Raw genomic sequence first — 72,089 nt, 5'->3', positions numbered from 1 at the left:
TCACAGGACGACCCTAGAAAACATGACGAGGTAGAGGTGAGCAATGTGTTCCCCTGGGCCACGCAATCAACTCAGTAGTTTTGAACTTGTGGCGAAGAGTTTTTGTTAAATATTGTATCCTCGTATAAAACTTAGAACATAGCGCACATAAAATACACGTTACACACTAGCTTTTTCTCCTTAATTAAAGTCAGGCCTGGCGATGAAGCTGAAAAATGGACCGAGACTTCAAGAGTTTAAATAAGTAAGACTGAGTGACTAGAGATTTTGGAAACTTGTAAGATTTGACAAAGGTCTTTAGTTTGTAAAGGAATCCGAAAAAAAATATTACTTATAACGATGCTGTTTGTTTGTTTTTTAAAGGGAAGTATTATATTACGCTTATATATTCAAAATCTTAAGTTCCTACAAAGTAGAACGTAAGAAGAGTATTTGCTGAATGCATTTAAATTATATCTAGAATAGACAACTCTTCACTATTCAATCTAACGAAAATTCGTTTTTATAATGTTGTTAGTGAATTTAAAATGTATTATTTTTTAAACTTTTAATCAATGCCCGTTTATCGGGTACTTTCACCTAACCGTAATCTAAACTAATCCGGGTTGAAGAGTAGGTCCAACGCACACACACACACACAAACACGCACACAAACGCACATAAACACTACACCATCTCGTACACACACACACAGACACATACATACCCACAAGAACACTACACCATCTCTTACATTCACACACATACACAACACACACGCACACCTACACATACACACACACACAAATGAACACTTAAAGCTCTCTAACATTCACAGACACAGACACACACATGAACACAAAACCCTCTTTAACATTTACACGCACACACACACACACACACACACACACACACACACACACACACACACACATACCTCCACTATTTTACAACGACCGTTCTGTTAAGCGTCGAATTATAAAAGCGCAATTACCAGTTTCATAATTCAACCAGCAACCAAATGTTTCCGAAAAATTAAAATACTTCATAAAAAAAGCATCTTTTACTCCTACACATGTTTATGTTTTAATAACACATGTATGTTTACGAATAAGTAAAATGACATACTGCAGCTGTCGCCGAGTCTTCTGTATGTCCAATAATCAAAAGTAGAACACCACAAAGGGAAATAACGTCCTTAAACATCCGGTAAAGGGCAATCATTCAATCTATTAATAAACAACGCACGCTTGATTTGTTACTGATGATATTTCAACACGGGTAATAAAAAAGCAGGTGGCGCATAACAAAACGTGTATTTTTCTACAATAGAGAGATCTCGAGATTATCAAAGGGTTTACGTCAAAAAACATAGCAATGCTTGGATGGGGAGTTTGTAAGATAAAGAAGGTTTGAAGCTGTGAACAGAACATCGCATGATGGTATTGTGTATCGAGTGTACGGATCGTCCATGTATTAGCATTGTATGCCGCGTACACAGGTCATTGACGTGCTAGTATTGTGTACCACTTGTATATGTCGTCTAAGACTGAGCATTGCTTAATGATGTTAGATATCAATAATGAAGGGTAATAATAAAAAAAAAATTCGCTGTCAACAGGAGCTGTAAAAATCAAAATGTATTATTTTTTTCGGGGATAAAAGATTACTTTATTTCTCCTTATAGAATCACAACCATATATATATATATATATATATATATATATATATATATATATATATATATATATATATATATATATATATATATATATATATATATATATATATATAATTATGACTTAATAATGTATAAGTAAATACTAATAGTAATAAAATATCATATTCATTATGTAAGTATCGTTTGTTTTATTTTTTACATTTAACTCAGGAGTTCACTCGTCAATTAAACAAACACCTATGATAAATAATATTTTTTAATTGACTTCGTATAAAAAAGTATCAACCCATGTAAAACTAAATTAATTGCAGTCATAACAGATATGCCTTGGATTACATTTTTTTTTTTTGCACTCTAAGAATTTAAATTACAAAAAAAAAAACATTGTGGAGTTATGCCCTATTAGCATAGCTCGTAGCGCACCCAGCCTACTCCCCCCCCCCTCCTCTCGCATGACCCTCCCTTATTCAGCACGCATCGCGTCCAACCCTACTGCGCCCCACCCCATGTATCTCAGTAGTCGGGTGGTTTATTTCTCCAACGTCCCCACCCCTCACCACTTCCCCCACCCCACCGTGTTGTGCGAACGATCCAGTATTGTAGAGATCAGCTAACGGTGTCACACAAGTTCTATTTAAAGTCTGTGGTGTGGGCTTTGGTCGAAAAACGGTGGAGATACATACATTTGTCCTGGTATGTTTACTATAATGTAACAATAATTGTATATATATATATATATATATATATATATATATATATATATATATATATATATATATATATATATATATATATATATATATATATATTTAATAGCTTAACTTTAATATTTTTTATGGTAAAAGTATGTAAAGTGAGATGTTAATTAGCCGATTGATTTTGCTTTTGGAAGCAGAATAGAAGCCTATTTTTATACGTAGTTGGGACAGACTATGCCAGCACTTGTAAAATGTTTGTTTTTTTAATTATTTTTTTTTTTTTGTGTTTTATTTTATATTTAAAAATTAAGCGTTAAATAACAGCAAACACGATTTTAATTTTGGTAACATCTTCTGCTAGTTTTTTTAGCAATCGGTAGAGAATAAAATATGAAAAATGTAGCAGTTGTATTAATGCACTCTAATACTTTAAATTGTAGGCAAATATGCCTAAATTAAATTTTCTTTTTCTTATTTGGTGAAACTATGAGCGTATGTATTTTCTTTTTATTTCTTTCGATTTCTTTTTTTTCTTTTGTTCAATTATATAAATTCACCCATCATTACATTATTTATAACGGCTGTTTTCTAATTAGTGGGTACAAAGTTAAAATATAAAGCTCTGGTTCATAGAAGAAAAATTAGTGTAAATTAAAGTAGCAAGTCGAGATTATAACGATACTTTGTCTCTCGTTTATTTTGTCATTAAAAATTAATTAAATAAATACAATAATAAAGTTTTTACTATCTTTATATTTTTTTTTATAAATACGAATATATCATACTTTATTTAATAGTTATAAATCGTGTTTCTTTCAGACATTTATCTCCGCCACCAACCAACCTCCTTCTCTCCGCACACACACATTGAGACACACGCACACACACGCCATACTGACATAGACACACACACAGACAGACACACACAGACACATACATACACACACTTACACACATACATACACACAGAAGAGATGCCTAAAAGAAACTCAGTTTACGAATTGTCGTATTCAAAAGTAATAAAACACAATTTAGATTCTAGAGTTACTTATTTTTCCTCTTTCAGCCCATTAATTTAATAAAACCTAATTCTATATTACACTAAGAGATATATTCATGCCTTTTTTTTTTATCTTCATAGTACTTTCATATCGCTCCGTATGTTTGCCACACATTGTCTTGGATAGTTTGATACAAGCCGACCTGTTTACTGCCATATACAGGTACCAGTGGAAGGTGTACTTAACGGTACGACTTGTTTTCGAAGTTGTTGGGCGAAAACTGTTTATATTTGTATCGTAGATCGTGCGACACCGTGTAGTGTCAATAAATTATATTCAGGCTGTTTTTTTTTCTTCTATAGGTCCCTCTCAAGCTTGTCGTTATTGTTGCGGGGGTCGCTAGTTTAATGGGATCGGGGGTCAGGTTTCTGCATATGAATGACGAGGTGATATATTCGATAGTAGGTGAGACAATAAACAGGGGGTGTTGGGTTACTGATTATATAGGTCTAGTGTCTGAAGATTTCGTTACACTGTCCACAGAATGGGTAAGTTTATTGTGCCGCGTAGGGTATACGGTACACGCACTGTGTTTTTTTTTTATTATGGTAATGGTCTAGTGGCTAGGGTGCAAACTTTAAGTATCAGGTCGTTAAATAGGAATTTTGTTTTGTATTTGGTTTGTTAGTCATGCTGTTTTTTGTACAGTGTTGTTAATTTTACTTAAATAGTTTTGTTTACATGTAGGACGAAGAACTTTATACTAAGACTTGGGAATAGAAAGTAATCGATACAAATGATTTAATGAGAAATTAAATGTGTGGAAAAATGTGAATATGTGGCATATGAGATAAAGGGTATAAAAGGTCCACATAACAGGTATGAGATTAATGCAAATCGTCGAGTATTGTGGTATTTTAAACATAAAAGAAAGTATGGGATTTAATACTTGAAAGAATGGTTGGGATTGTAGATATGGGAGAAAGAGTGGGATTTTTTCAATGGAAGAAAGGATGGGATTTTAGTTAAGGCAATGACGGGAGGGAGTAGTATTATACTTGAGATTAATGGGTGGGATTTTAGGCTATGGAAATAAAATGGTGCGATTTTATAAAAGCAGAAAATGATATGGTATTATACATGAGATATGGGTTATTATAGATCTGGGAAAATTATGGGATATTATAATATGTATTGAACTCGACAAAAAACAACGTTGGCTATTATACACAGTGATTATTCAAAGTATCGCCTATTGGTGGGATAAAATCAGATAATTTGCTGCATATTTTTATTATTTATCACAGCAGCAAGTGGTCTCTTTGTCGAAATATTTATTTTGCGGCCGTTGTCAAATTTCATTACTATTTAATGGCGCAGTAAACTAACTCGAATAGACCCCTGCCGGCTTCGTGGTTGCAATATGAAGCTCTAGTATGCAGTCACTTAATCCCTTGGGATTTATAAAGTGGCTGTATAATCCACTAGATCACAGAATGGGGAAAAAGCTGCATTACGTGAATCTCTTGAAAACATTGGAACCACATAAGATCAACATTTGTACCATATGATAGCAATACTCGTAGCCTACTCATCACTAGTGCAATATGGGATCAACGTCTATACCTTTTAGATTAACAGTCGTACCATATTAGATCAACACTTTTCCATATGCGATCAACACTTGTACCATATACGATCAACACTAAAACACTAAGATCAACACTCAAACACATAAGATCAGCACTGTTGAAATGACACTTGCGAATGCCATATCACCTTTGTAGTGGTGTACTTAACGTCATTTATAGCAGCATTTGTTGAGACAAGAAAACTCGATATATTCGGTACATAATATATTACCCCGATTAAAACTGTGATAAGGCGAGGTTGTATTTTACATAAAATCTTCCGAGTTTTGAGCCATAGACAAGTTGCCACTGGCGAGATTTTAAAAAACCTAATTTGGATTTTTTATGCAATAATTATACAGGCGAATCGGCTAACACATGATAATACAGTGACAGTGGCAGAATTATTTTTTATTTAATCGTCATATAAAATGAACATCTTCGGGTACGATCCGATTTTATTTTTTTTTAGATTTTTAGTGATGAACTAAAAGTTGACTTTGTTAAAATCAGGTCACAAAATTATTCCAGGGTTAGTCAATACAAACTTAACATACCTGATGTGGTTGGAGATTAGGTAGCTGGGATTTATAAATAATATATTAATTGAGGACGTGGCTAGTGATAGAAAAAAATAGGCTACAGCATATATTGCGTTTAATCACAAATATAGAGATCTACGTAAAGGTAAAAATAAACCCCCGGATGTTGATACAATCACGTGACACGAGTTTACACTCGTGGGTGAGTTCTAATTTCCGATGCACGACCGAGATTGAGCGAGTGTTGTTTTGTTTTTTGAGTCGATTACGTACATGGCCTATTTGCTCCACAACTCACCTGCCTACGAGATGTTACACAGAACTAGTCAGGACACGTACAGTGCGATGTTCAGTTAGGATCCGGGTCTAACGTTTCAGACGGGTACTTACTTAGGTATAAGGTACTTATTAGAGTACAGGTGATATGAAAACTTCTTAGACAAAGTTTGATTTTTATATATTAACAAAGATTTTTCCCCCTAAATACTGGTTCAGAATGTTTGATCTAAACGCTTTGTTAAACAATAAATCCTTGTAAAATGCTGGAGATTAAGTTTGGGAGATATTAACAAGTTCTAAAGTCACGTCGGAATCCTTACTGAAAAGTCTTGTAGTAGAATACTTCATTGAGAAGACTAGTTACGGTGTATTGGACTATAAACACTTGTTTGAAACTATTCGATTTGAAATAGCTATTTTAATATTCTTGACCTGGAAAATAAAAACGTGGTAAAAACGTATAAAACAATACCATGACTACATTTGAGAGATTTGTAAAAAATAAAACTTTATTTTAAAAGAAAAGTTATTAAATTACTTGTTTTTGGATCAATTTCTCGAATGTATAAAAGGAAAACCTAAATAGCGAATTCTTGAAGTTAACTACAACCATTTCAGCCATCTTGTAAGTCCAATGGCGGTTTTTTCGTTTTGATCTCCATGGACAAGCGAACACTTTTTGTCTCTCGTGTCGTGCGTCACGGAAGGCTGGGTCAGGCCGGGCACGTCACATCCTGTTCGACGTACGGTAATGGATCTTCAAGAATTCGATAGTTAGGTTTTTCCTATAATAATGAACATGATTTCATAAGTTTTGTAGACGTGGCTTTGTTTGGGCTCATGAAAGTTAGATTTGTTTGTTTTATTTTATTTTAAACTAAAATAATCTTATTTAGGAAATTGTATGATTAGTTTTTAAAAAATACATTAGGCGGTTATATACGTTAAATTGGCTCACTCTATTATAGTGCCTTTCAGGAACTCGGGCAATTGACTTTTGAGCCTCCTTCCCATAGGTAGCGTAGGGGTCTCGGGAAAATTGTCCCCCTCTACCCCTGTGTAGAGACAGAGCTTAGAGTAAATTGTCCCCCCACTGAGAAAAACACGCCCCCCCCCCCTCTCCCTGTGTGAGGCAAGACCCAAATAAAACTGTCACCAGGACGCTGTATACAGGTAGGGACTTTAAAGAAAAACTGTCCCCCCCGTATCCACCCTCCACCTGTATCCACCCTCCACCTGTATCCACCCTCCACTTGTATCCACCCTCCACCTGTATCCACCCTCCACCTGTATCCACCCTCCACCTGTATCCACCCTCCACCTCTATCCACCCTCCACCTGTATCCACCCTCCACTTGTATCCACCCTCCACCTCTATCCACTCTCCACCTGTATCCACCCTCCACCTGTATCCACCCTCCACCTGTATCCACCCTCCACCTCTATCCACCCTCCACCTGTATCCACCCTCCACTTGTATCCACCCTCCACCTCTATCCACCCTCCACCTGTATCCACCCTCCACTTGTATCCACCCTCCACCTGTATCCACCCTCCACCTCTATCCACCCTCCACCTCTATCCACCCTCCACCTCTATCCACCTTCCGCCTGTTTGCCCGCGTGTTTGTAATACCTCCAGATTTCTAAGGCTATTGGTATAATAGTTGTGTGAAAAGGGTATTGGTATAATAGTTGTGTGAAAAGGGTATTGGTATAATAGTTGTGTGAAAAGAGTATTGGTATAATAGTTGTGTAAAAGGGTATTGGTATAATAGTTGTGTGAAAAGGGTATTGGTATAATAGTTGTGTTAATAGGGTATTGGTATAATAGTTGTGTGAAAAGGGTATTGGTATAATAGTTGTGTGAAAAGGGTATTGGTATAATAGTTGTGTGAAAAGGGTATTGGTATAATAGTCTTGAGAACAAGCCATTGATATAATAGAGAACAGGCCACTTGTACAAAAGACGTTACAACATACCATTATTATAATAGTCATGTGAACATGCCATTGGTTTGATATACGTATGCTTCTATATATAATTAACGAGTTGTCTTTAAGTACTTGATAATGCGAACTAAAAATTACAAAATTCCCAATCAGTGAATAATCGGTTTCTGAAGGATTGATTTTTATTTCTCTTGAGCTCAGTTTAACGTCAGTAGTAAATGCTAATAGTGTCAGAATTTATTGCCCCTTTGACATAAGACAATCATGATTCATACAAGCTTGTCTCGGCCTCGCTGTGGGAACCTTACTAGCACGACAACAGGGGCGGCTACTCTCGTTTCTTGTTGCAGTTACTGACTGCTCTCCCCTTGTGGCTTGGTCGATCAATTGTTAGTTTCGCTTCAACTAGTCTACTGTTTCCTTTTATATTTTCGAAAACATTGTGTACGAGAAAAATGGCCCGTTGAGGAAGGGTACAACGGGCGCTAGGCTGATAGTGCTGTCTCTTTTCTCTAAACTAAAACCAACCCACCCCCCCCCCACACACACCACCCCCCCACCCCCACACACCCCCCCCCCACACACACACCACCCCGCCACACACCGCCCCCCACCCCCCCACCCTCCACCACCCCCCCCCCACCCCTCCACCCCCCCCCCCCAAAAAAAAACATGTCTACCGTCCCATTCAACGAAATATAATTATATACTTTTTCCAGTGTCCGCCCCCTCCCAGAAAATTCTACCCCCGCCCCCGAAAATTTCAAGTACCCCCACCCCTCTCCGGGGAGGAAAAAGTCTGAAAGAAACACTGAAACCAACCCACCCCCCCCCCACACCACCCCCCACCCCCCCCCACACCCCCCACCCTCCACCCCCCCCCCCCCCCAAAAAAAAAACATGTCTACCGTCCCATTCAACGAAATATAATTATATACTTTTTCCAGTGTCCGCCCCCTCCCAGAAAATTCTACCCCCGCCCCCGAAAATTTCAAGTACCCCCCACCCCTCTCCGGGGAGGAAAAAGTCTGAAAGAAACACTGAAACCAACCCACCCCCCCACACCACCCCCACCCCCCCCACACCCCCCCCCCCCCCCACACCCCCCCCCCCGCCCCAAAAAAAAAAACATGTCTACCGTCCCATTGCAAGAAAACCACTTTTTAGATTAGACACATTAATTAGGCGGTAATTTTATTATAGAGTATCGATGAGGAAATTTCTTTTGAGTTGGGGAGGGGGGGGGGGGGGGGCTCAGACGTTCTTACGCGGGGGTGGGGCTTCGCCCCTACCCGAAGAATTGTATGAAAGAAACTCTTCACGCAAACCACTTAGATTAGACCAAATTGCCTTTGTATTGAATCTATAATAATAGTTTCGCTGTCTGTCGATAATCAATGACGTCATATTAATGTGTGCACTATCCGGCTTGAGATTATTTTCTACTCTGTGCGCTAAATGTGTCGACGTCATACTTCGTTTTTCGAATTACTATGCATGTTTTTATTTTCCTTGTGTTTTCTCTAGAGCGTTCTTGTCAGACAGATAGATAGATAGATAGATAGATAGAGAGACAGCGAAACTATTATTATAGATATATATATATATATATATATATATATATATATCTAATATATATATCTAATATATAAAGCTCAATTCTGTATGTTTATATGTTCCGCACTATTATGCACATTTTTTTGGCGTTGACTTGCGTGCAATTCTTTTTTCCAATATATTTTATACTATTTTAAGAAGTGTAAGTATTTAAAATGGATTAAAAATCATGTCTATATCGCGAGTTGCTATCCCCTGTTATTTTATTTAAGAATATTCGAGAAAGTTTAGGGGAGATCACCGAGGGGGCACTTGAAATTGTCGTGGGGGGGCCGGACTAAAATTCCAAGGGGGGGGGGTCGCAGACACTGTTAAAAGTATATATTTTCTATATAAATTTCATTTTGTTCGAGGCTGGGCTTGGGGGTAGACTTTCTTCGGGGGGGGGGGGAGGGGGGGTCTGAGCCCCCCTCCCGAATAAATGCCTGGAAGAAACTCTGCTCAAAAGTGTCCGCCCACGACAGACTAGAACTCAGGCTGTAACATTGATTTTTATCGCGTCCGGATTAGTGTAACACACAGATGCTCGCAACCCGGATGTACATTGGGTTTACAAGATTATACTTTTTAAAACTGTTTACATTGGGTTTACAAGACTATACTTATTAAAACTGTTTACATTGGGTTTACAAGATTATACTTTTTAAAACTGTTTACATTGGGTTTACAAGATTATACTTTTTAAAACTGTTTACATTGGGTTTACAAGATTATACTTTTTAAAACGGTTTACATTGGGTTTACAAGATTATACTTTTTAAAACTGTTTACATTGGGTTTACAAGACTATACTTTTTAAAACTGTTTACATTGGGTTTACAAGATTATACTTTTTAAAACTGTTTACATTGGGTTTACAAGACTATACTTTTTAAAACTGTTTACATTGGGTTTACAAGGCTATACTTCTTAAAACTGTTTATATTGGGTTTACAAGGCTATACTTCTTAAAACTGTTTATATTGGGTTTACAAGGCTATACTTTTTTAAAATGTTTACATTGGGTTTACAAGACTATACTTTTAAAAACTGTTTACATTGGGTTTACAAGACTATACTTTTTAAAACTGTTTACATTGGGTTTACAAGACTATACTTTTTAAAAGTGTTTACATTGGGTTTACAAGACTATACTTATTAAAACTGTTTACGCTTTTTTTCCGTTTTATGTTCCAGATGAATAGATGAACCATAAAAGTCTGCACACTCTCTCAACGATCGTCCGTGTTGTAAAATATTATGTAATAATCTTTTTGTCTTGAGGTAGTTTTAATAAAAAAAAATTATTTACGTTACCTCGGGAGAATTATTTTAGCTTTTGTTGACGTTTTGAATTAATATGTAACATTGTTTATTTCTGAAAGCACTGTGTTGTAGTTTTTTTTTCAAACTACGTTTAACTTTTAAATAAGACTTTATTTAATGTTTTATTTAAATTAATTACAATCATGATTACTGTAGTTAATTCACTAACCATTGGTTTAAAATTTTTAATCAATAAAAAAATATTAAATGTTTTTTTTTTGTTTAAGTGCATTTTAAGCATACATTTTGTTTTTGTTTGAGAAACATAAAATACGTCTTCTATTTATAAATAAAGCGGGAGTGATCTCCCCTAAAATTCTCGAATATAATTAGATAAAACGAATTGGGATGAACTCCAGTGCAGGCGGCATATCGACATCTTTAAAGCCAAGTTTTAAATACTTTCATTTTAACTTTCTCGTATATACGAAGTATTGAGAAAGTCTTGTAATCTTGCAAAAAAAAAATCGAGATTTTTATAAATCTCGACGTTTTACACCCCCCCCCCCTGAGTCGAAAAAACATAGTTTTGCAATCTTGTCCGTATGTCTGTGTGTGTATGTGTGTCTGTCCAAATGAACAGTTAACAAAGTGTGTATTGTAGTGCGGAACATTAATATTTTATAAAGAAAACCTTGATTAATTTTCATCTAATTAAGAGTTTATTAATCATTTAATTAAGTAGCATTCTAGTCTTGACCTACGTGAAAAATTTGAAATAACTCGGTTCGGTAGTAGTGATCGAAAGTGTGATCGCAAGTTTCCGAATATGACGGAATCAAGTTAATAATAAATTTACATGCGTTTTTGAGAAATCGGAAATTTGCTAAAGTACTACTTCCCGTCACCGGAAAACGATTCAAAATTGTCAATAGACAGATAATTAGATTTTCTACATATTTGTGAAATTATAGACTTTTGAAAAACTGAAAGTAGAATAAGTTCCATTTAAGGTTACCGGGAACTGCTTAGAAGTTGATGAGGAACTAAAAATTTGATATAATACTTATATGTGAAATTTCATTAGCCTAGCTGTAACAGTCCTCATGTTATAGTGTTTACGCACACACACACACAGAGAGAGAGAGAGAGAGAGAGAGAGAGAGAGACAGAGAGACAGAGAGACAGACAAAATTTCAAAATTAAGTTTTTCCGACACAGTGAGGTCTAAAACGTCGAGATTTGTGAAAATCACTATTTCGATTTTTTGCACGATTTCAATACTTCCTCTATACTCCGCATACGAGAAAGTAAAAATTAAAGGCGAGGCGTTTCCTATACAACTTAGCATTCGCTGTGTCACTGAAACTGCCGAAAGTGGTCAAGTACAGATTGGAGTTCTCTCACAGATGGATTGCTATACCCACCTAACGAGACTGCTCTGCCCATGGGTTCAAACTCTTGACTATAATCATAAGGCCTAGTAATGACCACGTCAACCCCTTGTTTACTTAAATGATAACACAGAGATCTGTTTTAGAATTTCGGGCAAAAACAAGTTTCATATAAAAAATATAGATAACTAATGTCACAAGAGCAAGAGTTTCTTTCAGGTATCTCTTCTGGGGTGAATGAAAGTGGGGAGGGGTGGTAACTCGACCACACCTGGGTAAAATAAAATTAAAAAGATATAAAAAATAGAAACTTTAATCAACGTAAGCCGTCGCCGCCCCGTAATTTGTAACTGCCCCCCCTCCCACCCGAAACTTTTAAAATCCCCACACCAACCCCTCCACTGGGGAAATAAAAGAAAAACGTTAAAAAGATTAAATAGTTAAACAGATTAACAAAATTCATCAAACAACTGATGCATGAGTATTCGATTTGCCAATTAAATGGTTATTAATGGTCGCCGACAGGTACATCAAACAACAAGAAAAGTTTAACCGAGGCAGCAATTGACCGCGGGATTTTTTTTTGGTCTACATGACTGTAAACCGGGTTTTTTTGGTTTGTAATCGAGCACATGACAGTATTTTTTGGTTTGTAATCGAGCATATGACAGTAATTTTAGCATAGGACAAAAAATACTTTAGGTCAACTCACACACAAACACACACACACATATATCCATAGTTCAACACGCACACACACACATCCATAGATCAACACACACACAAACATCCATAGATTAACACACACACACAAACACTCACTCAAAAACACACACACACACACACATCCACAAGTCTATTACACTACGGCATGCTAGTTATTGTCAAGTCCTTAGTGTTATCTATAGCTTCACTTCGGATTTTCCTTGTATGTCGAGTCTCTGTACACTTTGTAGTTGTATTAGTCAGTTGCATAGACTACCATCACCCCCCCCCCCAAACGAAATGGAATTTATATAGAAAATATATACTTATAACAACGTCGTCCCCCCCCCCCTCCCATGGAGAAAAAAAGTCTGGAAGAAACATTGATCAGTTGACTTTGAATATTGTCGGAATAGAAAAGTGTTGAAGCTACCTAGATGGAGTCGACTGTAACGCAACACCATCGGTATGTGACTGTTGACGATTTTTTGTTTAAAAAGAAATGCAAGAGCAGTGGCGGAACTAGAAAAAATGGGCCACCCCGCAAAAAAATTTGTTGCCCCCCCCATATGTATATATATATATATATATATATATATATATATATATATATATATATATATATATATATATATATATATATATTTATAAATATATATATATATATATATATATATATATACATATATATACAATCACACAATACGAACATAGGATACTCAATTCTGGCATGACCGGGTTTTGGAAAAAAAAATTCAATCAAAACTAATCACAACATCATGACATGTGTGTGAGTGTATTGGTCTGTTTTGAAAATCTGTTTTATTTTATGTTTAACTTAAAACTTCTAATCCTCAAGTTGGTCAAAAAGATATAAATAATGAAAGCTTTGTATAACTAATGGTGTCTCATGTTTTGTTTATTTTTGTTTTTTGTATTTATATTATTAATTTTAACTACATTTCATTTTTATACTAAACCATTCTTTAGTACTTATTTTTCTTAAAATAATAATTAAGATAAGTTTAATGCTGTTTAATTTGATTAGTACAAACCTATTAAAAGGAGCTTATGAGCATCCCTATTTGACTATTTAAATAAACCGGGAGTGATCTCCCCTAAACTTTCTCGAATATTTTTATATAAAATAACAGGGGATGGGAACTCGGGCTATAGACATGATTTTTAATCCATTTTAAATACTTAAAGTTTTAAAAATAGAATAAAATCTTGTAGACAAAAGAATTGCACACCAAGTGAACGCTTAATAAAAAAGTGCATAATAGTGCGCAATATTTTTAGTACTTTAAAAATTTACATTAGTTTTTTGAGAAATTGGAAGTAGCGTAAATTACTACTTCCAGTCAACGGAAATGACCCAAAATTTAAAAGAAGGTAGAGAATTTGATCTTTTACTTACATGTGAAATTTCGTTTATCTATCTGAAATAGTACTCAAGTTATAGGCTTTTGAAAAATTCAAAGTAGAAACAGTACCACTTCCGGTTATCGGAAATCGCTTAAAAGTTGATACGGATCTACGATTTTGATAAAATACTTATATATGAAATTTCATCAACCTAGCTGTAACGGTACTCAAGTTATTGTGTTTACACACACACACACACACAGACACACAGACACACAGACATACGGACAGAATTGCAAAGTCCAGTTTTTCAGACTGGATTACGCATAAAACCTCTTAATTTTGATAAATCTGGATTGATAATTTTTGCCCGATTAAAATAAGTCCTCTATACTTCGGATGTGATGAAGGACTGAGGTGTAATACGGTGAAAATTGTTAAAATTTCAAGTGATTTTTGTGCACGATTACAATACTTTCTCTATACTTCGCATATACGAGAAAGTAAAAAGGGAAATAATTAATGGAAGTGGTTTGAACGTTTGCCTATCTTTCACACTACAGCTCATGTGTATATTTTTTTTTACGCAACAGCATGTCATAGCTAGTATATAACATAACTACTGTATTAGATCTCTTTTTATTTACAGAACCACTATCAAGTTGACAGTGACAAAACTAATATATATATATATATATATATATATATATATATATATATATATATATATATAGGCCTATATATATATATATATATATAGGCCTATATATATATATATATATATATATATATATATATATATATATATATATATATATATATATATATATATATATATATATATATATATATATCACACGTTATTAATCATGAATTTATTTTAGACGTTTGCCTTGTTTTTTAGAACAATGGTTATTAAACGTAAACAATGTCGGCACTTTATTTGTAGGTGTAAGTGTAGGTGTAGGTGTAGGTGTAGGTGTAGGTGTAGGTGTAGGTGTAGGTGTAGGTGTAGGTGTAGGTGTAGGTGTAGGTGTAGGTGTAGGTGTAGGTGTAGGTGTAGGTGTAGGTGTAGGTGTAGGTGTAGGTGTAGGTGTAGGTGTAGGTGTAGGTGTAGGTGTAGGTGTAGGTGTAGGTGTAGGTGTAGGTGTAGGTGTAGGTGTAGGTGTAGGTGAAGATGTAAATATACGTAGATGAAGATATAGAAGTAGATGTAGTTGGATATGTAGGCGTTAGTGTTGACATTTACTTTGACATTGACGTTGACGTAGGCATAGGCGTTGACGTTGCTTGACGCTGATGTTGATGTTGAAGTAGTTGTTGCTGTTGATGTTAATGTGACCAAGCAATAATATTTTATGTGGTTGATTTACCTTTTTTAATTGACTGTATTCAACAGATTTGTTCCTAAAGATGTTACGCTGATGAACCGCGAACATTTAGAGCACCCAATTCTTAGCTAGTAAACAGTTATTCCAGTTCAAATATGTCGCTTTTTACTTGTGTCAATTTCTTAGGGAAAATTTAGAAGTATACTCTGTATTTTGTATCGAAAAACACATATGTGCAATCTGTTTCTGTTACTAAATAAACATATTAAATACTCATTCGTTCACCTATTAATGACGCGCAGCAAACTTTTTTACGTTGTTTTAAAAAAAAATATCAACTGACTTGCTTTTAATATCGATTTCTCAAACCATCAGGTTACCATTTGTCATCAAACGACAATTTCTTAGTAATGATGCTAGGCGTTGATATGCAGAAGAAATACATGGCAGGTAGGTGTCATATATATATATATATATATATATATATATATATATATATATATATATATATATATATATATATATATCTTAAAGATTTTAACGGTATCATTAATTATTAAGCGGTTTTTTTTGTTATTGAACAGAATTCGTGAGCCCACATGTCAACGGTAAAATGTATGACGTTGTGCGCATTCTGTCTGAAACAACTATACAAGATTACGTCTTCATTTCGACGGTCGATAATAACACGCTGGTGGTTGAAAAACACGAGGAACCAGTTCACAAGCAAGTCACGTTGTCTAAAGGAGACTTGTACCATGTAGGTTGATATACAATTAATATAGTAATAGTAAAGATGATTCCGTTATAATTTATAAAAAAAAGAAGTGATGGATATTGCTCCCAAAACTCGACATATATGAATAAAAATTTTCAACAGCTGAACTACACGCAGTTTTCACAAGTAACTGGCAGTGGCGAGTTATATGCCTTTCTATACATCAGCCATCTATACATGGTTGCACAGCTTGTGGCTATCAGTGGTTACGAGAAGGCGTATATTTTATTGTAAGTTGGAATGCATTAGTCTTTAAGTTCTTGGAGGTGGTAACATAACGAAGAATATCCATACATTGATTTAGGTACTAGGAATGAATAGACCTATAATGTTTTACTTTGGCGACCCTTAAGACAAAGAAATATAGTTCACGAAGTTTGATTTAAAAAAATTATTAACAAAAAGCAAAATAAATATAAAAAAAGCAAAACAATAATAACAATACATTTAAATAAATAATAATAAATTAAATTTAAAAAAAAAATGTAAAATTTATATAAATATAAAAATAAAAAATACTTAAAAAAAACTTTTTAAAAAACCACGTTTTTCTTGTGGACTAAAAAGTAGAAAATAACTATTTACATACATTTGATGACAAAAAACGTGGGTACGTTCACCATCAAATTTCCCGACCCATCTGCCCGACCCACGTTTTTTGTCATCAAATGTATGTAAATAGTTATTTTCTACTTTTTAGTCCACAAGAAAAACGTGGTTTTTTAAAAAGTTTTTTTTAAGTATTTTATTTTCTCCTTTTTAGTCCGTTGCTACACATGAAAAACGTGGTTTTTAAAAAAGTGTTTATAAATACACGGACTAAAAGTCTTGAGCGACCAGGATTCGAACCTGGGTTGTCGCGGCCACAACGCGAAGTACTAACCACTATACGATCACGGCCAGCGCGCTCACATCGATTGGGGCCGAAGTAACTGTGTCAATAGGCCTCAAGTGTTGTCGGTATCTTTAGAAACATGTCCTCAATTTTATGGTCCTTGGGGCGTAATTAAATTAAGCTAATTACGGTCACTAATTGCTAGTTTTTATGATTGCATCTGAAATTGTTAGGCGAAAGTAGAATGCATGCCAAATTTCAGGTCTCTAGAGCAATCAGAAGTGGGCTAATTTTCGATGTCAATTTTAACAACAAACATCCAAACAAACAAACAAACGCGAAGCTGAGTTAAGAAAAACGTTTTAAAATAGAAAAAAAAACATATAATCAAACGAATGAACAAGCGACAAGCGAACAAAGGAACAATCGCAAAAGCGCAAAAATAAACATATGAACAAACGAACAAACGAACCAAAGAACCAACAAACGATTAAAATAACAAACGGGTAAACGAGTACACGAGTACACGAGTACACGAGTACATGAATAAAAGAATAAACGAATAAATGAGTAAATGAGTAAATGAGTAAATGAGTAAATGAGTAAAGGAGTAAATGAGTAAATGAGTAAACGAGTAAACGAGTAAATGAGTAAATGAGTAAATAAGTAAATGAGTAAATGAGTAAATGAGTAAATGAGTAAATGAGTAAATGAGTAAATGAGTAAATGAATAAACGAATACACGAATACACGAATACACGAATGAACGAATGAACGAATGAACGAATGAACGAATGAACGAATGAACGAATGAACGAATGAACGAATGAACGAATGAACAAATGAACGAATTAACGAATGAACGAATGAACGAATGAACGAATGAACGAATGAACGAATGAACGAATGAACGAATGAACGAATGAACGAATGAACTAATGAACGAATGAACGAATGAACGAATGAACAAATGAACGAATGAACGAATGAACGAATGAACGAATGAACGAATGAACGAATGAACGAATGAACGAATGAACGAATGAACGAATGAACGAATGAACGAATAAACGAATGAACGAATGAAGGAATGAACGAATGAACGAATGAACGAATGAAAGAATGAACGAATGAACGAATGAACGAATGAACGAAAAAAAGAATAAACGAATAAACGAATAAACGAATAAACGAATAAACGAATGAACGAATGAACGAATGAACGAATAAACGAAATAAATGATAACCAAATAAACGAATAAACGAATAAACGAATAAACGAATAAACGAATAAACGAATAAACGAATAAACGAATAAACGAATAAACGAATAAACGAATAAACGAATAAACGAATAAACGAATAAACGAATCAACGAATCAACGAATAAACGAATAAACGAATAAACGAATAAACGAATAAACGAATAAACGAATAAACTAATAAACGAATAAACGAATAAACGAATAAACGAATAAACGAATAAACGAATAAACGAATAAACGAATAAAGGAATAAATGCATAAATAAATAAATGAATAACGAATGAACGAAAAAACACACAAAAATAAGCAAATAAATGAATAAATGCGATGCATATGTAATAGTTTTATACTTTAAGTAAGAAAGTATGAGAAAACAACGATGTTTAAATTAGCACGCAGATTTCCAAGTCTGAAAATACCTGTGATAAACTACGTCTTTTACGTTCTGACAAGAGAAGGTATACTAAATGAGACTTTAGATCAGGGGTCTCCAAACTACGGTCCGCGGGCCGGATGCGGCCCGCGAAGTCCTCTCATCCGGCCCGCGGAGATCTTTTTGTCCAAGGAAAAATCGTATGTCGGTGATTGCTGTGGAACTTTGCCCAGAAAAATCAAAGACATTTCTGGAAAAAACTGGCCCCCGAAGTGAAATTTGATAGTTAATGCGGCCCTCGGACTGAAAAGTTTGGAGACCCCTGCTTTAGATGGTAGCAGATTTACTCCATTTCTTCGGTTAGTTTTAAGAAAAAAGCCATACTCATAGCCATAGCCATAGCCATAGCCATAGCCATAGCCATAGCCATAGCCATAGCCATAGCCATAGCCATAGCCATAGCCATAGCCATAGCCATAGCCATAGCCATAGCCATAGCCATAACCATAGCCAAAGCCATAGCCATAGCCATAGCCATAGCCATAGCCATAGCCATAGCCATAGCCATAGCCATAGCCATAGCCATAGCCATAGCCATAGCCATAGCCATAGCCATAGCCATAGCCATAGCCATAGCCATAGCCATAGCCATAGCCATAGCCATAGCCATAGCCATAGCCATAGCCATAGCCATAGCCATAGCCATAGCCATAGCCATAGCCATAGCCATAGCCATAGCCATAGCCATAGCCATAGCCATAGCCATAGCCATAGCCATAGCCATAGCCATAGCCATAGCCATAGCCATAGCCATAGCCATAGCCATAGCCATAGCCATAGCCATAGCCATAGCCATAGCCATAGCCATAGCCATAGCCATAGCCATAGCCATAGCCATAGCCATAGCCATAGCCATAGCCATAGCCATAGCCATAGCCATAGCCATAGCCATAGCCATAGCCATAGCCATAGCCATAGCCATAGCCATAGCCATAGCCATAGCCATAGCCATAGCCATAGCCATAGCCATAGCCATAGCCATAGCCATAGCCATAGCCATAGCCATAGCCATAGCCATAGCCATAGCCATAGCCATAGCCATAGCCATAGCCATAGCCATAGCCATAGCCATAGCCATAGCCATAGCCATAGCCATAGCCATAGCCATAGCCATAGCCATAGCCATAGCCATAGCCATAGCCATAGCCATAGCCATAGCCATAGCCATAGCCATAGCCATAGCCATAGCCATAGCCATAGCCATAGCGAAAGCCATAGTCATAGCCATAGCCATAGCCATAGCCATAGCCATAGCCATAGCCATAGCCATAGCCATAGCCATAGCCATAGCCATAGCCATAGCCATAGCCATAGCCATAGCCACGTACGAAGACATTGTCGTGGACGAAAACTGTTCATTATCTAATCCTCAAACATTGATTTAAATAACATACGGGTATGTTATACGGGTATGTTATACCTTCACTAGAATTAATGATTTTAAACAATTACCTGACATAGTTCTGAGGCGACTACACGGAATCGATATGCAGAAGTATTTCAAGTGCATGAGAGCTACATCTTAGTCGAGTCATCGGAACCTATGGGCTACTACTTCTATGCCGTCAACACCAAAAACAATGTCTTTTTTGTTTGGTTTTTTCAATTAAAACAAATTTCAACATATCATGTGTGTGAGTGCATTAGTCTGTTTTGAATTTTTTTTTCTTTTAGATTTAGACTAGTTTATTCAATACGTTTGCTGTTATACTGCATAACCTCCGGATTGTAGACGGTCAAAAGAATTGTGAAATGGTTGTAATGTGTAATGGTTTCTCGTGTTGTGTTTATTTTTATGTTTTCATGTATCTATATTATTACTTTTAAAAACATTTCTTTTTTATACTATGTCAATATGTATTTTTTTTTTAAATTATTAAGAGAAGTAATTCCTTTTTGATTTGTTTTGTACAAATGTATTAAAAGGAGCTTATGAGCACCCTTATTTAACTATTTAAAAAAGGGAAATTAGTCATTAGTGTTTTGAACGTTTGCCTATCTTTCAAACTACAGCTCTGTTTCCCGGGTTTTAAATTGCACAACCTGAATGGTAGAAAGAGATACCCACCTCAACCCCCCCCCCATACACACACACACACTCCCCCCCCCCCCCCCCCACTCAACCGGACTGGCGGACATTTCAAGGTAGCGTGCCCTCATTGCCAAGGGTCAATTTTATGTCATGGAAAGTTTTGGAATGATAGATCAGTATGTGATTACAGAGACACTTCTCCCACTGTCGTTTCTATTTCTGTCCATGGGTGGCTACAGTGTGAACTTTTGACTCCGCAGCACACTAAACTAAGCAGTGAAGAGAAACCTAATTTGCACACCTTATTTTAATCTAGTTCTTATGCCATTTTATTTTTTCCCTTTGATTATTATATATGCAATTGATGTTCATTGTTCATGTCTTTGATGCTGTGTAAAATCTATCAAATATATTATTATTACTGATTTAAATGTTTAAAACAATTGATTTAATAAAAATAAATTAAAAAAATCTACCCCTCCTCTCTCCCTCTCTACCCACTTTACCCTCAGACATGATAACCCCACAATCCCTTTAACTGTTCCAACTACCCCACCACCCACCGCAACATCAATATCCAGAACTTATTTAAAGTTCTAAATCTTGTCTCTGTCCCCTCATCTTTCACACTGCAACCTTTTGAAAACTCAATGCGACCACTACAACACCCTTTCAACTAGTCAACTTAAGTTGTTTCCCTACATAGAAAATGCTTCACTGTTCCATTGACCCTCTCTGAAAAATTTCCTTTCCTCTCCCCACCCAGACGTCTGACACTTTCATTTGACCTTCACCCCTTTTACTGTCATCCTTTGCAATTTTTTATAATCAAATACATGACATCATGTAAATATTCATTATGTACATTTGCAAAACCTTTCGTTTTCATTTGGTGTTTCAAAATTATGTTAAAAAATTTGATGTTGATGTACTTGGTTTAATTGCAAATAAAAGTATAAAAAATATATATATATATATATATATATAATTTATTTTCTACTTTTTAGTGCATTATTACATAAAAGCTTGTTATTAAAACGTTTTTTATGATATTTTTTTCAGTACTTTACATGTTTTATTTACAATAGAGTTACGTGACTAAAAGCCATTGCGCGCCTACTGAACGTGATGGCGCAGCCATTGAACGTGATGGCGTAGCTATTGAACGTGATGACGCGTGTGGTGTGGTTTTATAGACATGCCTACTAATTCTGTCCAAATTTTAATTAAATCATAAAAAATTAATTGGGCATCCAATTAAGTCAAATTTAATTTCAGATTGCATTGTCTTCATGTCTTGACCCACGTGCCAAGTGTGAATCGTATCGGTCAAGTAGAAATTTCCGAATTTTCACTCCGGCGTTTCGGTCTAGACAGACTGACGACTGACGAGGAAGTGAGTTAAATAAAAGGTTGTAATAAATTATAGAGTACTATTTAAATAACTATAAAGAAAAGCGTGGGTCACTTTGGTATCTATTGGATACCTTTACTAATGTTAAGGAAGACACCCACGCTTTTCTTTATAGTTATTTAAATAGTAGTCTCTAATTTATGTTCTACTTTTTAGTGCATTAGTACATAAAAGCTTGCTATTAAAACGTTTTTTTATGAAATTTTTTTTAGTACTTTACAGGTTTTTATTTACACTAGAGTTACATGACTAAAAACCATTGCGCGCCGATTGAAACGTGATGGCGCAGCTATTGAACGTGATGACGCGTGTGGTGTGGTTGGATAGACATGCCTACTAATTCGGTCCAAATTTTAATTAATTCATAAAAAAATAATTAGGCATCCAATTAAGTCAAATTTAATGTCACTATGCATTGCCTTCATGTCTTGACGCACGCGCCAACTGTGAATCGTATCGGTAAAGTAGAAGTGTCCGAATTTTCACTCCTGCGTTTCGATCTAGACTGACGACAGACTGACGAGAAAGTGAGTTAAATAAAAGCTTGTAAAAAGGCGATTTCAAAACTCAAATTGTTGAACTTAATATCATTTCACATCCGAAACAATTTGTTTAATCAAATATAACAAAAACTCTTTTAATGGCGATGGCAAACTAGTACAACAAATGACAATAACATAATAGGTTTATAAATCATAAAAACATGAAAAATAAAATTCGGTACTGCTGTGTTTGTTTTCAACAAGAGGACCTAGCTTCGTTTGTTAATATTTGTTCGGATTTACTTTATCTATTTGAATAGCTTGCTACAAAATTCAAGTGTGTCTTTAGTTTACTCAAAACCAGTTAAACCTAATGTTTTTCAAAAGTTAATGAAGTACATCTTGTCAGTGGCGTAGCGAGGTCGGGTGTCACCCGGTGCGTCACTTAATGGTGTCACCCCCCCCCCCCCCAGAGGCGTAGCGACCCTTCCCAGGGACAAACTTTCAAATTTTTTATTTGCACCCCTTCCCTCAAACTTTCGATTTGCACAAGTTTTTCTCTATATATTTTACTATTTTTTGCCTTGGTGTCACCTCCCTAAATGGTGTCACCCGGTGCGGTCCGCACCCCCGCCCCCGCCCCCTCCTCGCTACGCCTCTGCATCTGGTGAAGATCGAAAGCATATTGTGATCAACATACAATTAGCACTGAATGATTTGAAAAAGCGGAATGTTAAGCAGTGTTTCTGTTCAACATTGAAAATGAAATAGTAAAATAACTGAAGTGGAGTAGACATTGTGTGTTGTGTGCAGAGTAATCTGCTGTAATGAATCCATCATCGAATGTGTTTTGTTTTTGTTTTTAACGCCAATGAAAAAGCGAGGTCCGTGCAACAGATACGCGACGTATACAGTGTGTAAATACCGGATCTAGGAATTACCCCCCTTCCTCTAGCTCACGAATCCTGACGCTAACCCCAAACTCCAACCATATGATAAAATCTAACCCTAAAAAGAACCCAAAAGCTAACTCCAAATCCAGAATTATATATTATCTTAATCCTAACCTCAAGAAGAATTAATTAATTTAAATCTAAGCTCTCAGCTCAGCCTAAAACTTAACCCAACCCCAACCCTAGACATTAGTTTAACCCTAACCCTAACGCTAACCATAACCTAACTCTAACACTAACATTTACACTAACCCTACCCATAACCCTAAACCTAAACCTAACCAGAGCCATAACCCTAACTGTAACAAGCTATGACCAAGGGGGGTAATGTCCTACTGGGTGGGGGGGGTTATTGACAGGGGGTAGTTACTCCGGGGGTAATATCGGGGTGGGGGAGAGAAATGTCCGGTGGTTAATTGACCGAAGGGGGTAATGACCTGTCTCTAACCAAGTTTAAAAGCCCCCGTGTTTTTCTTAGATAGTTTGGTGTACGAGTGGGTAGTCGATTAATTTTTTTTCAACCTATTGATTTTACGGTGATGGTTAATCGCTGCCATTATTTAACACTTTCCAGTCACGTAATGGCTGATTAGCTATTCCCCCCCCCCCCCCGTATTCTATTTACTGGACGAATGTCCCTGCTGAATTTAAAACGCCTTAATTTAATTCTATAAGGCAATAGTTATTTTTCTTTAAATGTATGTGACTACACTATTATTACGATAAACGCTATTCAGTCCCAAGTAGTCTACTAACAGAAATACTTCAACATTTTGGTGCGAAGTGGGCTGTAAAAGAGTGCATGCGCACTGCCTGTGAGTAAGCATGAATGCAAGGCTTCACTAGTTGCGAAATTTTTACAAGCGCATCCGCTTTTAAGACCTCACACATATGCTGCTGCATTTTCAGTGCAAAGTGTATTGTCAGGATCCTACCCAATAGGATCAAAATCAATTCAGTTGGTTCGACCAGCATTTAGGCATGTTTTGGGTGTGTTTCTTAATGATTATTCCTGGCGTGGTCTCCGACGATTCTTGTCAAGAAACTATAACAGAGGAGTTCGACCCGGCAACTGCACGTAGGTTTACATTATTTTTTTTTTAGTCGAATGGAGGCAACCGAGTAGACAAGAATCCTTCCATCACATTGTTGACATGAATAAAATTATTATTTTTAAAAATATTTTTACTTCATAGCGGCCATAAAAAAAACAACATAAGCCTAAAATAATAAAGAAGTTTTATATTTTTAGAAACAATGTTATAAAAGTTGCGATTAATTATTTTTTTTTTGAGTTTAAACCCACATTTCTGTTTATTCTCATCTAGCTTAAGTAATAACATGTGGTTTCACTTTCGTAAGACAAACATTGATTGGCTGTAGGCCTACCGACAGAAACTTCGTGATTGGTAGTTATTTGTTTACAAAAGTTTTGCAGAAATAAAAAAGTGCTGTTTTAAACCACTTGACCTACTTGTGACATTTTTGTTTACATTTTGTAAAATAAAATTTCTCCTAGCCAATCTTCTTCTTCTTCTTCGTTCTTAATTTTTAGTGTTGGGAGGGATCGAGCCTTATCTGCCATAGGGTTTGAACTCGAGACTTTTTTTCGAATTTATCAACCATGAGCTTTGCCGACTCGAACATGCTTCCATCACAATTAAGAATTTCGTGTCAACTGGTTATGCGACATTGAGGCCACTGACTCCGATTTGATCCTGCTTTTCTTTTTGGATTTGCTTCCATAGCCTTTGTCCAACCAAAAACAAACTACAAGGCAGCAGTTGCTTGATTTTGGAGTTGTCTCTCCTAGAAGAGTGGCTGTCCCCAGCTAACGAGCCTCATCTGCCCGAGGGTTCGAACGCGGGACTTTTCGGTTTAGCAACCGACTCGACCACGCCGACCCTGTTAGCCACTCAAAAAGTAGGGTGTCATCTTTTATGGCGCCATTACCAAGTGTAGGCTAAACAAAATTGCTTTTGCCTTTTTAAAAACAATTGTGTTTAATTACCGAAAATACTAAAACGTCAAATAAATTCACTTTAAAAAAAAATAAAGTCCGAAAACCAAACAATCAGGATTTTATAGCCATATTAATTTTAATTGCATCGTGCAATTTCCTGGGCTTTTCGAATATCTTTAAGACTATTCATGGTGGCCTCCTTTAGTGTTTTCTGCATGCCAGATTACGTAGTAAAAATGTTAAATACACACACACACACACACACACACACACACATATATATATATATATATATATATATATATATATATATATATATATATATATATATATATATATATATATATATATTTCCTGTGTGGCCCCTGTGGAGCAAAGGGCTGCAACCACACATTTCCAGCGGACTTGGTTTTGGGCTGCTCCCTTAATCTGTGCCCATGTGAGCCCAGCTGTTTTCGCCTCTTCTTCAACCGTTCTTTTCCATGTTATCCTTGGCTTGCCCACACTCCTTTTTTCCTGGGGATTCCAGTCCATAGCATGTTTTGCGATGTTTTCTTTTTCTCTTCTTACCGTGTGTCCGATCCATCCCCATTTACGGGTTTTGATGCCTTTCTCTATTGGCTGTTGCTTAAGAAATAGCCACAGGTCTTTGTTTGATATTTTGTCTGGCCATCTTATTTTAAGAATATGTCGTAAGCATTTGTTTACGAATGCCTGTAGTCTAAAAGTATTTGTCTTCGTAACCCTCCAAGTATCCGAGCCATAGAGCAGCACTGCGTTGACATTTGTGTTGAAAATCCCAATTTTGCTCTGCAGTGACAGGGCCGTGCACCTCCACATCGGGCGCAGTGAGTTGAAGGTACATCCAGCCTTGTTGATACGGCATTTTATGTCCTCGTCTGCTCCCCCGTCCTTATTGATCACGCTTCCAAGATATGGGAATGTGCTTTTTTCTCGTAAATCTTCCCCATTTAGCTGGGCAGGTCCTGGCTGTTATTGATTCTGATGACCTCTGTATTGAGTATGTTGATGCTTGTGAGATAGATGTCATCGGCAAAATCAAGATATTCCAGCCTTTAGGTGAAAATCCACTGGATTCCTTTGTCGTTTTTTGTGGTTTTCAACATGATCCAGTCGATTACCACCACGAATATCATTGGCGATAGCATACACCCCGACTTACTCCCGTCGTCACCGTGAATATTTTTGTCAGTTTTCCCTTGTGTATTACCTGACTGGCGGAGTCTTCATATAGTTAATGTGTGATAGTTATAGATTTTTTGGGTATTCCATAATGGCTCATTAGCTTCCACATAACATCTCTATTCACACTGTCAAACGCCTTTTCAAAGTCGACAAAAGTCATGATTGCCACTCGAGGGACTGTTCAATAATAATGCGCAGCGTGGCAATGTGGTCAGTACATGACCTGTTTTTACGAAAACCAGCTTGTTCTTGTCTCAGCTTTTTGTCCAAGGCATCTCTAAGTCTCTCTAGGATGATTCTCGTCAGCACCTTACTTGGGACTGAAAAAAGTATTATCCCTCTCCAGTTGTTGCATTAAGTCAGGTCTCCCTTCTTTGGCAGTTTTATCAGGTATCCCAGTTTCCAGTCAGATGGGATTATCTCTTCTTCCCAAATCTGCTTAAGTAGAGGATGTAGTATATCTGCTGATATGGCTGGGTCTGCTTTGAGTGCATCTGATGGGATGCCGTTTTTTATGTTCTTTATTGCTCTTATTGTTTCTAATTTTGTGGGTGGATCTGTACACACATTTAGTAGGTGATTTGCAGGTAGTATATCAGAGATGTTTGATGAGAGAGGGTTGTTTACAATCTTGTCAAAGTGCTGTACCCATTTGTCTCTCTGTTCTGTGTCACTTGTTAAGATATTTCCTACTTTATTCTTTACTGGTTTGTTGGGATTAATATGTTTTCCTTGTCGTGCTGCAGTTTCTGCCTCCGCTATCATCTCTTGTATGAACTGTCTTTTGTCTTCTTTTGCACTTTTCCTGACCATGCGATTTACTTCACAATAATGTGTTCTGAGGTTTATTTTCTCTTTTTCATCCTTACATTTGTTCAACTTTTGCGTTATCTCTTTTCTATCTTCAATTTTGGCCCATGTCTCTGATGTTATCCAGTCTTTTGTTCATTTTTTTCCCCAATATGTCAGTGCATGTGGACTTCCATAGTTCCTGTATTCCTAGCCATTTTTGCTCTACTGTTTCTTCTGCCAGACTGGAGAGTACTTAAAACCTATTTTTTACTGCACAGTTAAAGTCTTCCTTTATTTTTGGACTCCTAAGATATGTTGTATTAAAATAAAGTGAGGTTTTTTCTGGAAACTGTGATGTGATCAATTTGGTTCTTTGTTTTGCCATCGGGTGACGTCCAGGTGGACTTTTAATTTATACCTTCTCATTTCTTTGGCAACCTGGGCTGATCAGCTGCTTTCATGTAGGGTTCTGATGTTGCTGGTCCCTCATCTGGTTTTAGTTATGGCGTTAGGAGATTTGTCAGCAAACTAGCTTCCTTTAGGTTTTCACTAGTAGACATCATGGGCTCTTCTAGAGAGGAACCTCCTTGACCAAGTTGGTGTTGGTATTGTGTACTTGCAGTTTCTGTTGGTGTATATTTTTTTCGAGATTAGGTTGCTAGCCTTAAGTTTCAACCCCCAACCTGGAGGACCAGGGTGTTAGCTTTGGTCTTATCCCTACCCGCGCAGACCTTCCCAGCTTGGTTAAACCTACTAGGAGTTTACACTCCCGCTGGTAGAGCTCTAAGGGTGGTCAGGATACACAAGCTGCCAAGCCACGACAAGGCTCTAACACCGGATGGCAGATATAAATATATATATATATATATATATACGATATCCTAATATATAAAATCCCATCTGCGCACTTCCCTCCCTCTCCCTCTATCGCTCTTTCTATTTTTGTCTCGCTCTCTCTCTCTTCATTTTTTGAGGCTATGAGATCAGTATCTTAAGCAATATATTGAGTATTTAATAATACGGAAGTTTGCTGAAAATTACTTTATTTGAAGACGGAAAACAAAAAAAAACTTGCATGTCGGAATGTAGAAACACAAATTTAATTATGCAACTGGAGAAGTGTTATGGTTGTGACAATAACGCTATGGAGAACAAACAAGTCAATGGTAAAAAAGAATGACGTCACACGATACAAATAGGACAAAATCTTTAAGAAAAGTATAATAAGTTACGGAAAGTACAAAACACTAATGGCGTCTTTAACAGAATTGAGAAGCTGGTTCCGAATGATTCAAAATTATTTTTGCCAGAAAGCATAATTTTCAACCAAAATGGAATATTTTATAACATGTATGTAATAGTCTCTCCAACTGTCCCCAGGTGTATCCAATCTTCTTTGTGTCTTCTTCCAGGTCACGTCTCCAGGTCTTACTTGGTCTGCCTCTCCTCCTCTTGACCTGTGGATTCCAGGGCCTGTTTTGTTATGCTGGATACAAGCTTCTTGAGTGTGTGGCCAATCCATTTCCATTTTCTCTGGAGGATCTCTACTTTCCTGGAAGTTGCTTTGTCCGTTGCCATAGAACATCATTTCTGATGGTTTTAGGCCAGCGAATTCGCAGGATCTTTCTCAGACGTGCTTTTATAAATGATTGTATTGCAGTCTCAGCTCCATAGAGTAAAACAGGTTTTACCAGTGAGTCGAAGAGCCGGATTTTTATTCCAAGGGTTAAATCTCCAGAACCCCAAAACAATTTTAGTTGGTTGAAGACTGCTCTTGCCTTGCCGGTCTTTATTTTTAAGTCTGCTTCAATTCAACCTTGCTTATCAACAACACTTCCAAAGTAGCTAAATCTATCCACTTCTTCTAGGGCTTTTTCCTTACTTTTCCCTCAATGGATGTTCCGGCACAGCAGTGTAGAAAAATTAGCAACACTGTTTAGAGAAATAATTGCTAGTAATATAAGCGTAATATTTAGCAAACATTTGTATTTTTAATTTGAATTTGTAGAGTCAGGATGTCGTGGCGATGGGAGATGTTATATTATTTAATATGAATACAACACTACGCCATACTTCATTTATCACTATTGTGTATTTTTATCATGGAAAAATGTTTTCATTTTTTTTTTACTCCCCATGGCCATTCCGGTTGACTTCAAGTAGAGTCTGTCGGCTGTTTCTGAAAATGTAGGAATTGCTAACATAATTCTAAACGGCTTTTCAAAGGCTTTATGGGATACAAAATATAAAAATGAATGTAATCGATGGTTCCCAAGCGGCTTTAAGCTTTACAAGTGTAACTATAATGTTATCGCTTGCCATAAGTTTTTAAATGATTGTTTTAAAAAGTGTAGCATGATTACATAGACTTTTCATGCCTATTTCTGTTTTAAAAACCTAAGAACGAAACTAAATATGTACAGTTTTAAAGCAGGTAAAGTTCAAACAAGGATTGATTCTAGAGTAAACAAGAATTGAAAATCCAATGCCAAAAGAAATACACAATAATAATGACGCTATCAATACTTGAAACACTAGTGTTACCACCTAATTTATTTATCTAACCTTAAAAGTACTCTCGTACAGACTTTCTTTTAAGTATGTGTACAAAGAGGAACGAAGCCCCCCTCCCCGGAGAACGCTAACCGCTAAATTAAAGTTTCGGTTTAGAGAAAAAGACAACTATCAGTTTAGCGCCCGTTGAATTTTTTCCGCAACGGGCCACTTGGTGGGTGGGTGGGTTAATGGATGGATGGATCGATGGATGGATGGATGGACGGATGGACGGATGGACGGATGGATGGATGGATGGATGGATGGATGGATGGATGGATGGATGGATGGATGGAGGAATGGATGGATGGATGGATGGATGGATGGATGGATGGATGGATGGATGGATCGATGGATGGATGGATGGATGGATGGATGGATGGATGGATGGATGGGTGGATGGATGGATGGATGGATGGATGGATGGATGGATGGATGGATGGATGGATGGATGGATGGATGGATGGATGGATGGATGGATGGATGGATGGATGGATGGATGGATGGATGGATGGATGGATGGATGGATGGATGGATGGATGGATGGATGGATGGATGGATGGATGGATGGATGGATGGATGGATGGATGGATGGATGGATGGATGGATGGATGGATGGATGGATGGATGGATGGATGGATGGACAAATGGATGGATGGATGGATGGATGGATGGATGGATGGATGGATGGATGGATGGATGGATGGATGGATGGATGGATGGATGGATGGATGGATGGATGGATGGATGGATGGATGGATGGATGGATGGATGGATGGACAAATGGATGGATGGACAAATGGATAGATGGATGGATGAATGGACAAATTGATGGATAGATTTCATCCAAATTTAAACATAATACTTAAACATTTGACGTGAATTTTAGACTAAATAATAATGAAATAATATTTTTTCTCTTAAGCACCCAGTGTAGGGAATAATGCAATTGAATTTGTGCTGTTTGGACCTAATCCACTGAAGAACGACGTAGACATCCAGATCACCTTTTTAACATTATTGGCCAGAAATTTCGCCGAGGTAAGATCAATATTTGATCAATATCTTTATTCCTTTACCCTAATATAATTATTCAAAACAAAGTAATATGTACACGACGAACCGCCGAGAATCTGCAATAGCTTCCGAAAAAAAAAATGCATAATCATAAGCATGAGCTTAAGAAAAAATAAACATACGGATAAAATCACAAAACTAAGTTTCTCCGAGAGGAGTTAAACGTCGTGATTTGTGAAAAATCTTGATTTCGCTTTTTTTTCGCGACAACAGAACTTACACACTTCGTATACAAAAAAGTAAAAGCCACAACAAAGATACGCGTAGGTGCTTACCCCTCCCCCCCCCCCCCCCAAAGCCCTCATTGCTACACCACAACTGAAACATGTCGTAGCAGAACTCCGTGACGAAAACCGAAAACCAAGGCGTTTGAAACTGGCTGTGGGGAACTTATATAATATCCTATTAAAACCAAAGTTACACATCAATAAGATTCCACATTGCACAAAAATATGAAATTAAAGACAAGAGAACAGCATTGCAGTTTCATAGCTCCAAGATACGTGTACGCTATACCCTAACTGCCTAACCGACATTATTATATATTTAAAGAAAAATCATTTATTTTCTCCTTATTGGTTCATGATTACGTACAAGCACGTAGTTTAAAAGTTTTTATGCATTTAAAAAAAAATTAACTAGCCTTTCGAAAAATTTCGAGGCTATTCTAGGTTGGGTCCATTAATTTTCTCAGAAACTTGGAGTGCCGATTGAATTTTTAAAAAAAAAGTCTTTTTCTTAATTTATTAAAATATGTCATTCTGCTCCTACTTAATGTATTGTCTAAGCCAAAACATTTTGTTCGAGTTATTTCTCTATTCTCTCTAGCTTACTCTAATGTTATGAGATAAACAATACATCATTAAAAGAAAACTAATGTCTGAATGAAATATTGACTTCATATACAATTGAATAACATCATTGTTTAAAATTGTGTGAAGGCCTACTCAGATTTTAATGACATAATGCATAACCAACTTCGTTTTGTAGCGAAAATTCCCATCGCTGCTATAAGCGACAATTAGTGTATGATGTTAGTAACATGTGCATCGTTATTTGTACACAATGGGAAATTAATAGAAAATAAACCGGGAGTATTCTCTCCTAAACTCTCTAGAATATTCTTATATAACACTACGGGAGATGGCACATCACAACATAGACATGATTTTCAATACATTTTTAATTACTTAAACTTTTTAAAAATAGAATAAAATCTCGTAGAAAAAAGAATTGCACACCAAATGAACGAAAAACAGTACGTGTATAAAGTTGTAACGGTACTCAAGTTATCGTGTTTACACACACACACACACACACACACACACACACACACACACACACACACACACACACACACGCATACACACACAGACAGACATACGGACAGAATTGCAAAGTCCAGTTTTTCCGACTCGATTACGCTTAAAACGCCAAAATTTTGGAATATCTGGATTTATAATTTTTGCCCGATTAAAATAAGTCCTTTATACTCCGGATGTGATGAAAGGACTGAGGTGTAAAATGGTGAAAACTGATGAAAACTGTCAAAATTTCATTTTTTGTGCACGATTACAATACTTTCTCTATACTCTGTATACGAGAAAGTAAAAAAAAACATGATTAAAAAACTACATTGGAATTATGAGCTGATTTGGAGAAATACAGTATGTTAACGGCCAACACAATTAATTTTACGCGCTGTAATAAGCTAATTAAACATAAGTCACTTTTAAAATTATTTATTTTGTAATTTTTCGCTTTTAAAATGGTTGCGATTAATAGTTAAAACAAATACCTATCAATTTAGGATGTTTCCATAACCTTACATCAAGTCGCAAGGTAAATACCAAGTAGTTGAAAAATATGCCAGCTGTTATTATCGGTGTCATGGTTTGTTTTAGTCTTAACGAAGTGCATCTAATATTTGGTTATGGAAATATCATATAACTGTGTATGTGGCGTAAGAATAGATAGCGATTTTATTTTATTTTTGCTACAATTAGTACTGTATTTATCTATTTTATAGACTAATATATATATATATATATATATATATATATATATATATATATATATATATATATATATATATATGTATATATATATATATATATTGATTTATTGATATATATATATATATATATATATATATATATATATATATATATATATATATATATATATATATATATATATATATATTGATGTAGATTGTTCTTTGGTTTCAGTTGAAATACCGTGATTACCATAATAATGTAGATGCGCTGAAAGAAACTTTGCATCTTATCCAGTACAGGAGAACGCCATACACATTAGTAATAATGTAACGAGATTTTACATTCTGAACTAGATTTTCCAGTTAAAATTATCTATTCGCAAATGTGCTTATTGTGATTGTTAATTACTCCCTCGAAAACCATTTTTAAAATGTTTCTGACATCCACTACCCTAAATAAGCTAATAATACATTACAATTTCTAATTCCTAATTCTCTTTGAATCAGTTGATTTTCGTTTTGTATCATATTTATTATGTGACTAATGTAATTTTTTTCCAGTGAACAATTTAGGAGTTATAACTGCTTTGTCTTGGACATAATCGCCCACAAGCACGCTGACTTAGTCGCCGTTACATACAGCGGTAGCACATTCTACGATGTCGTGCGACCGGCAATAATCGCCCATTGGACGAAAGAATACTATGTACCGGCCGATACGTAAATGCAATCTTTCATAACTTATTAATTTTAATATAAAGGTCTATTGGAAAACATCATAGGATAAGAATTTTTTTTCGTGTTTTCACATTTTTATAGTTTATCATATAGGCCTATATATATATATATATATATATATATATATATATATATATATATATATATATATATATATATATATATATATATATATATATATATATATATATATATATATACATTGTCAGCGGCCTATGTCCCAGTAGGGACGACAGGCAAACCTAACCTAACCTAGCTCATCGATTGATGAAAGGGCTGTGAAAACATACCTACGAAGCAAGATGTTCGCTCTCCGTTGACAATACAACTATCAAGTAAAGTCCTCAGTGATATTTAGGTCACTGCCTGGTCACCACGTGACAAATGCTCATTAAAACGACAGTGGTCATTGTAGACAAAAATAAATTATAGTGTGCATGCAAATAAAGAAGTATTAATAGGGTTGGTAAGTAGGTCACCAACCAGTTCTACGGCTCAATAAAGCCTGCATTAGCCAAAGAACTGTTTGGTGACCTACTTACCAGCCCTATTGCAGAAAGACATCTGCAGTTTTAAGTAGTGAGATTAATGCTGGACGACAGCAAGCAACGAAAGGTTACCGTTACATTAATGCAATAAAAACATTTTTTTTCAATTACGAACCTGAAGACCCAGTCACTTTTTGACAACTATTTCACGTGTTTTGGACATAAATGTGACTAAGGCTTCCAGCATTTTATTTTTATACTCATTTCCATCATATGCATTCCATATAAACTAAAATGCTATTTAAAAATATTACTTTAACTCATTCATTTAGTATATCTAGAATATACCGGTCCTAGGTGCTCTGACCACAGGTACTTTGACCATAGGGGGTTTGACCATAGGGGGTTTGACCACAGGTGCTTTGATCATAGGGGGTTTGACCATAGGGGGTTTGACCACAGCGGAGCTTTGACCACAGGGGAGCATAGGCCATAATATATTAATTTTAAAATAGAAATTATAAACTGTTATTTTAATTTGAATTTATGATACAATTAATACCATTTTATACATGTTTCCTGAAAGTCCATTAATAGAAATTAACATGTACTAAAATAGTCCAGAACAATATTTTAGTTTCCACATAAAGGGTGGTGCTAGACCTCATAGATTTATTTTAAATATAAATGGAACACACAAAATGCGACATATAACAAGTTTCACATATAAATAATGTAGATGTACTTGAAAATACAAAGTATATATAAAGGATAAAAAAGGGATAAAAAAACATGCCAACTATAGTCAAAGAAGTAATACTTGTATGGTTAACTAAATGACAGATGAATTAACAAACTATTACATCCTGCCGCAATTTAAAATATAATTACACAACTTTTAAAATTAATCCTTACCATTTATGGACAAAGCGATTGTTATCAAACACCAGCATTGGACAAACTTCTTGTGATCAAAGACCTTTATGGACAAAACATCTGTGATCAAAGCCGCACACAGCGTTTGTGATCAAACACCCGTTGACAAACCACATGTGATCACAGACCCTCTGCTGAGAAAACACCTCTGGTCAAACCCCTATGGTCAAAGCTCCTATGGTCAAAGCTCCTTTACGGTCAAAGCCCCGCTGTGGTAAAAAACCCCTCTGGTCAAACCACCTATGGTCAAACCCCCTATGGTCAAAGCGCTTGTGGTTAAAGGTCCGCGCACCAATCTACCCCCAGTGTAAAACAATGTAGTTTTGAATTTATATTTAATTTTTTTCACATTAACATCATTCGTAAATAAGGGACTTGATGAATAATCTACATTTTATGAGCAGTTTTTTTTAAATATTTTTATATATTTTAAAAATTATTTTGAAATGTATTTTGTTATTTAATTTTTAACATGTGGACGTCCACATTGACCCCCCCTCTCCCCCTCTCCCTCAGTCACACGAGTCCACAAAAGTCGATTTTTTCTCCCCCCCCCCCATGTAGACGTCATATATGGATGACCCTTTATGTTACAGACACTATATTTGTAGGGTCACTACTGCTGTTCTGCTGATGACAAACATGACTGTAGCTACGGTAAATGAATTAGCTGTATACGGTGCTAAAAAAGGCAAAATTATGAAAAAGAAGGGGACACAATCGTTTCAACATAATCTGAGAAGGTAAAGGGTAGTGATCATCTTTAAAATTAGACTTAGATCTGAGAAGGTAAAGGGTAGTGATCATCTTTAAAATTAGACTTTGATCTGAAAAGGTAAAGGGTAGTGATCATCTTTAAAATTAGACTTAGATCTGAGAAGGTAAAGGGTAGTGATCATCTTTAAAATTAGACTTAGATCTGAGAAGGTAAAGGGTAGTGATCATCTTTAAAATTAGACTTAACTTCAATCAAAAAACAACATCGACATTCCATTTGAAACATCTACATCCACACACTCACTTGCCTATGTATGTGCCCATTTCATGCTAAATTTTGATTTAATGTTTGCACTGCGTCCATTGAACAGGTTGTACCCAAAGAACATTGCGGCTCGAACGCGGAACACCCCTGGACAAAGCACGATTTGTCAGTAAACATATTTTTTAGCGCAATTTCCATTCTGGAGAATTGCGTTTACTAACTCGTCATTTCTGGATGGATGAATGGATGGATGTATGAATGTGTGTCCGCATCTATAAGTCGTATCTCCTCCTCAACGAAGCAATATCGAGGACTAGTTCCAAAGCAATTATGTTAAGCAAGTTACGATGATGAACATAGGCCATAAAAATTCCGGGTTTCTTTCATGGATTTCCCGGAAAAGCCAAATAAACCTCGAAAAAATGCAGTTTTTGGCCCATATCTCGGCAACCAGACCATTTAGCGACTTCAAACATGTACCAATCGATTTCGGCCATAATTTAGAACAATATTGCCGAAGAAAGTTTACAAAAATATCCTTTCGTTTGTCACAAAAAAAAAATTGAATTAATTAAAATTTGGACCGAATTAGTAGGCATTTTTATCCAACCACACCACACGCTTCATCACGTTCAATAGCTGCGCCATCACGTTCAATGGCTGCGTTATCACGTTCTGTAGCTAGGAGCGCAATGGTTTTTAGTCATGTAACTCTATTGTAAATAAAACATGTATTTTAACCAATGGTTTTACTAACCCTGCTCTTGACTTACGCTACGACAGAGCTATTTTTAGATAACATAAGGAAATTGCGCTAAAATTGTCACTAGACTATTTAATTACCTTGTTTTCTCCTCTAAGATGTCTATTTTTACTAATTTAATTTTCGTTTGAAATGTTAACATTATCTAGGCGTTTTCTTTTTTTTTCAAGAAAAAAGAAATTGTTTTCCAACTATAGATTTTCAAATAGCCTACATGTTTTGTAAGCGTGTTTTGTTAACCTTTTCGATTATTTGTTACATTTAAAGATGTTTCAGTAAGAAGAAATGTTTAGAAATGCAATTTTTATTTATATGTAATAAAGTACAAATTTATTCTTTCATGAGCATTTTCTGTAATACATGTCAATAAGTGTTAATCCATAATCTATTACTTTGCTTAAAATATACACCATACGCAAACACACAAATACCTAACTTGCACAAACTTACAAAAGTGTGTAACTGCTTTCAATTTCCCCTTACCATTTCATACAGAAAATCATTTTCTTTTCGATCAATGCGAATCTGCAGACACTTTTATCTTAATAAAAGCAATAATTTATATTCTATATTTCAATCATTGAGAAAACAGGTTACCACTTCACTTCCAACGATGCTTTCACAGTTATGGTGTTGGGAGTTGACCGTAAAACAGAGACGGAGAAGATGTATATGGCAGGTAGGTGACTTAAAGAAATATCTCAGGGCAGAATATCTTTTAAAAAAACACATTATTAATGAAGAATATCTCACGGTGTACGGTGTGGTTGAATAGTAGGGCGTCTGACTGCTAGAACGATGGTATCGAGTTCGGATCTTCGTTTTTTACGGACAATTGTTTTCACGCACAAATATTTTCACGGACAAATGTTTTCACGGACAAATGCTTTCACGGACAAATGTTTTCACGGACAATTTTTTTCACAGACAAATGACCTCAGTTATAATATCTCAGGCAAAATATCTCACAACAAAATATGCCCAATTCAAATTACTCATAATCTTATCCATTACTCTCTAAACACATACTTACTATGTCCTTCCACGCATTTCTGGCTTTGCTGTTTTTCCATTTCTTTTCAACTCTTTCCTAAAATTGTTATATCTTCTACAATTTGTCTAGGCCAAGCGTTTATTTTTGTTCTGTAATTTTTTACCGAATTCGCTTCACCAATGGACAAGAGCGAGTTGACGAGAATCCTTCCATAATGTTGTTGACATGGATAAAAACGTGCTTTTTTAGATTTAGACCGTAAGAAAAATATAATATAAAAAATGTATAACCGTATTAATTTTAACTACACCGTGCATGAATTTTAAATTAATTAATCGGCCTCTCAAATACCTTTGAAACTTTTCTCGCTCGCGTCCATTGGAGCTGAGTTAGGTACAATGTCAAACTACTTTACAGGCCTACTTAATACACCGTAAACAATTACTTACAAAAGAAAATATGTTCCGGCCCCCCTTTATAGATTTATTGATTTCAGCACCGTACACGAAAACATATAACACATTAGGACTTCATGTACTTTTATAGCTGCAAAAACTCCTCTTGCTTTCTGTAATCGTTGCTTGATGTCTGCACCAAAGACACCCATCCTTATCAAAAAAAAATTTCTAAATGTGTTCACGTTTCAACTTCCTCAAGCCCTCTTCAGCCAAACTTAGATGCAAAATGCGGTATTTGTGTTTATTCTGAATATTTTCGATTTGAGCTTATTTAGTATAGTCCGAACTGTCAAATTAATCTTTTTTAGAAATTTATTATCAGTTTTAGGCTGTTGATTAATTATATTTTGTCATCTTCAAATATGAAGTTATTATACTCGAAATAAATGGCCCGTTGATAAAGAGATACAACGGGCGCTAGGTTCATGGTGTTGTCATTTTCTGTAAACCAAAATCAACACCTAGACTTCAGATTTAACCGGCTATGAAAAATGTCTTTGAAAACGGATTTTTATCCAGAATTGACAATGTAATCGGATTTAATCGGATTGTTCAACATGTAATTACTGCACATTGATACTAAATATAGTCATAGCCATACCCCTAAACTTTGCAGCTAAGATCAAACCTGACAAAAGTAGCATTTAGTGTTTATTTCAGGCGACTCTGAGGAACGGGACCCCCCCCCTCCCTCCAGCAACCAACACGAAGCAAGTCCCCTTCCACGAAATACAACGTATAAAGAAAAGATTTACTTTTACCAGGGTCCAACCCCTCCCAGAATATTTAGTCCCCCCCCCTCCCCCGAATATTTCAAATACCCCCCACCCCTCCGGGGAGGAAAAAGTCTTAAAGAAACACTGGTCGCATTTGTAGATTATACAGACTAAATGTAGAGCCTACTGCTATGATATAGACCCGTTTCCTATGTTTGGATGATAAATCACACTCACGCAGTGTTTCTTTCAGACTTTTTTCCGGGGATGGGGCACTTAAATTTTTGCAGGGGCGAATACAATTCTCCGGGGCGGGATAGACAGACTCTGGTAAAAAAATATATTTTCTATATAAATTATATTTTGTTGGTGTGTGTGTGGGGGGGGGGGGGTGGGGGGTATTAGACGTTCTTCCTGGTTGAGGGGGGGGGGTCTACCAGAAGAGATGCGTGAAATAAACTCTGCATGCAAAACACTTTTAAGATTAGACAAAGCTGGCTTAATTCAATGTTTACTCCAAAATTAATATTATTGTGTGTACTTTCCCGGCTTAAGACTATTTCCTACTATATGGTCCATGTGACGTCGCGTCGAATTACTGTGAATGTTTTAACTTGTGTTGTCTCTATAATAAAAGCATTCACTACTGAGCGAAACTTTTATTATCTATATATATATATATATATAATTCTCTTCTGGGAGACGCTAGAAAACAAGCTGCAAGCGCGCCTTACAGTCCCCTATCTTTCTCTCTATCACTATCACTACCACCCCCACCCCACCCCCACATGGTCTGGTGAGCTGTAGTCAAACTAAATGTTTACAAATCGTAGAGCCGGGTTTAGTGACGGCTATTAGGGGCAGATAATTTAGTTTGAACGATTTTAAACTTACAGGAGGTAACTAAGAGGAGGCTGCTTTCACGGTGGGAGGGGAGGGGGGTAGGGTCGGGGTTAGGGGAAAGTGAGGTACGGGTACGGGTACGGTACGGTTTGTTTGTTTAATTTGTGTTTTAAATTCTTCCAGTGTTGTGTCTTATTTGTTTCGGGTATGGATTTGGTATAAAACTGAATGGTGTCCTTAATTCTCATAGTGTATAATTTTTCTGCTAGTTGTGCTAGATAATTTTCCAATACGTGCTCCATTTCCTTTCGAGTCTAATGATCATTCAGTGTAAGTTGACTATGGTTACTTTGGTAACTATAGACAGTTTCCAGTCCGTTTCAATTTAGCGTGTGTATCATTTATTGTGAACGTGTAGATGATCCGCTGCCTATGCGTCGTGTACTTTTTTTTTAAATTGTTTTTCTTAATTTTCAATTTAATGTTTAACATTTTTTTTTTAAATTTTCTAATGCAAAACGTCGGCTTGTTGCCATAAATATCTTTGGACTGTCCTGTTGTTATTCTGTACGATCTTTCGTTAAGGTTTTGTGAAGTCCTAATTAGAGTTACTTGGCTTTGTCCCTAATCCATTAAGTATCTTCATACTGGCAGCTTTCTTTCAGCATTGTTTTTCATATTTTTTTCTTTTATATGTTCGTTTGGTAAGCGGCTATAATCGATGAAAGGGGGATTATATAAGCAGTTGACCTAGTCCTATTTGTCACTGTAATTTATGTTTTTTACTTTCTCGTATATACGTAGTATAGAGAAAGTATTGTAATCGTGCAAAAAAAAAAATAGAGATTTTTACAAATCTCGACGTTTTACACCTCACTGATACGGAAAAACATAATTTTGCAATCTTGTCCGTATGTCTGTGTGTCTGTCTGTCTGTCTGTCTGTCTGTGTGTCCGTGTGTAAACACGATAACTTGAGTACCGTTACAGCTAGGTTGATGAAATTTCATATATAAGTATTTTATCAAAATCGTAGATCCGTATCAACTTTTAAGCGATTTCCGATAACCGGCAGTGGTACTTTTCCTACTTTGAATTTTTCAAAAGCCTATAACTTGTGTACTATTTCAGATAGATAAATGAAATTTCACATGTAAGTAAAAGTTCTAATTTTCTACCTTCTGTTAAATTTTGACTGGAAGTAGTAATTTACGCTACTTCCGATTTCTCAAAAAACTAATGTAAATTTTTAAAGTACTAATAATATTGCGCACTATTATACGCGTTTTTATTTGGCGTTCACTCGGTGTGCAATTAATCTGTCTACGAGATTTTATTCTATTTTTAAAACTTTAAGTATTTAAAATGGATTTAAAAAATCATGTCTATAGCCCGAGTTCCCATCCCCTGTTATTTTATATAAGAATATTCGAGAAAGTTTAGGGGAGATCACTCCCGGTTTATTCGTTGTTTGAGTCTAGTCTACAATAAACTTTTCTGAGTGCCAGTGTTTAAAGTGCGCCTTGAGCTGTTTCTTTATGGTGAAAACTGGGTCTGAATCCTCACAGTTTGAAAATTTATAGGTTAGTCGCTTTGGGTGCTTTGTTGCAAAATGTTCCACCATATTTGTCTAGATCATAATTTTGCATATACGGCGTCGAAGTGTTCTTTAACCAAATGGTTTGCCCGCGGTCTGAAAAGAAGAAGAAAACAGAGTGTGTGCAATAGTTGGGTCGGTCAGAAATCTGTATTTCGGTCAAGCGGTGGCTGCTGAGTATAAGTCTCCTTCATTAACTTTAGCTGATTTTCAAAAAATTCACTTTACATTTAAATGCTGTATGTGTAGTCCGGTTTTGTTGGCGATTTTTGTTTGTTTCTCTCCCTTACAATGGATGATACTGTCCCCTTAACATTTTCGACAGATTCATGGTGATCGGAAGAAAGTGTAGTAATTCGCTTATGACAGACACGCAGACAAACAGACAAGCATATTTTCATCTTTATTTATTATTTAATTATTGGTAGGGTTTGTATCTAATCTTGTAACTCAATAGACTAGAAAAGCTGGTTCCGAATAATTACAAATCGCTATTGCCAGAATTCATTTTTGAACCAAAATTGAACTTTATACAAGATTTGTACAAAATGATTTCCGGTTTTATTAAATATTCAAACAAATAATAAATAGTAATAATAGTAAGTTACCTAACAACTTTTATTTTTAATTTGGATTTGCGAAATCAGTGTGCTGCGGTGATGAGGGATGTTATATTATTACATAATTTAATATAAATAAACTACTAGACTATCCCATATTGACCTTTATTGTGTATTTTATCATGTTTTGACGTTTATAGTTTTACTTTTCCTGACCACTCCGATTGATTTTAAGGTAGGGTTAAGGGCGTTTAAAAAAATATTTGAATTAATAAAATAATTCTAAAGGGCTTTTCACCAACTTATATGTAATATAAACATATTAAAATGAGTGTAATCTATGGTTCCCAAATAGCTTTATTCTTTTTAAACGTAACTATAATTTATCAATTGCCAGACATTTTCAAAGATTTTTAAAAAATTAGTGACCACCCATGTGTCAGGGACGTAGAGTGGCGCTCTCATGAGCCCACCCCCCTATTACACTACCGCATAGGCGCCACGTACGGCCCCTGGCTCCTTAAAACTAACAGGTGCCATTGTGCTCATAGGATAACCTGTTAACAATGATGCAGATTTCGTCATTTGCTAAAGTGACACAAATGAACAGGATTTTTTCTTTAACACGTAATAAAAAATTATTTGACGTGTTTTATTCATCAGTGTGACTGATGCAATATGTTAGCGTAACTAATGGTCTATTATTAGATGCTCGATCACAATTTCTGATTGGATTGTCTAAAAATAGATGGTAATTGCATCATTCTCAAAGTGACAAAACTGTTTGGATCTTTTTTACAGACAAAAAGAAACATCCCAGCTAATAATTTAACCTTGGTTGATTTGTCTGATTATTGAAATAAAACGTATTACATGGCCCTCGGCGGCCCATGTGAGAATTTGGGGGCCGAAACAGAAATTTTTATTTGCAGCCAAATCGCACCCTACCAGGTAGCCGGCGGACACGCCTGATTACATTTAGTGAGCGTTTGTAACGCTCCATCCTATCCATTGTCTATCACACTGTTTAGACCGAACTTAGTCGCCATAGCGCTCACCGGAAAGACCAGGGCGCCTAATCGCATCCTGTCGGGGGGCCGCTCATGCAAAATCAAATCCCTCCTCCCCCACCACCTACCCCCTCCCACCCCAGAAACCTTCTAGGGAGTATTCATCAACTCCCTAAAGTTTTATGGCACCCGGATAAACTGCGTCGAACCGCAATCGTCTTTCATTTTTATATACCGTATATAGAGAAAAATCCCACCATCCCACGGCCTTAGGGCAAATATTTTCGGGATTTTTTGTAGATACCAAAGCTTGTTATTAAAACATTTTTATGAATTTTAAATTAATTTGTTTCCTCTGTCTATCGTGGTTTTTTCGTCATAGATCAGATCGGGCAAGCGAAATTTTTTACGCTTCTAACCAACAATTTCTCTGAAAAGGCTTAAAAACAATGCAATATAACATTAAATTTGAATACATTCAATGACATATTAATGGTTTATGGATTAATTAAACATTTCTGAAATTAGTAAGCTGTCCTACTACTCTATCTGCACTATCATACGCGCATATCATGTTTATTTCGTTTGCAATTGTTTTTTGCCATATTCTATTGTAAATATACAAATTTAAATTACTGACAAAATTGCATTTAAAAAGTTTTAATAACAAGCTTTTATGTAATAATACACTAAGAAGTGATGACATATATGATTTTTTTAAGGCACATGAAAGTAAGTATTAAAACGCAAAAAAGGGTTGAAAACAATTTTAGTTGTCTTGGAAACCCGAAAAATCTCCGCCATTTCGAACTGTTCGGTACTTTTAAAAACGCTAAGGCTTTTTATCTATGCACTTATACTAATCGAATTTAAAAGGCCTACATTTCAGTATAATATTATAACTTTTGTCACGAAAACTTTTTGAAAGAAATGTTGGTCGAAATTCTAAAGCTTCATTTTTGTATCGGAAGAACAATTACTGAAAATATAAAGGTCGTTGTTTAATCAATAAAAAAAAAGTAATAGGATTTTAGTGTTAAAAACTGCGAACTGAGAAAAACAGCAAAAAGTACCGGAAAGTACGTCAGGAAAATATCACATCTATGTAATTTATAAAGCCGATAGTAAGCTTTGGGTCTTTCCGAGGTGACGGAAAATACGATTATTAAATACAAGATAAATCCAGCTTTCCAGTGTTGCCAAATACAAAATAACGACGGATACAAAACTTTTCGTAGAGAACTTGTAAGATTGAGGAAATTTTTTTTTTTTTTATTAATATGATCATAAAAATATTATTTTAAACACCAAAAATATTTTTTTCTTATTAAAGTAATTATTATCGTAATACAAAATTGGACAAAGTATCCAACAAGTGCAAAAAAATTCATCATGACGTAAAATCAGGAATTTGGAAATTTTATAAATATCCGTTTAATTTATCTATAAAGAAAATCGTGGGTATCGAAATAGGTAATAGTAGTGAATTAATACATAATACATAAAAACTTGTTACTAAAACGTTTTACGTTATTTGTTTAACAGAATTTTTGATGCCGAATGTTAAGGGTAAAATTTATGAAAAAATTTTGATGGACAGTGAAGCTCCTCAAGATTACATCTTAATTTCTTCGGCTGACAAAAATGAAATCATTCTGGAGAAAATGTATGGAAGAAATATTACATATCACCTTAAAAAAGGAGAAACTTTAATGGTAGGTTGTAGTATGTTTTATTTAACTTGTTGTCGAGGTAAACTTAAACTTAAGCGTAGACGTAAATTCTAATGTAAATGGGAATGTGAATGTAAATGTTTATGTAAATGCAAAGTTTGAACGTAAAACAGATTTAAGATTGTCTAAATAGCAGGTTGTAAAATAGACATTTTGTTTTTATGAAAGTATGGATGGTCAAATCATTAGTTAAGGAGAAATTGTTCTTTTGATGTATAAATAATCAATCAAAGTTAGTGAACAGTGGTGCTGGAAATATGGTTGTTCAGAAGACAGATGCATTAATTTTAATAGGGTTTTATTTTATTTAAAATAAACACTACATTAAGTGAAATGTTAATTATAATTGTTGGATGATTTTGACGCCTTAAATGCAAAATATACACACAAAAATTGTTTCAACAGTTTGCCGAGTCTGAATTCATGACACTTTTTGCAACCCAACAAAGTTATCTCTTCCTATACGTCGGAGAGCTACGCATGATGGGTCAACTCGTTCCTTTGAAAGATTACCAAAACGCTTATGTACTATTGTAAGTCTAAATAGCAATGTACTGAAGTATTTTAACGATGGAAAAGGGTGTTGACCATAAATCTAGAAAAATATATATGATTCTAAGGTGACAAAAGTGTAAAACAAACGTATATATTGTGATTGCGGTTGAGAGAATGGTAATATGTAATCGAAACCTAAAGTAGCAGTAGATTTTAGTATTAACCCATGTTTTGCTAGCTTCCCACTTATGGGACGCTTGTAAAAAAATCGCTAAGATTTGTTAAATACTAGTTAAAACACAAATTATGTTTTATTGTATTTGAAAATGGTTAGACTATTGTATTATTGAGTGTTGTGTGAAAAATTTTAATTTAGAAAAAAAGTTATAACGCCGGCTTTGTAAGACGTCAAAATGGCAGAAAAAAGAAAACATGCGCACAGGAAAATGCATATCTTCTAAAATATTAACATTTTAAGTGCAAAATACATTTGAAACTTGTAGAAGTACCATATTTGTATCTGAAAAAAATTTAAGAGTAAGAATTTTGTTTTAACCACTTCGTTATATCAAGCCTACAACAAGCGTCCCATAAGTGGGACGCTAGTAACGAATAGCCCCATGTATATTGTTGAACAAATATAACATCTATTGGACACTTGCGAGAAACACAGATGCAAATGTTTATGTTAAATAGTAATTTATGGTGAAACAATTGTTGACTTTGTTAACTGTTGACGTTGAGGTGTTAAGTAGTATTTATAGATATTTAATTATGACCTTGACCTATATTTCCTTATATATTTTTGGAAAAACACATTTTGTTATTAAGTTTTCAGAATTAATCTAACTGAAGGATTTAATACTATTGAAAATTAAACTAAATTTACCAGCACGTGATATTAAAATTATAACAGACCAGAAATATATCAATGGTCACGATTTAGGTGAAAAGATTCAGTAATGGGGGTTGGTTAACAACATATGGAAATACTGTTCAACTCTAACCATAAATGGGAGCTCAATCTACATATCAGAAATGTGAATTAGCTGTGTAAGTTTACTGTTGTCATGCCCCAATAATATTCCCCTCCAAAGGTTCCCCATACCAGTCCTACTTTGTTAACTTTTAAGCGACTTTTTAAGGATATTGCTGGTGCTAGATTGGAAGATATTCGGATAGTGAGGTGCATAAATGGATGAGAACCATGAACACTCAATATAGGCCCCAGAGACGGATCCGAGCCCTAGAAATGAGATGTATGTCTTAAAATGTATGCCAGTTGGGGGGGGGGGGGGGATGATCGAGAGGGTAACAAAAGAGAAGATGGCTGGATGACATCTGGGACTGGACCGGAACGTCTTTTGCAAATTAACTGAGGGCAGAGTTTCTTCCATGCATCACTTCGATAACCATCTACTGCCCCCCCCCCCTCAGAGGATCCGATGGATGGCAAGACATTGGGGAAGAGGCAACCGTGGTACCCCAACAACCGTCCGACAGATGTAGAGGTAGATAGGATAGCTGCTCTACACAATGTAATTATCTGAAAATATTAAAACGTTTGATATAATGGGGTTCAATAGCATGATTGTAAATGTATATATCAGAATAACAACTTAGGTTTGGTGTTTTGCAAAGCCATATACCATCAGACATTAAATTGAAAATGACAGACTTTGTGGACAATTGTATCATTTGTGATAATGTGTGCGTAATTTGAAGTGCCAGCCACAGCTTTAGTTATTTCCAAGTGATATTCACTTTGATGGATACTGGATTGAAAAAAACTAGACGTTTGGACATAATTTCTGCATTTTAGACCATGGTATGGCTAACGCAATTTAACAGATTTGGTATTTTTAGCTGTCCTAAACGTGGCGTACGAGGGGGGAGGGGGTTGCGGACCGCACCGGGTAACACCATTTAAGGGGGTGACACCAAGGCAAAAAATAGCAAAATATATACAGAAAAATGATAATTTCACTTAATAAAATGATTAATTAGAATGAATTCAATAGTTTGTTAAGAGCAAAGTGGACAAATCCCGACACGAATGGATAGTAGGGGGGTGGGGGGGTTGACACCATGACGTAAACCTGCTGATGATGAATAAAACATGCAACATCAGCTGAAATTAACACCGAATATAGATACAAATCGTTAGTATTATCTGAGCACAATTTAAAGTAATCACCGTGGGGGTGACGGTGAGGGGGGGGGGGGGGGGGAGTCGCATCAACTCAACGTTGCAATATATATGCCTGAGAAAAACGGGTAGTTGAGAATCGTAATAAGCTATGTTAATCCATGTATGAAAAAATATTTGAATACATATGCACATACGTATATGAAATATATATATATATATATATATATATATATATATATATATATATATATATATATTTCTTACGGGGACGACACCATTAGGTGCCGCACCGAGTGACACCTGACCTCGCTACGCCACTGGTCCTAAATAATGTTATTATTGGTCTAACAATACAAACTCAGTTTACAGCTTAATTTTCACGCGATTAGCCGTATTTCGTGATTTTAAAAAATGTGCAATATATTTACATGGGGCCGTTCGTTGGTAGCGTTTCGTTTATGGGATGTTTTTAAAAAAAATCGATATTTTAAAAAAAATGATTTTTTTAAAGAATCCATAGTCATTCCTTAGTTCAGTGCCCAAAAGCTAAGCCATGTCCAAAAATTATAAAATTGTGAGACCTTGGGATAATATGTGCTAATGACAAAACCATAAAAGAACAATAAATAAACCGGGAGTGATCTCCCCTAAACTATCTCGAATATTCTTATATAAAACAACAGGGGATGAGAACTCGGGATATAGACATGATTTTTAATCCATTTTAAATACTTAAACTTTTTAAAAATAGAATAAAATCTCGTAGAAAAAAGAATTGCACACCAAGTGAACGCAAAATAAAATGTGCATAATAGCGCGGAATATTATCTATATATATAAAGCAAAGTGGTCAGGTGCCCGATAGGGCACTTCCCGGCGCCGCAGGCGCGTCAAATTTGGCACGATGGTGCCTTGGGGCGATAGAACACGAGGGCCGGTGACGGTTGGCCGAAAAGTCTACGGGGAAGGGGTCAAAACTGACCTCGACTGACCGGCGCCTTATATGGGCTATATTACGAAAAAAAATTTCCTCCGACGACCCCCCTTGAAATTTTGTGAGGTGGTAGGAGAACGCCCCGGGGTGTCACAAAAAACTCGCCATGTCCGGGAAAATTCGTTAAATGGGTCAAAACTGACCAGTCGTATTTCCCTATATAATCTTTGCATTTTATGGGAAAAACAGAGGGTGATTTCAAAACGGACTTGAGGGCACTTACCGTCTTTACATCTGGCTAAATCTTTGCATGCTCTTAGGTAAATGGCTTGACCTTTAGGGAAAACTGTCGGTTTCACTCAAAGCCCTCGACGAGGGCTAAAAAGTGACCGCGAGTGAAATTCTCTTTATATGAGCTCTATTACGAAAAAAAATTTCCTCCGACGACCCCCCTTGAAATTTTGTGAGGTGGTAGGAGAACGCCTCGGGGTGTCACAAAAAACTCGCCATGTCCGGGAAAATTCGTTAAATGGGTCAAAACTGACCAGTCGTATTTCCCTATATAATCTTTGTATTTTATGGGAAAAACAGAGGGTGATTTCAAAATGGATTTTAGGGTATTTGCCGTCTTTACATCTGGCTAATTTTTTGCATGCTCTTAGGTAAATGGCTTGACCTTTAGGGAAAACTGTCGGTTTCACTCAAAGCCCTCGACGAGGGCTAAAAAGTGACCGCGAGTGAAATTCTCTTTATATGAGCTCTATTACGAAAAAAAATTTCCTCCGACGACCCCCCTTGAAATTTTGTGAGGTGGTAGGAGAACGCCTCGGGGTGTCACAAAAAACTCGCCATGTCCGGGAAAATTCGTTAAATGGGTCAAAACTGACCAGTCGTATTTCCCTATATAATCTTTGCATTTTATGGGAAAAACAGAGGGTGATTTCAAAACGGACTTGAGGGCACTTACCGTCTTTACATCTGGCTAAATCTTTGCATGCTCTTAGGTAAATGGCTTGACCTTTAGGGAAAACTGTCGGTTTCACTCAAAGCCCTCGACGAGGGCTAAAAAGTGACCGCGAGTGAAATTCTCTTTATATGAGCTCTATTACGAAAAAAAATTTCCTCCGACGACCCCCCTTGAAATTTTGTGAGGTGGTAGGAGAACGCCTCGGGGTGTCACAAAAAACTCGCCATGTCCGGGAAAATTCGTTAAATGGGTCAAAACTGACCAGTCGTATTTCCCTATATAATCTTTGTATTTTATGGGAAAAACAGAGGGTGATTTCAAAATGGATTTTAGGGTATTTGCCGTCTTTACATCTGGCTAATTTTTTGCATGCTCTTAGGTAAATGGCTTGACCTTTAGGGAAAACTGTCGGTTTCACTCAAAGCCCTCGACGAGGGCTAAAAAGTGACCGCGAGTGAAATTCTATTTATATGAGCTCTATTACGAAAAAAAATTTCCTCCGACGACCCCCCTTGAAATTTTGTGAGGTGGTAGGAGAACGCCTCGGGGTGTCACAAAAAACTCGCCATGTCCGGGAAAATTCGTTAAATGGGTCAAAACTGACCAGTCGTATTTCCCTATATAATCTTTGTATTTTATGGGAAAAACAGAGGGTGATTTCAAAACGGATTTTAGGGTATTTGCCGTCTTTACATCTGGCTAATTTTTTGCATGCTCTTAGGTAAATGGCTTGACCTTTAGGGAAAACTGTCGGTTTCACTCAAAGCCCTCGACGAGGGCTAAAAAGTGACCGCGAGTGAAATTCTCTTCATATGAGCTCTATTACGAAAAAAAAATTTCTCCGACGACCCCCCTTGAAATTTTGTGAGGTGGTAGGAGAACGCCTCGGGGTGTCACAAAAAACTCGCCATGTCCGGGAAAATTCGTTAAATGGGTCAAAACTGACCAGTCGTATTTCCCTATATAATCTTTGTATTTTATGGGAAAAACAGAGGGTGATTTCAAAATGGATTTTAGGGTATTTGCCGTCTTTACATCTGGCTAATTTTTTGCATGCTCTTAGGTAAATGGCTTGACCTTTAGGGAAAACTGTCGGTTTCACTCAAAGCCCTCGACGAGGGCTAAAAAGTGAACGCGAGTGAAATTCTCTTTATATGAGCTCTATTACGAAAAAAAATTTCCTCCGACGACCCCCCTTGAAATTTTGTGAGGTGGTAGGAGAACGCCTCGGGGTGTCACAAAAAACTCGCCATGTCCGGGAAAATTCGTTAAATGGGTCAAAACTGACCAGTCGTATTTCCCTATATAATCTTTGCATTTTATGGGAAAAACAGAGGGTGATTTCAAAACGGACTTGAGGGCACTTACCGTCTTTACATCTGGCTAAATCTTTGCATGCTCTTAGGTAAATGGCTTGACCTTTAGGGAAAACTGTCGGTTTCACTCAAAGCCCTCGACGAGGGCTAAAAAGTGACCGCGAGTGAAATTCTCTTTATATGAGCTCTATTACGAAAAAAAATTTCCTCCGACGACCCCCCTTGAAATTTTGTGAGGTGGTAGGAGAACGCCTCGGGGTGTCACAAAAAACTCGCCATGTCCGGGAAAATTCGTTAAATGGGTCAAAACTGACCAGTCGTATTTCCCTATATAATCTTTGTATTTTATGGGAAAAACAGAGGGTGATTTCAAAATGGATTTTAGGGTATTTGCCGTCTTTACATCTGGCTAATTTTTTGCATGCTCTTAGGTAAATGGCTTGACCTTTAGGGAAAACTGTCGGTTTCACTCAAAGCCCTCGACGAGGGCTAAAAAGTGACCGCGAGTGAAATTCTATTTATATGAGCTCTATTACGAAAAAAAATTTCCTCCGACGACCCCCCTTGAAATTTTGTGAGGTGGTAGGAGAACGCCTCGGGGTGTCACAAAAAACTCGCCATGTCCGGGAAAATTCGTTAAATGGGTCAAAACTGACCAGTCGTATTTCCCTATATAATCTTTGTATTTTATGGGAAAAACAGAGGGTGATTTCAAAACGGATTTTAGGGTATTTGCCGTCTTTACATCTGGCTAATTTTTTGCATGCTCTTAGGTAAATGGCTTGACCTTTAGGGAAAACTGTCGGTTTCACTCAAAGCCCTCGACGAGGGCTAAAAAGTGACCGCGAGTGAAATTCTCTTCATATGAGCTCTATTACGAAAAAAAAATTTCTCCGACGACCCCCCTTGAAATTTTGTGAGGTGGTAGGAGAACGCCTCGGGGTGTCACAAAAAACTCGCCATGTCCGGGAAAATTCGTTAAATGGGTCAAAACTGACCAGTCGTATTTCCCTATATAATCTTTGCATTTTATGGGAAAAACAGAGGGTGATTTCAAAACGGACTTGAGGGCACTTACCGTCTTTACATCTGGCTAAATCTTTGCATGCTCTTAGGTAAATGGCTTGACCTTTAGGGAAAACTGTCGGTTTCACTCAAAGCCCTCGACGAGGGCTAAAAAGTGACCGCGAGTGAAATTCTCTTTATATGAGCTCTATTACGAAAAAAAATTTCCTCCGACGACCCCCCTTGAAATTTTGTGAGGTGGTAGGAGAACGCCTCGGGGTGTCACAAAAAACTCGCCATGTCCGGGAAAATTCGTTAAATGGGTCAAAACTGACCAGTCGTATTTCCCTATATAATCTTTGTATTTTATGGGAAAAACAGAGGGTGATTTCAAAATGGATTTTAGGGTATTTGCCGTCTTTACATCTGGCTAATTTTTTGCATGCTCTTAGGTAAATGGCTTGACCTTTAGGGAAAACTGTCGGTTTCACTCAAAGCCCTCGACGAGGGCTAAAAAGTGACCGCGAGTGAAATTCTCTTTATATGAGCTCTATTACGAAAAAAAATTTCCTCCGACGACCCCCCTTGAAATTTTGTGAGGTGGTAGGAGAACGCCTCGGGGTGTCACAAAAAACTCGCCATGTCCGGGAAAATTCGTTAAATGGGTCAAAACTGACCAGTCGTATTTCCCTATATAATCTTTGCATTTTATGGGAAAAACAGAGGGTGATTTCAAAACGGACTTGAGGGCACTTACCGTCTTTACATCTGGCTAAATCTTTGCATGCTCTTAGGTAAATGGCTTGACCTTTAGGGAAAACTGTCGGTTTCACTCAAAGCCCTCGACGAGGGCTAAAAAGTGACCGCGAGTGAAATTCTCTTTATATGAGCTCTATTACGAAAAAAATTTTCCTCCGACGACCCCCCTTGAAATTTTGTGAGGTGGTAGGAGAACGCCTCGGGGTGTCACAAAAAACTCGCCATGTCCGGGAAAATTCGTTAAATGGGTCAAAACTGACCAGTCGTATTTCCCTATATAATCTTTGTATTTTATGGGAAAAACAGAGGGTGATTTCAAAATGGATTTTAGGGTATTTGCCGTCTTTACATCTGGCTAATTTTTTGCATGCTCTTAGGTAAATGGCTTGACCTTTAGGGAAAACTGTCGGTTTCACTCAAAGCCCTCGACGAGGGCTAAAAAGTGACCGCGAGTGAAATTCTCTTTATATGAGCTCTATTACGAAAAAAAATTTCCTCCGACGACCCCCCTTGAAATTTTGTGAGGTGGTAGGAGAACGCCTCGGGGTGTCACAAAAAACTCGCCATGTCCGGGAAAATTCGTTAAATGGGTCAAAACTGACCAGTCGTATTTCCCTATATAATCTTTGTATTTTATGGGAAAAACAGAGGGTGATTTCAAAACGGATTTTAGGGTATTTGCCGTCTTTACATCTGGCTAATTTTTTGCATGCTCTTAGGTAAATGGCTTGACCTTTAGGGAAAACTGTCGGTTTCACTCAAAGCCCTCGACGAGGGCTAAAAAGTGACCGCGAGTGAAATTCTCTTTATATGAGCTCTATTACGAAAAAAAATTTCCTCCGACGACCCCCCTTGAAATTTTGTGAGGTGGTAGGAGAACGCCTCGGAGTGTCACAAAAAACTCGCCATGTCCGGGAAAATTCGTTAAATGGGTCAAAACTGACCAGTCGTATTTCCCTATATAATCTTTGTATTTTATGGGAAAAACAGTGTAATTTCAACACAATTTTTAGATTACTTAACCTCTGTACATCATGCTAATGTTTTGCATACATTTCTATAGATAACTAGGCCGTATGAAAAAACTGCTGGGCACACTCAAAGCCCTCGACCAGGGCTAAAAGATGACCGTGAGTGACATTCTTCTTATATGAGATGTATATAAATAAATTGACGAACGATCCACTTAATATTATTTGAGGTCGTAGACCGACCCTGGAGGGTAACAAAAAAACTTTATTCCAGTCGGGAAAAGCCATTGTAGTCGTTAAATATGTTCATATATTGTATTTTCTACTATAAGCATTGCATCTGTTTGTTAAAAAAAAGTAAACAATGACAGACGTTATTCGGGCCATTTTCAAGGGAGGTAACCTTTTTAAATAATTATTTTTCAATTAATTGTATACTATTTTAAACAGAAACAGAAAATGACAAAGTATAGCATTTGTTTTAGTAAAACATTAATTTCATAATTAAGCTACATATCATAATTAAATAAAAAAAATTAATTTAAAAAGTTAACGTAATGTAAATTATGAGATATACTGATCGTGGAACCTCTGTAGTTCTAATTTCATTTTAGTCATAAATTGAGTACTTTCAGTTATTTTCACTGAAAGCGGATCGTAAACAACACTGAAAGCGGATCGTAAACAACATACAACATCTTCTCTCAAATTAGCATTACTGTTTAAATTTAACACTCCACACCTCATCAATCAATTAATAATTAGTATTCAAATTATCAAATGTTTTTGACAACCTAAGCGAAGCTAGGCAGTATGCCTAGTTAGTACTTTATAAATTTACATTCGTTTTTTGAGAAATCGGAAATAGCGTAAATTACTACTTCCGGTCAACGGAAATTATTCAAAATTTGATATAAGGCAGAAAAGAGAATTATATTTTTTACTTATATGTGAAATTTCACTTATATATCTGAAATAGTACTCACGTTATAGGCTTTTGAAAAATTGAAAGTAGAATAAGTGCCACTTCCGGTTATCGGAAATCGTTGAAAAGTTGAAACGGATCTACAAATTTAATATAAATTTTATATTTGAAACTTCATCAACCTAGCTATAACGGTACTCAATTTAACGTGTTTACAGACACATATACATACACACACACATACACACACACATACGGACAAGATTGCAAAATTAAGTTTTTCTGACTCAGGGAGGTGTAAAACGTCGAGATTTGTAAAAATCTCGATTTTTTTTTGCACGATTACAATACTTTCCCTATATTTCATATACACGTGAAAGTAAAAATGGATTTAGAATATTGTCTATATCCCGAGTTGCCATCCCCCGCAGTGTTATATAAGAATACTAGTCGTCCCGGCCAGGCCCTGCACTGGCATATCTGAAAAACGTATCTGTAAAGTACCATAACTTGTGTGTTTACTAATCAGCATTTACCCGGCATTGCCCACCCTAACCATAACAACCCAAAACACACAAAAAATGCAAACATAACATTAACACAAAACAAACAAAAACACAAATGAAAACACAAAAACAAATGCAAGACAAACCCAACCACAAACACAAAGAAAACACTAACGCAAACAAAAAAAGAAAACGAAAACAAATCCAAACGCAAATACAAACCCAACCACAACCAAACAAAACCAAAACACACCAAAACAAAACAAAACAACGCAAACATAACACAAACACAAGTACAAACAAAAACGAAAGCACAAAAATAAACACAAACAAAAATACAAACACAACTGCAAACTCAAAGAAAACACTAACGCAAAGAAAAAAGCAAACGAAAACAAACCCAAACTAAAATCCAAACACAACCACAAACGCAAACCCAAACTCAAACACAACGGAAACACAAACGCAAAGATAAACTCAAAGTGTCCATAGTCTAGCACGGGGCGCCAAATCTCACCATGACGACGTGCGGCGTAACCGCCTGATTCAACTAAGTAAACGACTATAGTACCCAACTGATTCATAGTCTTTTGAACTCACTTACGCTAACGTAGGTACCACGGGAAGGCCCGGGGCGCCAAATAGCACCCTGTCGGGGTGCCGGAGGACGCCCGGATTTGATTAACTTAAAGATTATAGTAACCTTTCTTATCCACGGTCGATCGCACTGTTTAAAACGAAATTTTTCAGCATAGCACTCACATGATAGCCCAGGGCGCCAAATCAAACCGTGCAGGGGCGCCGGCGGACGTGCCTCTTTCAATTTAGTGAACAATTATAATACTCTAAGCTTATCCGTAAACGGAAAGAAATAAACATATAGGTTTTGTAGGAACTGGCTTATTAAATGTTATTGATTTTTTAAAAAATAATTAGTAAACAGTATGTTTAGTGTATAGAATAAACAAAAGGCAGTATTAAAAATACCTACAACATTGCACTTAATCAATCCCCGCTAATTATGTAATAATTTTTTTTCCTAACACCAAAACAAAGTAATAAAAAGTATATTCTTTTCCACTAATGCAATGTTTTATAAAGGGAAGTAATTGTGTTTTCCTAATTTATCAAAGGGAAGTAAGTGCTAAAGGACTAAATATAAATAATTTTCAGACATAATTAGAATTTTTGTAAAAGATGATATTTTTTAAAATTGTTTTTAATGAACATGCCGACAATTATTACTATCAGCTTGAAAAATGAAAATTATTTCCCAACACTTTCAGTATTAATTTTTTAAACCATGCATTTAGACCATGAGCGCTTTAATAATCTAACACTTGACTCCGTGAAAGTATCAATTTTTTTCGTTTTTTGTGATATTCCATTGTAATCCTCGATTACAAACATTTTACATACAAACATACAGAAAAAAAGAAAGAAAAAAAATACAAACATAAAGAATTGAGCTTTATATATTAGATTCGAGAAAGTTTGTATATGTGAGTTTGCAATTGTAGCCTCGTTTTTGTAATTAAATTTTTAACACAAATCTAACTGTATGTGTTCTCCCCAGGTTCCCAAGGCTACAAATGCCTCTAAGGAATTACATTTTCCACGTGGGTACTAAAGTAGCGTTACGCAATGAGACTTTTGATGGCGGGATTTTTTTAAGAATTCCCAAGTGAGTTTTCTTTTCAGTACATTAAGCAGTCATTAGTGTTGGGTCATTAATCACCCGCCTTAATCTTCATATAGTCTGTAAATAACTTTAAGCTATTTACAACAGCCACAACTGCAGCTTAGCCTAAACCCAAGCCCTAGTCCTAGCCTTAGAAAACTCCAAAAGTAAACAAATGCCACTTTCCAGTTTGTTGTAAGACGGACTTAGTCATAATTAAATGCAGGCTAAAGCCAACGTCCATATGTCGCATAAAATGTTCACTACTTGATATTGTTGGAAGAAATCCCGTCCAATGTTACAATTAAAACAGATTAAAAGCCCACGACACAAAAAAATAGATTCACAGCTCGAGCAACATGTCATTAGAATTCGTTTGACAGTTATCCAGAGTCCGTTGTCGGCACACGGGTGTAAAACAAAACCACTGAACCATGTTCTCGTTTCTAAGATATTTATTAATAACCCCCTCAGTTATTAACTGTAGTAGTCTTTAAATAATGTTTTAGTAATTTATCTCGTTTAAAATTGGATCAATTTGCTATGCCAACAGAAACAAATGTAACTGCATTTGATTTAAATTGAGTGCAGTATCTCACCACACATCAACCCACACCGAAAAATACACAGTGAACTAACAAAAAAGCTCGTTAAATATATTCATCTGGTTTGACACAAATAGTAAGAAATGAAAGTTTGAGTTTTGTAATAGCTTCTGTAAACAAGTCTGTCTAATTATCTGTCAATTTAACATTCTTTATTTTATTATTATTTTGTTTGTTTCGCTTGATCTGCACTATTTGTACAACTGTAAAATACATATAGGCCTATATGTAGAGAATAATATAAACTTTTTTCCGAAATGTTATCCACACACTTATATAATGACGATCATTAATTATTTTATATTTTCTTTTGTAGAAACACCCCTTTAATTGTAGAAGTTCAAAACGATACTTCATTTACACAAAATTAAAACATTTCGAAGGGAATTACATTGAGGTTACTTGAAATGAATAGGAATTTTTCAAAATGAAACGAAACTTTTACCGATAAACTAGGTTTGAGCTGTTGAGGAAAGTAGGCTAAACTAAAATGAATTTGTTAAAAGGGAAAACAAGTATAAACACATAAGAAACAAGTGAGTTTCTTTTTTCAACTATTTTACTCCTTAAATAATTGATATAAATGTTTGTTCGTTTAGCTTCAATGATTATCGAATTCGAGAATAACAGAATTTATCTTGAGCTACCGATAAACTAGAATTAAGCTATTTTCATTATGTCCGTGAATAAGTAGAGATTCTGATTAGATTCTGGATCTAGAATCTAGGCCAATCTAAAGTAATCACACAATTTAACAATTGAGATTCTTTTCTTTACTTAACTATTTCAAGCCCAAAATGTTTTATATATATATATATATCTTTTTTTTCAATGGAATTTGCTAAATTAGGGCATACTTAAATTTAGAATAATATTCTCATAATTTAACATTATGGCGAAGATTGGTCTCTCAATTTTCACACAAAAGTATAAGCCTAGCTGGCTGGGCTAACTGTGCAATAGTGACAATGTAGATGGTATGGGTTTGAAGCAAACCAACTCAGTGATACATATTTTGTTTTAATTTTCCTTCAAATGAAACTCCCACTGGGAAATCACAACACACGCGATAGATTCTAATTCAGCTATATAAGTTTGACGTCAGCTTTAATAATTTAATCAATTATCATTAACATGAGGTTCGAGCTTATAGAAATACCAGCCATCGGTACCTGTTACACAGGCATTTCTGGTTAGCTCTCTTCTCTTTACATATAGGCGACCCGGTTTTTCTTTAGATATTTATCTCCGGGGAGCGGCATTTAAAACTGTCCGGGAAGCGTGTGGGGTGTGTGCGTGTGTATGGGGGGGGGGGGGGGATTGGGGGTAGCGGACACTGTTTTTTTTGTTTTTTAATAAAAGGGGAAGAAAAGGTAGATATGCCTCAAGAAAATGTATATATGTACGGAAAGTGAGTAATAAAATGAATTGTAATTAAGCTTTTTAAAAAAGTCATTATCGGATAATTAGAAAAGAAACATTTTATTGATCAGGAGCATTAAAATGAAACATTGTTAAGATTATGAAAAAAAAACCAAATGAAGGGATTTTGTTTTATGTACGATCTATGTTTATACTTGTTTAAAATAACATAGACTGCTAATACCTGTTAGATAAATTAAAACCAAATTATATACATTATTAGTCAACACCATATTAAATGCACTCGCTGATTAAGAGAATTAAAATTAAGAGACTTAAAGATTTCGTTAAAACCCCGGCTGTTCAATGGTAGTTTTATTGTTTTCTGTCTTTTAAAAACACCTATTTCGGCTGAGCGTAAGTCTAACCACACTATCTCTTCATAGGCTGAAAAGACAGAAACAGTTTAACTCTACTTCACCTGCCCCGTGTCCCGCTAAGTCCCGATAGGCAACTTTATTATTCACAAATTAAAAAAAAAACAAATTGAAAAAAATAATTTAAGATTGACTTTGTGTGTCTCGAACAGTACCACCCGCATGTTATCAATTACACTATCATCTCAGCTATTTAGACACTATAAATCTAATCGGGAATAAAAGAGGTACTTAAGAAACTTAACTTACGCGAATATGCCCTATTCTTTCAAATTAAATGTCATCCCAGATTAGCCCTTTCCATTGCTAAACAAACAAAGATTTCAATAATATAATTAAGACCTGAAATACTTTAGTATTGTATTGTAGACAATACTAAATACGTAGATTTAAATCAAAGTTGAATAAAATAGTTCCTTTCTTTATATTTTAAAATCGGAAGATGACGCAATTAGTTTTGTGTTTGTTCCTTAGTGTAAACATTTGTGACTTCATTGTTAATCGCGTTCTCTTCACAACTATAAACACTTTGCATAATTGAAATTGTTTTTTACATTCGAATATATCTTTATTTTCTATTTTTCGTCTTTAAATAAAATTTTGTTTATACATTTAAAACATTTAGCATATTAATTTCAACAAAAGTCCGTATCAAGTTCTCCATATATCGCTGAAGATACTGATCTGATAGCCTGTGAAAATATTTTGCGGACACAGAGAGAGAGAAAAGTGCGCACATGGGCTTTTATATATTAGGATTATAGAAAGAAGTAGATGTTTTTAAACGACAAAAACGTAAGCTGAGATGTGACTTCTTTTTAGATGAGGATGATGAATTTGCCTTTTGGCGGTAGATTGAGCAGATGAGACCCGAACACCCGAAGTTATCTATTGATAACGGGCAGTCGTCTTCTAAAAAGTATAGTTTTTAGTGTAATATTTTGTTAGCCAACTTGCTTATTTAAGGAGCAGACATATAGCGTAGATTTAGAGATATTGTATTTGAAATAATCGCACTTTTGCAATTCCAACATTGTCACTATTACAGTTCCAACATTGTTAGGAATAAAAATAAAAACAGAAGTCCACATTATATTTTGTAATAGGCAGTTGGTTGGTGTTCGTAAATATATCATTTTATAAATAATGCTAATACACGTGTGCTTAATGTAGCTATTTTTTCTAAAACAATAGGATCGATTTAAAAAAAAAATATTGCATCTTTTTTACTCCACCATCACCCCCCTCACACCCCCACCCCCGTTTTCAATTAAATCGTTTTCAATTAAATTGTTTCCAAATCCGACAATGTTATTCGCCCTCTTGGACTCCCCAGTGTCTCTATTAATATTTCTCTTTTTTTATAGGCTACGGTAGATAGTTCAAGTTTTGTTATTTTGTGAAAAATCGAATTCGATACTTTTTAATTCTTAACGCTTTACACCTTTCTAAGTCAGAAAAAAAAATTAACTCTCTCTCTCTCTCTTTCTCTCTCTTTTCTCTCTCTCTCTCTTTCTCTGTCTCTCTCTCTCTCTATCTTCTCTCTCTCTCTTTTACCTCTTTCTTTCTCTCTCTCTGTCTCTCTCTTTATCTCTCTATCTGTCTCTCTCTCTTTCTCTCTCTCTTTCTCTCTCTTTCTCTCTCTTTCTCTCTCTCTCTCTTTCTCTCTTTTCTCTCTCTTCTCTTTCTTCTCTCTCTCATTTCTCTCTCTCTTTATCTCTCTATCTGTCTCTCTCTCTTTCTCTCTCTCTTCTCTCTCTCTCTTTCTCTCTCTCTCTTTCTCTCTCTCTTTCTCTCTCTCTCTCCTTATCTCTCTCTCTTTCTCTCTCTCTCTTCTCTCTCTCTCTCCTTCTCTCTCTCTTTCTCTCTCTCTCTCTTTCTCTCCCTCTCTCTCTCTTTCTCTCTCTCTCTCTCTCTCTCTTCTCTCTCTCTCTCTCTTTCTCTCTCTCTCTAGTAATTTTTACAAAATTACCAATCAGTGTGACGGGAGGCGATATTAAACGAGAGCGGCAAAGATCAATATATCCACTAGCAGAGAGATACATATCAGCATACGCATGTGGAGTTATGGGCTATTACCTATTCGCCAAACACGCTACTGACAATTTACGATTCCTCTATCACTACGCTGCTCATTCTCCGTCAAACATTTATGAGGTGGGTGCTATTGTTGCTTAATTATCGCACTCTCTCACTCTCTCCCTATATATATATATATATATATATATATATATATATATATATATATATATATATATATATATATATATATATATATATATATATAAAGTTCAATTCTATATTATTTTTTATTTATTTTTTGTCCTTTTTTTTTTGTGTGTGAATAAATTCAGTTTTATTATTAATAATAACATTCTAATCAGCAAACAGTATTTATAACATTTAATACAAATTCCACAAGCAAAAACTAAACAAAAAGTACTCAAAACAGAAATCTGGTACTCAAGTAAATAGATAAAACGAAAGGGACAAAAATGACTATAAGTATAAGGCTAATGATTATTATGTTATCTTTAACTTATAAGAAGAAAATTACAAATATATTCCAAAGGTTCTCATATTTTAATAGCCATGTTCCTAATAAAACAAAAATATACTTTACTTGATTAAACTTAAAGGTGGTCAACATCATGGGGTATTAAGATCTCAAACAGCAAATGAAATAAAATTCAGTAAACTTCATGTATTTACATATTAATTTATAATAGGAAAACAGAGGAAGGCATGCAAGCTGCCCCTTTTCATTAACTAGCATGTATCGTCAGCATTAAATCAATGAGTAAATACATACCACACACACTGATCACATTTACAAGCAGCTTGTGTACCTAACTGACAACAAAGTTATGTACAATGTTTAGGTAAATACAGTAAAAACACCTATCTTCCAGTGTGTATGCTACTTAGTAAATAAATCTGATACTAGATAAGGAAAAAAATGTAGGACTATGTAACAGTTACTTCCCTTTAAAAGATATAACATCGGGGGAAAAGAATTTACTTTTTATTACTTTGTTTTGGTGTTGGGAAAAATAATTACAAATTTAGCGGGGATTGATCAAGTGCAATGTTGTAGGTATTTTTATTACTGCCTTTTATTTATTCTATAGCCTACACTGAACGTACTGTTTACTAATTATTTTTTTAAAATCAATAACAGTTAATAAGCCAGTTCCTACAAAACCTATATGTTTATTTCTTCCCGTTTACGGATAAGCTTGGAGTATTATAATTGTTAACTAAATTGAAACAGGCGCGTCAGCCGGCGCCCCACAATGGATCAATTTGGCGCCCTGGGCTATCCTGTGAGCGCTATGGTACATAATTTTGCTTTAAACAGTGCGATAGACTATGGATAAGAAAGGTTACTATAGTCTTTAAGTGAATCGAAGCCGGGCGTCCTCCTTCGCCATGATAGGTGTTTTTAATAGTGCCTTTTATTTATTCTATGCGCTATGCGTAATGTTTTCCCCCCTCTCCCAAGTAGAGTTGCCTGAAACTCTTTTGTCATGAATGAGATTAGGTGCATATTTTAGGGATATGCCTATGACTGTATTTTGAATAAATTAAAGTACCGAGAAAATAGACAGCACTATCAACCTAGCGCCCGTTGTATCCTTCCTCAACGGGCCATTTTTCTCGTTTTATATAATATTAGCCGTCCCGGTTTGTGGTTGTGTTTGTGTTGCGTTTGTGTTTGTATTGTGTTTGTGTTGTGTTGTGTTGTGTTTTGTTGTGTTGTGTTGTGTTGTGTTTCTGTTGTGTTTGTGTTTTCTTTTATTCTTTTCTTAAGTTGGTACATTTAAAAAAGATACACCGTGGCGGATATATATATATATATATATATATATATATATATATATATATATATATATATATATATATATATATATATACTGTAAAATAGTATTTAGGTAGAGAACAATTTTCTTTTTGTGCAGACTGTTAATCACAAATTTATTTAAAGAAGTTAATTAATTTACTGATTTATTCATTGGTTGATTTACAACATTAATTATAAAATTATCACCCGGGGCATCATATTCACAAATATCCAACATCATGAAATAGAAATAATCTGGAGAACGCAAACGCAAGTCTGTTCGTGGATGCATTGTTGATGGACAACTTAGTGTTTTGTCTCTTGTCATTATTAAGAAAGGTGAGCAAGATATCCCTGGTCTTACAGACAAGACTAATCCCCGCAGACTTGGTCCAAAGAGAGCAAGCAAAATCAGAAAGCTCTTTAATCTATCTAAGGAAGATGATGTGAGACAGTATGTTGTTAGGAGACCCCTTCCAGAGAAAGAAGGCAAGAAAGCCAAGAGCAAAGCCCCTAAAATTCAGCCACTTGTGACCCCAGTCGTCTTGCAACGTAAACGTTTCCGTGCAGCATTGAAAAAGAATAGAGAGTGGTCGGGAAAAGGGAAGAACAGGCAGAGTACACCAAATTGTTAGCACAGAGAATGAAAGAAGCTAAGGAGCGTAAAGCTGAGAGAAAGAGGTCCAACTCAAGAAATAAAGGTGATTCTATCAGAGAGTCTGTCTCAAAGAGTACACCTGCTGCTCCAGCAACTGCAAAATAAATGTGTTGGAGATTGTTCTAAGATCAGTGAAATAAAAATAATATTGAAAGTAAAAAAAAAATTAAATAGAAATAAGAGTATCCATAAAATATTACATTAGTTATTGAAAAACTTCCAGACACAAAATTACGACTTTTCTCACCAAGTCTCAGAATTACACTCTATCCAAAATGGCTACCCGATCGCACTTCTTTTTTCTTTCGCGCCTGCCCGTGCGTCCACAATATTTTGAGTTTTATCTTCTCACACCCCCACTCGTAACATTCATACACCCCACACAAATACTCCCACATTCGACTGTTACCGTGGCGTCACATGATTTATTTATTTTTTACATCAACAATGGCGGCTTTCATCGAAGAAGTTGTGGCATCTATTCAGATGTATAACGCATTATATAGCCAATTTTCTGTAGGCTACAGCTATAACGATACGTCTGTTTGCTATTTTTATTACGTTTCAACACTTATATCAATTTTCAACAGTCCTTTTCATTTAAGTATACAATAAATTTCTTTACATATAAAGATCAGCTGTCGAAGAAAGTTATTTATAGAATTAGAATCTAGGTCAAACCAAAATTAATTAGTTTAAATTAAAATCCATTTTAAAATCAGAATAAAATATTGAATTCTTTATTAAACTATCTAAGTCCTTAAATATTTGATATGACTCTTTACTTTTTAGCTTCACGGATCATCTAATTAAAAAATACAAGTGATTTATCTATCTAGGTTCTAGAGTCTAGACTCTAGAGTTAAGGCGAAAACTCCGCTTAACCAAACTAGTCGTAGAATTTAGATAATTCTATCTAGATCAAGATAATAACGAGTTTCTATGCTAAACTGTTTCATACCTTCATTATTTTATATAAATCTTTGTTTAGCTATGGAATTGGCTAAATTAAAATAAAATTTAATTTGAAAGATACCAGATTTACTGGTTCCCTGGGGGTCGCGAAGGGCTTTATGGGGGGTCGCCAACTGGTAGACAAAACCTTAGCACTAAAAAAACATAAGTATTTAGAGGAATATCTGAAATTCGGCCTTGCTAACACCACTAGAAATTAAATAGAAAATAAACAATGCGTACAGTGCAAAGTTGTTCTCATCAACGAGTCTATGAAACCTTCAAAACTTAAACGTCATTTTGAGACGAGTTATTCGGAACACACCAAAAAGATAGGGAGTTCTTTCGTCGGCATAAAGTTAGTTGCAAACATCAGAGACTTGATCGAACAGGAAGTTTTCACACATCATTAGTGCAACAATCAAATGAAGTTGCCTTAAAAAAAAGCCAATTAAAGAAACCTCTCCCACAATAGGAGAAAATCTCATCAAACCCTCAATGTTGAAGATTGTGAATCTAATTTATGGGGATTTCATTGTAGTAAAGATGCAACAGATATTTCGGTCTAATAACTCTATTCAGCGGCTTATAGTAGACATGTCTGTAGATGTTAAAGTATACATTTTTAATTAAATCAAGCTTTCACCATTGTTTGCTTTTCGAGTTGATGAATCAACATCCGTGAATTGTGAAATATATTCATTCAGATGATAGCAAAGAAGAGAAAGAAGAGTTGCTATTATGTGAAGATATCATGGAGAAATAAATACGTTTTGTTTTTAAAACTGGACGATTAAAAATGGGAAAACGGCTGTGGGGTTTGTACGGATAATGCGCCAGCTATGTTTGGGTCAAGATCGGGCTTTCAGAAAACAGCAAAAGATTTAGTTCCCTAACCAAGGGGAATCCATTGCATGATTCACCAGTATGCCCTCGCCAGCAAGACTCTTCCGACTCCATTGCTAACGCTAATGAAAGTCGTAAATTATATTAAATCTGGAGCCCTAAACAACCGTCTTTTTAAAGAACTGTGCAAAGATATGAATAAAGATCACGAAGTTATGCTTTTCTACATTACAGTACGCTAGCTGTCAAAAGTAAGTTGTGCATCGTGTTTTTGAATTGACAGATGAAATCAAGTTGTTCTTGGAAGTGCAAAGGAAACAGCACCTTTTGATATACTTTAACGACAAAGAGTGGTTAGAGAGAGTAGCACACCGAGCAAATATATTCGAGCATCAATATAAGCTTAACCTGAAGCTTCAGGGAAAATGAAAGAACGTTATCTCGTTTCATGATTATCAAACCTGCGAAATTGGCGAAGAAAAATAAATCTTGGAAATATTGCCATGTTTGGTGGTTATGGCTGTGAGGTAAATACAAATTTGAAAGAGCAGATTTCTGGGCATCTTGAATCTCTTGGCATCGAACTGCAGAATTATCCCTGAGCTGAAAGAAAAAGAATCTGCAATGACACGTTACCCATCCTCTGCTTCCCTTGATGTTGCGAGCATTCCAATTGAATTACAAGATGGATTCTTAAATGTGCGGAATGATTCCGCGTCAGATGAAAAACTGCTCACACAATGTTGGTGTATTATGCACAATTATTACCCAAACGTGAAATTGATTGCCTTTTGAGTTTTAGTTCCTTTTGTGTCTACATATCCTTGCGAGAAATAAATTAAATGTTAGGAATGACATGAGATTGGCGTTAACAAAACCTCAACCGCGAATGTCAAGGCTATTTAATACCATGCAGTTTCACTCGTCGTATTAAAACAGTTATCAATAATAATTCATATTGAAAGTCTACTAGAAAATCTAATTTTATTACTGATTAATTTCCTTACTAATTTCGACTTTTTAATTCTACGGGGGTCGTGGGTCACTTAAGTTTTATAAAAGGTGGTCGCCACTAGAAAACGTTTGGGAACCACTGATCTACACTATCTACACCTAGCACAGTCTATTCTAAACACAAAATATACAAGCTAGTAAAACCATGTTACAGTGGCTAAAAACTAGTATAGATAGACCTAACCTATACTAACCTTGGAGATCTGGACGAAACTGTTGACATCACACAAGTTTTCATACACCTTTTTTACCCTTTCATAAACTGGTACAAACTGGAATATTATAACTCACAGCACGAGAACTGAACAAGGGCGAACGGAGTAGGGTACCATGTAACAACAACATTCACCCCCATTCATCACCCTTAACTCGTTCACTACAGAGTGTGAATATGTGTGTATGCTTGTATGCATATTAGCGTGTGTGAGAGTGTATGAGTCTGTGTGTGTATGAGTATGTGTGTATAAGTGTGCGAGTTTCTGTATAAGTGTGTGTATAAGTATGTGAGAGTATAAATGTGTAATTAGTATTGTGCGTGTGCGCATGAGTGTGTGTTTGATTGTGTATATGTACAAGTGGTTAGTTGTGTGTGTGTGTGTGTGATTATATTCATGTTAGTTTTTGTATCAGTGTTTCAAAGTGTGGATATGAGGATGTGTGTAAATGTGTGTATAAGTATGCATTTTAGTGTTTGCTTGAGTTTGTGAGTAGTATGTGCCTGTGAGTATGTGCGTGTGAGTGTGAGGGAGTATTATAGGTTCTAAGTTGAATTCGGCTTCATTATTGCAGTCTTACATGCTGTCCTTATCTAAAAAGATGCAATAAAAATGAGAAGCTAAATGATTTTCATAAAATAATGCACTACTATTAATTTAAATAAATAGAAATAAAAACGTGGTTAGAAAAGTAATTCAATACAATATTATTGCGAATGTTTTGTTTTAATAGTGTCCACTGAGCGGATGCTTCTGTTATGTGCATAGATGCTAAAGGCAATTAGATTTGCTTTTCAGGGATTTGAAGGCCTGCCAGTTGGTTTCCATACACCTACTGAGGAGGAGGACATTATTACGACAGCACAAACCACGATCACTACAAATGCAACAACAGCAACAAGTACAGCAACAGAAATAAAAACAACAGAAACAGCAACAGAAACAACAACAGAAGCGACAACAACAGACCCGACTACCCGCCCAGCGTACGCAAACTTTACCATTGACGATTACAGTAAGAATATGTTAAATATATTTTACAACAAGTTTTTGTACGATAATCGAAGGCGCTATTGAGTTTTTTTACGACTAAATAAAAAGAGCCGGAATTAAACTATGGTTATTTTCTTGCATATTTGTTCACCTTTTAAACATTTTATTTATTTTGTTTTTGTTGTTTTCATCCAAGGTGAGAAATCTACTTGATTCAGTATGTTTTTTCCCCCCTCAAAAACGAAATGTTTTAATCCATGTGATATTTGTTTTATCAAATATATAATGTGCTTTATTCAGTTTGCCCCATGTTCTATTACGGCCCCAAGTGCAGTAAGAAGTGCACTGCTCCAGAATTTAAATGTCGGAACGATGGCACCGGATACACAACTGAATGTTACCGGGGATCTTTTGGCCCAGGCTGCATTAAAGGTAAGTCTGATAACTATAAACATATAGTTTTGTTGTCATTTCCGTTGACCGGAAGTAGTACTATAAGCTATTTCTGATTTCTCAAAAAAACGCATATGGATTTATAAATTACTAATAATATTCCGCACTTTTATAATCAAATAATTTGCCGTTAAATTGGTGCGCAATTTTTTTTTACGAGATACTATTCAATTTTTAAAAGTTTAAGAAATTAAAAATGGGTTAAAAATCATGTCTCTATCCCGAGTTGCCGAGTGTAATCTATATATATAAAGCAAAGTGGTCGGGTGCCCGATAGGGCACTTCCCGGCGCCGCAGGCGCGTCAAATTTGGCACGATGGTGCCTTCCGGCTATAGAACATGAAGGCCGGTGACGGTTGGCCGAAAAGTCTACGGAGAGGGGGTCAAAACTGACCTCGACTGACCGGTGCCTTATATGGGCTATATTACGAAAAAAAATTTCCTCCGACGACCCCCCTTGAAATTTTGTGAGGTGGTAGGAGAACGCCTAGGGGTGTCACAAAAAACTCGGCATATCTCGGAAAAATCGGGAAGTGGGTCAAAACTGACCAGTCTTATTTCCCTATATAATCTTTGTATTTTATGGGAAAAACAGAGGGTCATTTCAAAATGGATTTTAGGGCACTTACCCTCTTTACATCTCGCTAATTTTCGGCATGTTTATAGGTAAATGGCTTGGCCGTACGGCTGACCTGTCAGTTTCACTCAAAGCCATCGACGAGGGCTAAAAAGTGACCGCGAGTGAAATTCTCTTTATATGAGCTCTATTACGAAAAAAAATTTCCTCCGACGACCCCCCTTGAAATTTTGTGAGGTGGTAGGAGAACGCATTGGGGTGTCACAAAAAACTCGGCATATCTCGGAAAAATCGGGAAGTGGGTCAAAACTGACCAGTTGTATTTCCCTATATAATCTTTGTATTTTATTGGAAAACAGAGGGTCATTTCAACGCAGGCTTTAGGGTACTTAAACTCAGTATATCTGGCTAAATTTTTGCATACTCTTAGGTCAATGGCTTGACCTTTAGGGAAAACTGTCGGTTTCACTCAAAGCCCTCGACGAGGGCTAAAAAGTGACCGCGAGTGAAATTCTCTTTATATGAGCTATATTACGAACAATTTTTTCCTCCGACGACCCCCCTTGATATTTTGTGAGGTGGTAGGAGAACGCCTTGGGGTGTCACAAAAAACTCGGCATATCTGGGAAAACTTCGTAAAGCGGTCAAAACTGACCAGTTGTATTTCCCTATATAATCTTTGTATTTTATTGGAAAAACAGAGGATCATTTCAACGCAGGCTTTAGGGTACTTAAACTCAATATATCTGGCTAAATTTTTGCATACTCTTAGGTCAATGGCTTGACCTTTAGGGAAAACTGTCGGTTTCACTCAAAGCCCTCGACGAGGGCTAAAAAGTGACCGCGAGTGAAATTCTCTTTATATGAGCTATATTACGAACAATTTTTTCCTCCGACGACCCCCCTTGATATTTTGTGAGGTGGTAGGAGAACGCCTTGGGGTGTCACAAAAAACTCGGCATATCTGGGAAAACTTCGTAAAGGGGTCAAAACTGACCAGTTGTATTTCCCTATATAATCTTTGTATTTTATGGGAAAAACATAGGGTCATTTCAACGCAGACTTTAGGGTACTTAAACTCAGTATATCTGGCTAATTTTTTGCATACTCTTAGGTCAATGGCTTGACCTTTAGGGAAAACTGTCGGTTTCACTCAAAGCCCTCGACGAGGGCTAAAAAGTGACCGCGAGTGAAATTCTCTTTATATGAGCTCTATTACGAAAAAAATTTTCCGACGACGACCCCCCTTGATATTTTGTGAGGTGGTAGGAGAATGCCTGGGGGTGTCACAAAAAACTTGGCATATCTGGGAAAACTTCGTAAAGGGGTCAAAACTGACCAGTCGTATTTCCCTATATAATCTTTGTATTTTATGGGAAAAACATAGGGTCATTTCAACGCAGACTTTAGGGTACTTAAACTCAGTATATCTGGCTAATTTTTTGCATACTCTTAGGTAAATGGCTTGACCTTTAGGGACAACTGTCGGTTTTACTCAAAGCCCTCGACGAGGGCTAAAAAGTGACCGCGAGTGAAATTCTCTTTATATGAGCTCTATTACGAAAAAAAATTTCCTCCGACGACCCCCCTTGATATTTTGTGAGGTGGTAGGAGAACGCCTTGGGGTGTCACAAAAAACTCGGCATATCTGGGAAAACTTCGTAAAGGGGTCAAAACTGACCAGTCGTATTTCTCTATATAATCTTTGTATTTTATGGGAAAAACAGGGTAATTTCAACACAATTTTTACGTTACTTAACCTCTGTACATCATGCTAATGTTTTGCATACACTTCTATAGATGACTAGGCCGTATGGAAAAACTGTTGGTCAGACTCAAAGCCCTCGACCAGTGCTAAAAGATGACCGCGAGTGAAATTCTCCTTATATGAGATATATATAAAGAAATTGACGATCGATCCCCTTAATATTATTTGAGGTCGTAGACCGACCCTGGAGGGTAACAAAAAAACTTTATTCCCGTCGGAAAAAGCCATTGTAGACGTTAAATATGTTTATATATCGTATTTTCTTATATAAGCATAGTAACTGTTTAAAAAAAAAAGTAAACACTGACATACGTCATTCGGTTAATTTTCAAGGGAGGTAACCTTTTTAAATAATTATTTTTCAAATAATTGTATACTATTTTAAACAGAAACTGAAAACGACAAAGTATAGCATTTGTTTTAAAAAAAAATAAGTTGTTAATTAAGCTACGTATCATAATTAAATAAAAAATTAATTTTAAAAGTCAATGTAATATAAATTGTGAGGTATACTGTTCACGGAACCTCTGTAGTTCTATTTCCATTTTAGTTATAAATTGCGTATTTTCGAAAGCGGATATTAAACAACATACAACATCTTCTCTAAAATTAGCATTACTGTTTAGATTTAAGAACTCCACGCCTCATCCATCACCAAATAATTAGTATTCAAATTATCAAATGTTTTTGAAAACCTAAGCGAAGCTAGGCAGAATGCCTAGTATAAGAATATTCGAGTAAATTTAGGGGAGATCAGACCCGGTTTATTTAAAACGATCAACGCCACCACGAAATACACCTACATGGCTAGAGCATATTAAACGAACCAGAGGCGTCGTGAGGCGGGGGGGGGGGGGGGGGGGGGTGCGAAACGCACCGGGTAATACCATTTAGGGCGGGGACACCAAGACGAAAATTTGCATAATATATAGACTACATGAAAAATGATTTTCCAGTTCAATTACTGATTATTTGGAGTTAAGAAGTCTTTTAAGTGTAAAGTGAATATTCCGACAATGGGGACGGGGGTGACACAATGACGTGAACTTGCAGACTATATATATATATATATATATATATATATATATATATTTATTTATTTATTTATTTGTTTATTTATTTATTTATTTATATATATATATATATTTATATATATATACATACATACATATATATATATATATATATATATATATATATATATATATATATATATATATATATATATATATATATATACCCTTGTTTTGGTGTGTGTGTTTGTGTTATCTTATACACTGAACCTACTGTTTACTAACGTTAACGTCTTTTAAGAATATAAAATGGTGATATCACGATGTTCCCAATAATAAAAATTTAAAGCAACAAAAGCGTCACCGAGTGACCCCCCCCCCCCCTTCCTCCACCACCACTGCCTGAAACTAGAAAATTACCTATATATTCAGATTAAAATACACAATATTGGTATGATTTAAATTACTTTTTAGACCTTTAAACAAAAGCTTTTATCTAAAACAAATTATCTATCCATAAATTACTTTTTCCAACGGGTTTGACATTGATGTTGAAAAAAAATGGGAAAGGGCTTTGTTTATTCTACTAGCGGACCTACTTATGACCGGAAGCACCT

The 72,089-nt window shown here is 35.8% G+C and overlaps 1 pseudogene; it reads left to right on the top strand.

Annotated features, from left to right (window-relative positions):
* Positions 1–15,836: 15,836 nt before the first annotated feature.
* Positions 15,837–63,799, top strand: LOC131958112 (uncharacterized; annotated as a pseudogene).
* Positions 63,800–72,089: the final 8,290 nt, after the last annotated feature.

The sequence above is a fragment of the Physella acuta genome, unplaced genomic scaffold (assembly GCF_028476545.2).
Source record: "Physella acuta isolate Inbredline_101_S28 unplaced genomic scaffold, ASM2847654v3 ptg001291l, whole genome shotgun sequence".
NCBI classification, from domain to species: Eukaryota; Metazoa; Mollusca; class Gastropoda; family Physidae; genus Physella; species Physella acuta.
The sequence above is the reverse complement of the archived record's forward strand: the minus strand, read 5'-3'. Positions and strand labels throughout refer to the sequence as shown.